The 72,089-nt window shown below is 40.7% G+C and overlaps 1 protein-coding gene across 1 annotated transcript; it reads left to right on the forward strand.

Moving 5' to 3' along the window:
• The first annotated feature begins 14,600 nt into the window (after nt 1-14,600).
• On the forward strand, nt 14,601-49,130 carry LOC136957360 (cadherin-12-like). Its single transcript, XM_067251242.1, has 11 exons — nt 14,601-14,849; nt 23,458-23,752; nt 25,677-25,796; nt 27,334-27,501; nt 28,555-28,742; nt 37,706-37,959; nt 39,972-40,108; nt 43,720-43,841; nt 45,687-45,798; nt 46,917-47,168; nt 48,631-49,130. The coding sequence occupies exons 1-11, from the start codon at nt 14,601-14,603 to the stop codon at nt 49,128-49,130; spliced, it is 2,397 nt and encodes a 798-aa protein (XP_067107343.1).
• Nucleotides 49,131-72,089: the final 22,959 nt, after the last annotated feature.

The following is a 72,089-nucleotide window of genomic DNA, read 5'->3' on the forward strand; positions in this document are numbered from 1 at the left end:
AGACCTTCTAAACATTAGTCACTGACTGTGTTTGAGCTGGGTCTGTTGAATACAAAAGCAGTCTGTAGAAAGCAGCGCTGTGACTCATTAAAACATTCATTGTGGCAGCTGCCTATGTACCATTCCCCTAGTACATTCATCTACTGCTATTGCCAATTTAAAGCAAACAGGCTTAACATATGTAGGGAAAATTACAAGGGTGTGTCGTCTTTAAAAAGAGTATTTTTAAAGAATACTTCCATGAAATGCTGAGAGTACAACATGCCATTTGTGTAAGTGTTAAAGGCGCACTTGTTTAAATGTCTTTACAAATGCCTTCGGGGGCCAGGCCTCTCTGATGTAATAGAGAAGCCCAGTTGAGTGTTCATTAGGTTATCCGCAAATTGAGACTGGGACTTCACAACTTAAGAGGACAATTCAGAGAGGGGAAAGCTGCAGTTGTGAGTATGTGCAAGGCAAGCACTGGGAAATTCTCAAAGGGACTATCGGAGCCATAAAGAGGTCTGTGGTAGCAAAGCATTTACATGTTTTCTTTCTTTCTGGAGTCCTTGTTCGATTCCAACTGAATATTAAGGGTTCTAGATCCTTCAAGCAAGTCACTCTGAGGGGGGTAGCTTTAACGTGCGGAACATAAAGAAGACGTCCCCTTTAATTGAAGGCACATCATCCTCTGCAGGCCTGTCACCTCTGTTCTAACCATTGTTTTCTGTATTCAAAGCCAGATGCCAACTGTAGCAGCCTCTCACAAACACAGACATTCTCCATTTCAAAATGGAGACCCTGTAAAAGATCACCTCTACCCTGTTACAGACTTTACACTGAGGTGTGGAAGAGGTCAAGCAGGAGGACACTTTTTAAAAAGGATGTCACCAGCCATGAACCCCTGATGAAATACACCCCTCTGGACATGTTTGCGAGCACAACAGAGGAGTTTATTGACCCTTGAACTGAGATAGTCTGGAAAGGGCATGAAGTGAGATGTGCTTTAAAACACTCAACATGGCAACTTCCCCGGGCGAAATCCCAACCACATTAACCTCAGCTCGCGTTCCTTTGATTTTCTTCCATTAATTCAATTATATCATTATCAGGATGATGTCCTATGTGTGTAATGTGTGCAATGCCCCATTAGCTCATGGTGTTGAGATCGGATGACCGAGCTTCCAACTTCAACTGAGTCAGTGATCAGCTATAACGGAGTGTTAACAGCTTAGCCTGTCACTCTAGGTTGTAAACACGCTGAGATGCTCTCATCATGGAAGTAGCAGATTCAAGACTTCACACGCTCACACAGACGTGCAAACAAATGTGCAAACGCAACTGTGATTCATTAGCACAAACAGTACGATCACACAGTGGATCCTCTCTGTCTCACCCCTCATAATGAGGGCTCAGTGTGACTAATAACGCGTGACGCGACAAACAAATATTATCTTTTGCACCTAAAAACAAAAGTAAAGATGAAAATGCTGCCACAGAAAATAAGAGTTGGAGTTGAGAAAAGAGAGGACCGAGAAAGCTGCAGCAGACAAAGTCTAGTAACCCATGTCAGGTGCATTCCCTCCGGTTTGTGACTAAAAAGAAGCAACGGTTCGTTTGTATCAGTTCCTAATACAGTGAAAAGGGCTGATTCACTCTTTCTGAACCCCCCACAGACAGCAAGGTCAACTACATCATTTTAGGTTCACTGACTTGGCAAAATCCACTGTTTAAAGAAATTAGGTGCAGAGTTGCTTCCTCGGGTGATTCTATTTCAAGGGCGTAGTCACATTGGAGCTCTAACTTGTGGAAAACTGGAAACACCTCCTATTTTACCTACCGCTAGTATGCAATGTGTGCCATGCAGTCTAGAGCAATACTGTCGTTATTGCCCTCGTATACGACACTATCACGTCTGCAGGCAGGTCCATAAATAAATAATAAAGGGAATTACCTGGGCCTTCTAGATTACAGATAAAGCTCCCAACCAATGAATACGTAAACAAGGGTAGATTACGTTACTTAAGCAGACCTTTTGGTCTCATTAGAATTGTAGATAAGATGTTTAATAAGGATAAGATTAAGTGTGGAGAGGGAGGAAACAAACCAAAAAGGAAGGGACCATCTATCATGATCTTCTTTATTACTTAACTCAATAAGCACTGAGCAGATTTTTTACAAGCATGTAGCTACCATTGAAATAAAATCTGATAATGTTTTGCTTCACAGCCACTCTTTCCCAGAAGTCGGCCTACTGAAACAGTAATCGTCATAGAGATATGGTAGTATTGGGTATAATTAATTTGGCCAATACTGACATTTTGCATTTAATTCCAAAGATAACATTACATTAATATATTTTTTTTACATATTCTTTTTGGTTTTATGTATTTCAGGATGTGAATATGTGAATTATATGCAGAGATATGAATGTGTCAATTTAGTATTAAAATATATGACCAATCCTACTGTATATACTTTGCATGCTATACAGTACCTCAGTAGTAGGACATCTACTGAATGCAGAGTTGACAGTTTGATCATCCTAGCCACTGGTTTGTTGATTAATACAGTCAAGAGGCATTTAACTACTCTACATGTCCCTTGGGGACATAATCTCAAATCAATGTAATTTCCTATATACATAATAATACATAGGTCACATGGCTCAGCATAGGTTAAATGACTATTTCTAGAGGGCACAGAGATAAGAGTTCTCAGTGACCAATTAATCATATGATATCTCAGCCACCCTCGACTGTCCTCCATGTTACATTAGCTTTTGCCACAAATCACAAGTGACATGCCATGGTGAACAGGCAAATGATAGTTCAAGAGAGTCTCCTTATCATAAGGTGACATGTCAGCCAGCTTGTTTTTCCACTCTGTCCATGTTCATCCTTGGTGACGATGATTTATCTTGTCAAAGCTCCGGAGCAGGTCAGAAAAGTGGAAGTTGGCGCTGTTTCAAATTCAATACCACTGAACCTCGTGTTGGGACAACCCGTTTGATGGTTCTCTGTGATTTCCATGTTCCATGTGTGTTGCAATGCAACAAACCTGTAAATATCCTGTAAATAATGAAATACTGAAGTTGCTCTTGTAAGCAAACTACATTTAGTCGAGGTTTACATTACATTTTCTCTGCTTTTTTCCTTAGAACACATTTTCATTACACTCTCCATTATTGTGTACATATTGAAAAAAACAAAAAAAACATGCACTCACTGTAATTCATTATTCACAGTAAAATGATTGGCAATATGTGCTGGCATGTGATGTTAGTCTTGTGAGATAAGTGGGTGGGTGAGTCTCAGTAACAAAAAATGCAATCACACATGAGAGGGAAGCACTCAGTCATGGAGGGGCGGTTAAGCATTCAATACAAAATTGATTATGGATCTGAACATTGTTCATTATTGAATTTGAAATGAAAGCTATTTTTTTTACATTTAGGTGCAGTATGTTAGCTAAAATCACATTTCATGAAGCGTATGAGTCAATGTACTGGTGTATTTAACCATATCTTGTACCTGTAAATTCAACTTGTGCTGTTTCCCTTGTTGGCCTTCTCATTTTTTCATCCTCCCAAATGTTAGGCAATTGTGCATTTGAGGTAAAATGGTCAATCCATTTGTGGGATTTAATAATTAAGAAGACCTTTCTCCAAGTTAAGGTCCTATCATTATTTATTCAAAATGCTTATTGGACCATATCAGATCAGCCCCCATCCACAATTGTTGTAACCGTAGGTAAAGCAGCACTTTTGCAATAGTAACACATCGATGTTGCCTGTATTTGAACATATTTCAAAATACAAGATCCTAACATTGATCTACGGGAGGTTTTCAGTCAAGAACCATACAGACATTAGTAGGCCACAGTATATAAGATTGAAGCATTAAAGACACAGTACTACCACTAAGCTGTTACCAGACTGACAACTCATGTTATCATTCTCAGACAAATCATTTCACACGTATGCTCCAAACAGACACAAGAGAACTTATCTGAAGAGCAGGGGATGTTTAATTTAATCACTTGATCAGAGTGAGCAATGGGGCAAACAGCATTTTACATAAAGCTGCCCTTTGTTTGAGGAACAATTAAACAAAGTCACAGCAAAAAACGATATGATGGATGGACCGAATTTGAGGCTGGTGGGTACCACGTAAACTTGAGAGCACAGAAAATTGCCTTTTGCATCTGGTCTTTGTCTTCCTTGTCAACACAAGAAGTAGCTTACTGACCAATACAAAAACTAACGTGGATCCAGTTGTACAGGTCCCAGCACTTCAATGACTGTGAGGTGATAGGAGACTATGGAAGGTGTCCCCGGGTTCACACTCTTATAATCATTCACTGCAGTGATACCAAAGTGAAATTGCGCGGCAAAGCAGAAGCGACAATGTGTTGAGGAAGATTATTGGTATCAGCCGACTGTAAAAGATTCAGCTATGGACAGACAGGTATGCCCATGCTGTGTTATGGATGTGTTTACAGTCAACGGGAGAGGGAGATAGGGGGAAGCAACTCAGGCCTGTGTCACTCATGGCTAGATCCTTGCAAGGGGAGACTGATGACTGGGGCAGGAGGGAAGGAAGAAATGATGAAGCCTTTCACTGTTACCAATCCATATAGTAGGTGGAAGGCATATTTCCCTTTCCTCTGCAGAGCAGAAACTAACCAGCCTGACTCTTCAAAGGGAATGACCGGCCAAAGACCCTTTTTAATGTCCAGGCAACTACTGCTGTAAATCCAACGCAGTTTACAGAAACTGTGTAGGCCTTTCACAAATTACTAAGATCTGAGAAAGAATTGCATTAGTTTTCTTTTGAGAAAACCATTTTAAGACCAAACCTTTCAGGTTTTTGGAGCTAGAACCATGACTTCTCAATTGATTGTCAGTGTACTAGTAGACTATATTACACAATATACTCTTAGACTCTTTGAAATAAATGGTTCCTTATGATGTTAAGTTATCCCTGTATGAGAAACAACATAGCGTACCAGGACCCTGACTGAACACTACTTGTTAGTCATCTTGGTTAGTTATGGTTCATCCGATATGTTCTTTCACTGAGACATGGTAGCCGACTAAAAAGCCTGACATTTATCGGCGCATCTTCCTACATCACGTTAACTCTATAGGCCCCTCCTCATTCTTGATTAAATTCCCATGAAACACAGAGAATGGGAGGCGAAAACACATCTCAATTCTGGTGCATATCCGATGCCAGGAGCATCATCCTGACAGAAAAAAGGACAGTTAGAATTTGCATTTAGATTACTGTGGTAATAGAAAAACCATGGCGATGAATCTTGCTCTGGAAAAGTGACTAATGTGCTTGTATTCCGAATGAAAATGTTCAAGTTAAACACTTAAGGAGAATCCTTATGAATGGATTTAAAAATAGAGTCATCATGATCAATCTATCAAATCATTTCATAACTAGGCAAAGAGGCGATGTATTAGAAAACATTGGACACTTAGCAGATTGAGCAATAAGGTCCTTCGAGACATGATTATGTGCAATAGTGCGAGGAAACAAACACAGAATGAAGTTTTACCAAAACAAAGGTGCAGGTACAGTGTATTTTATGTTGTCTCTTTTCAACTAACATATCATATAATTTAATAGGTGGAGGGATGACTTGGGGAAGCACTGAGCTAATTTAGGATTCACAAAAAACATTCCAGAATTGAGTGGATATGGAACTTTTTTTCTCTGAAGATGCTCCTCAATGGATACTGTGTTTAACCTTTCCTTACATTCTAACATGAAGAAATCAAACCAAATCAATCTAGCCACATGTAAATACACATGTTCAATGTGCCACAGTGCACAAGTGCTAATTTTCATATTTATGAGTGCTCAATTGTTTGTCAACAGTATGCTCATACTAGGAGGCCCTAATTTGTTTTAATTCTTCCCTCTTCCCCAATCTGCAATCCCCAAGTGCTAGCTCCTCAGCATCAGAGGTACTTCATTAAGTCTCTACACAGACACCAACCACGTAGAGATCTTGTTAAATCAAATTTCAAAAGAACCCTTGGCTGATAAAGCTTTTAATTGTCCAAGGCTTTAATCACTAAACAAATGACAAGAAAACAAAAACAAAAATGGGGAATACCAGTGCTGAGAAGTTGGAGGAACATCCATCACTGTTGAGAACTGTTGTTCTCTGCCCGCCGAGTTGCGCTGAGCTAACACTAAGCAACGCGACGTCGCCTGTTTGCGGGTGTTTGCAAAGAGAATCAAGGCGATGGAGTGATTAATTTCTCTGCGGGACATGGAAGGCAGACCTGTTGCGCTACAGAGAGCCTGTAAATGGCAATCACTGAACTGCCAGACGCCATCAGTATTCAGTTGACTGTGGAGATGAAGATGTTGCCCCTACTTAAGCTTCAGAGGAGAACAACACTGAGATACTCACCATTCATATTTGAGAGTCTCTAACTGTTCAAAATGAAAGCATGGTCGACTCTTTTCACCGGGAGCATGTTAGGTAAAAATTCAATCTATTTCATAGAGGAGACACAGTAGGGGGAGATTAGCTATTTATCAGATTGTTGAATAAACAAGTACAGAGGGACCGTTTGTATATTGTATCAGTCCTTGAGGATTTAAGGCCTTATAAATAAGCAAAGTTCTTTGAATTGTTATCCTTAAAAAGGGACTGCATTTATAAATAATCAGGTTTACCCGATAAATAAACTGCTGTGTAAAATCATTGCTAGCAGGATATCTTCCAGAAATCCATTCGACCCACTGTTGATTAGAACGAGGACTGACATCTTCAGAAACAACACCCAAAGCGAACATGGCAGGGCCCTTTTGTGGCCACCATTGAAAGGGGAATTGTGTGTGGACCACTGACTCTGCTTTCATTGTTGTGGCTCTTCCACTCCCCTCTGCTATTTAATTCATTGCCATCTGCTGTGCCGGAGTGTAAATCTGAACGTGGACTGACTTGCTCACCCAAGCTTTCTGTGTTAACATTTTGCAATGTCTAATTATGTGAAAACTGGGATGAATTGGCTGGAAAAAATACAGCATTCTGTTAATGACAGTCATAATATTTTGGGATATGTGTCTGTCACACTATGCAAATGAACTTATTAGATCAGGGTAATTAGTGAAAGACAACAGCTGTAATGGCCAAAACTACTCAGCCATGATTAAAGAGTGATCATCGTCCTGCTCTAAAGTTCCTCAGAAAAGAGGGGTGTAGAGGACAAGGAAGGTCACACATCCAAATACATGAATCCTAATAAATAACTCTATGACAGACATGGTTATTAAAGATGTCTGTGTTCTGGTCTAATACAGACATCTGGAAATTGTGGTCATATCAGATTATACTGTAGGACATAAATAATAAGTTAAAACATAGATATGACAGGTTGGGGATAGGGCAAATAATACTGACCTTAACCATGAAACTCATATACTACAAACTCGTATATATCACACAAAAAATGCTTGCTAACCAATCACTACTCAGAAGCAGATGCATAACTCATACCCTGACCGTAACTAAAACCTGAGACCAGAAAGTAAGCTGAATGGTCTTTGTGTATGTCTTGAAAAATATTTACTCTGAATAACTGCCTGGTCTGTGTTTGTTCTTAAAGCTGTGGAACATGAGCCATGTACTGGACGGCGCCCTTATAAAAAAATATTATTAACTATGTGAAAGTTCATCTGAGAAAGCTCATGGGAACTTTGGTTTTCAAACAGATTATTAAAGCATTTTATTTCATTTTATTTATTTTATTTTTTGCTATTGAAAGAATCCGATACGCTACCAATTCATTAAAAACTGTAGTGAAGTTATTTGCAGCAATGAATGGCGTAAGTCTAAAATGTTAAAGTAATGAGTTGGGACTGAATTCCTGGTACAGGAAGGTAGTTTCTGCATATTGTGAGGTGGTTGTGAGGTTGCGATAATTCACATAGTTCACACCCTATGGGTTAAAAATAGAGATTGCTATTTAAAATCTACAAACACGCAAATGTGCCATATTCTATCGGCCCAGTCAAATTACTCTTCTTATGTTTTGGTCATTTCTAGTTTGGTGTGACTCAACACTCTAGTTCCACTCATCTATCATACATACCTACATGAATGGTGCATGAGTATCGACACACTGCAATGTCTATTGTAATCTGAATGCTCTGCCATACCCTTTCTCTGTCTATGCTTAGCATCCCCGACAGCGTAATTTAATGATGCATGCAAAGCAGTCAAAGATTTAAGAGTGAGACCTAAAATGTTTTTTGTTCATCCGTTTGCTTTTAAAACAAGAAGAAACTTAAGAAACAGTCAAAGCCTCAAGTGAAATTCAAGTCTTAGTGGTGCATAGTCAAGCTTTTCTTTACTGTCAGTTTGGCTTGTATTTCACAGTCCAGCAGTGTCCTGACAGCCCTCACCATCTTAGGCATTTTGTGTTCAAATAGATCCTGTCCATCAGATCTAAGTCTCAACAGCATGTCTGACCCGTACTTGCACTGCCTGAGACACATTTGAAAGATACAGGATATCCCTGATGTGATCAAGTAAGTCTTTTTATAGTCTATGTACAGTATGTCACTCTAGGGTTGATATCTGAGAGATGGGAACCGAATACATAATTCAGAAGAACCCCGGAGCCCTATGACTTGTCATAGAGCCTACCCTTTTAATCACAAGCTTTCATTAGAACTGTATCTGTTGCATCATGGACCTGGTTGGCACGGCATCCAGACACGATCACACCGGGGAGAGCTGAGTCAGTGTGTTCCTTTCTTTCGCCTCTGGCCATATCTGTCTGAGCAGACGAGCCTTGAATATCCGCAGGGGGTAGAAGTTCAGTCTCCCTCGCGAAGAGGCAACCTTCGTTCAGTAGGACACGCATCTCATTTAGTCTCCGTCTTTTGCTTGATAAGCCTTTGGTTCAGATGCCCGTCTTAGGAAAACGTTTTGTCAAGGCAGTTTGTTGACTGGAGAAGATGGAGGAATTTAGGAAATGGACCATCTTTTACCTTCATTCCAGGTACTGCCAAATGCCTGAAGAAATGAAAAAGAAGACAAAAAAGGTTTGGGACACCTATGGGACAGAGCCCTAAGGAAAATTCAGAGATTAACTGGTCCCAGCAATAACCAACATGATTGGCATTTAATCCTGTCAACCTCATAGCCTCAGGGTTTAAGAGCCATTCATGGGCTCAGCCTGCCTCCCTCTGTTAAGACAGCTTTAGCAGGGAACTCTCTCATCCAGAAAGGGGCCACCAGCTCCCTGCCTCAGTCTACAGTCCCATATGGTCCAGTTCTTGGTTCAGGGTCAAATACGAGATGCCGCTCCATACACTCCCGGATCTCCCCGTCTGGACGACAACAGAGCATGCAATGCTCACTCATGGCTTTCGGCTGCCCTGGGGCAAAGAAGCTGACTCGCAGAATATCTGCTGCTGTCTGTCTAGCACTGCATCAGAATGAGATCAGCCATGTCTACAGGCTCACAAAATATCTGTATCTGTCATGATTTAAGATGTCAGAAACATGATAAAAGATAGGTGAACATGACACAGTGGCAGGATCCAGTCTCGCAATTCTGTTTCCCCTTCAGTTCTGTGATTGGTGTTCTGCAACCAGGAGTCGACATAGTAATTTGATTGCTGTTTAATTGCGTAGCTATGAATCAATACCCAACAGACTCAACCAAGCGCTTTTTAAACCAGTTGTAAGCACCCTGTTCTGCAGACGTAGCATTTGGTGCACATCAAATAGCAATTATCCCAAAAATAGCTGCTGCAATGTAAAAACTGCCATTTTGCACTATTAATAGCACTCCTTTTAATGGAGGCACTTGCTGCTTCTGTATGTTAAAATAAGTATAAATATTAAATTTCAGCTTTCACATTAACAAAAAAGTATATTATATACTAAAATACTCAGCCTTGTACATGTGAGGCAAAGCCCTTCTCTGTTTTTCAACATCTGGACCTACACAGAAAAAGATATTTGAACTTGTGTTCTACGATCAAAGCATCACAAGCTTGCACTGAGCTTTGTCTATCTTCTTCAATAAGCAGGCCAAAGAAATAATAAAGGGGGAGAAGATAATATCTGCATGGTCAGGGCCCTGCAATGGGCTGAGAGTTGTCAATGTGCAACGCTTGCTTGCTGGAGTCCTCTATGGCTATAGTGATATCAGCAACTTTAGATTTACTATCACTTATTCATTAGCTGCTCTCGGATTATTTATTTATCCTGGCCAGGCATGTTTGTCCCTTTTTATGACCTTATTCCTCCTCCAGCCCTCCAGCTAGTTTGTCCTCTTCTTACACTCTTCTCCTCTCTCTGACGACCTTCTCAGGTCTCTCCTCTCTCTGACGACCTTCTCAGGTCTCTCCTCTCTCTGACGATCTTCTCAGGTCTCTCCTCTCTCTGACGGCCTTCTCAGGTCTCTCCTCTCTCTGACGACCTTCTCTGGTCTCTTCTCTCTCTGCCTACCTTCTCAGGTCTCTCCTCTCTCTGACGACCTTCTCAGGTCTCTCCTCTCTCTGACGACCTTCTCAAGTCTCTCCTCTCTCTGACGACATTCTCTGGTCTCTCCTCTCTCTGCCTACCTTCTCAGGTCTCTCCTCTCTCTGACGACCTTCTCAGGTCTCTCCTCTCTCTGACGACCTTCTCAAGTCTCTCCTCTCTCTGACGACCTTCTCAGGTGTCTCCTCTCTCTGACTACCTTCTCAGGTCTCTCCTCTCTCTGACGACCTTCTCAGGTCTCTCCTCTCTCTGACTACCTTCTCAGGTCTCCCCTCTCTCTGACTACCTTCTCAGGTCTCTCATCTCACTTCTACTCCCGCCACTCTTCTTCTTAAGGCTTGTGGGCATATTAGGGCCTGCTTTGGTCAAAAGAAACTTACAGCGAGGTCTCATTTTGAGCTTACTCTACGCCGCTCCTTCCATTCTTTTCTCTGTGTCTGCAGAGTACATATTTACTCAGTGCGGAGTGGCACAGTTTCCCTACCACTTCCCCGTCAGGGAATAGGGAACTAGAGGAAAGCGAGCGCCAGGCTGAGTGACGATCCTCAGAACATCTGTTGTCATTATGAGATGTGTTTTCACAGACTGCAGACGAAGCCTTTAAATCGACCCTGAAACAACATTGTGTTCTGCACCAATAAGATAATGCATGTCAAACATAAATTTGTCAGGCAAAAGAACCCAAAATGGGTTGATCTTGACATTGATGTTTCAAGTGTCTTTACTTGGAAAGTGCATACATCAATGTCTTTTGTAATATAATTGGCATTTTAATTCTACAGAAAACAAGCTACATTTGCATTTCAGCATCAACAAAATAGTGATTTGATTTTCTCAATAATAGTCTATTTTTCCAGTAAATAAATTATCTGGGAATGTATGTAATAATACTATATTATAAACTTCATGGTATTATAGCAAAGTATAGAGTTATACAACTTTGTCTGAAAAGACATCAGTGTCTCATCACATTGAATTGGGTCCAGACGGGTTCTTATTAAAACTACTTTGACTTATTTGGACCTCAAGTGACATATATGTCACAACAATAAACACCTGTGATTGTGACACAATGAAAATATCCCCCTCCACATATCTATCATAAAAACTTAAATGTATGCAAAAGAAGAACAAATCCAGATGATGTTTTCCCTCTCCCATATTCCCAGAGTCAGTGCCGTTTATCTGTTTGTCATGTTTACGACAGCCTTGACATCTAATAACTTTCAGAGGAAGTCTGTTACCGTCTGAAATTTACACCGGCAGCTCGGTCAGCCATATGTTCTTTAATTATTGGAGTTGATGTGTGAGAATGCTGTCAGCCCACTGCGTCCTGTTATCTGAAGCAGACACGCGGGTCAAGGCTTGCTACTGAGAGCCGACACATGCTAATGAACTTATCTCATAAAATATGCATCAAGCCCCTCCTGGAGCACGCAGAGGCGGAGGCAAAATTTTCAGGAATTATGGGAACAGTCATTTTCTATTATGTATACGCGAAATGATTGGTGACCTGCGGGAGCGGGCAGCCGACCTTGTGTCAAGATAGTTCCCCTCGCTTTTATAGAGAGAACTTGGCAGATGGGTTTTGACTTTTTTAAGATACTGTAGCGACAGTAGGTATAAATGAACCTAGGTGTTCGGATGGTCTAACCTTGGTGAAGTTGCCGGGTCTCTCAGTTGCTGGATCTGGAGGTCTATATAATTAATCCAAGATCATGATGTCATAGAGGGCCTGGTTCTCAAATTGGAGTCATTCTGGTTTATATCATTGCATAAATTCATTAGGACAATTAATGTCTCTCCTATCCTTTGCTATTTTTTCTGTTTGCTTTTGCAGACATGCACATCTTGAAAAGTAGAAGGTGTCTCAAATGTTAAAATCCATTTAAGTTAAGTGTAATTGTGCCATTATAGTGCACTGGCTTAATCGCATCTCTTGTGACAAGGTCATGGCTCAGTTTACATTGGTAATTTAAAAGATTTGCAAATGAAACATAGCAACTGGTATTTGAAATAACTAATTGCTAGATTTAGGGATTACACAGAGACAGCTGGCCTAACTCCTGACTCAATAGGGCAGCAAATATGTGTCCTTCTTTACATTAACGGTACAGTTTAACCCCATTATTCAAAATGGCTTGGGGTCCTTAAATTCAAAAGTGTTTGATTGAGGTTAGACAATTCAATTCAATCCAACTATTTCATTCATACTACATTGGAGTGTAAAAGTAATGGGACAAGTAAAACCCTCTACATTAACCTTTATTAAATCATTAAGATCTTCTGTTCACACAAAGGATCTAAGACTAACTACTGTACTCTACAAACCTCATCGTTTTCAACTGTCACCTGTCTTTATTTCGGAAGCAATAGGTTTGACAGAATAATTATATTATCTCACCCTTCAATTCTGATATAAAAGCCAGAATTTCTATACAATATCAGGTGATTGCCACCTGCTATGTCTTGTCTTAAAAAGTGAAGAAAGTGAAAAAAATGTGTATATAAAAGATGGAATGAGCATTCAGCTAGTATGAAAGACTGTCAGCCCAAGTACCAACCAACAGACATGATCTGTCAGTACCTGATAGACAGGCCCATTACAAGCAACACTGTATCATTATGAAGTGTTAGCACTGGACGATTTGCCACTATGTTTTTCAAAAGCCAAGCCATAAACTATAACACATTTTATGAATGCATTAAAAGCATGCACAAGGCATTTGTTGGTCAGGTTAGGGTTGGTCAAGCCACTGGCATGGTTAGGGTTAGAATCAAGGCAAGGGTTCATTTTCCACCAAATAAGTGGCAAATTGTACACTCCAAACTGTCTAGCATTATAACACAGTGTTGTGTTTTTAAGAGCACTGTCACTCCTTCCCCTTCTTAAATGAAATATGTTTAATTATGATTTATTCTTTCGGATTGGAAGCTAGGCAGAGACAAACCTAATTCAGTTTGGCAGTTAATTGTACTTTGCAGTATGCAGCTGTTGTTTTTGCTGAATAAGCTAAGACAGGGCTGGGCAGGGCTATGTTCAAATGTGTTTTTGTCCAGTGAACCATCTTTAATATATTCTGTCTTCCTCACCTTCACAATACTTAAGTAAAAGTACGTCGGAGAAATAAAAACACATTAGAGAAAGAAGTTCAAATTAAATATTTGTATTATTGTGTAGTTTGAGTTTGGAATCTTATCTGGAGTTCTAGTTTGAAGGAATCTACTGCTGTCATATGACAACATTTTGAGTGTGGGTAACTACCAATCTACTCTGGCAGCTTGCTGTCAACGCTCAGGTGCTGCTCCGGTGAGATAACTCTGAATGAGTGGAGTAGAAGGATCATTTGAATCAAAATGCTTTGTATTGACATACCTTTCTCAGGTTTAATATGTCTCTGTTGTGTCCTTGGATTGGATTTGACTCAAACCTTTATTTTAAAATCCATTGTTGAAGCCTCTGAAGAATGAGGTGCTACTTCTTGGAAACATAAAGCAGATCATTCTGTCTTACATTACAAAATAATATGTCAGGTACTCTTTATTCGAAGTTACAGATAGTGCGAGGGGACATTTTGACTACGGCGCACACACACTCACACACAAAGATACAATAACAACTGAGGACTGTTGCTTTCAGCATGTCAAACTCATGTACATCATCATCCCACCATGTACAATGCCGTCCACAATTATTGGCACCCATGGTAAAGATGATTAAAAAAGGTTATACAAAATGCACCTTTTGGTAAATATCCAACAGTGATCCTTGGGGATTTTTGGGGTCCTCATTTTGGCATGTTTGTAACAGTTCCAGTTGTTTTGAACTTTTAAGTATTTCTTTAAAGGGCAATGTACTATGCAGTTTTAATTGATGATTTACTTCTATGATTCTATCCTGCAGGTGATGTGTGCAGTTAATCATTGAGAGAAAACGACAATAGACCCAAGTGCGCCTCTGTTCCGTCTCATCATATCCTGCTTCCTCTTGTCCCCTGGCACGCGTCCACCTCCCTTTGGCCTTCCAGTGTGGCTTAGCTCGTGTCTTTGGGACTTTAACTTGGAGACCTCCACCCCACAGACCGCCAATGCTTACAAGGAACTGCCTGCTGCTGTTCCTCTGGTTTCTCATCGACAAAGGCTCCCTGTCTCCGGTGCGCCCACCTACCCCACCTCTGACCAGGAGCAGGCTGGGGAGGGAGCATCCCAGGAGCCTGCTGGGCCCCCCCATGAGGAATGGGGCTGCGGGGTTTCAACGCGTCAAGAGGGGCTGGGTGTGGAACCAGTTCTTCGTGCTGGAGGAGTACATGGGGTCAGATCCACAGTACGTGGGCAAGGTGAGGAGTCAAACAGCTCTTGATTGTTTATAGTGCAGTGGGGAATTATAAATCACATGGTAAGCATGGAGGGAATTGACCAGCTAGCTAGGTGTGGTGAGAAATAGAGAGTGTGGAGGGGAGGAAGGAAATAGGAGGGTTAGTGATAGAAGGAGCAGTGTGTTTAAATCAACATGCAGCTTTATATTCAATTTTACCCCTCAAGGTAGGTCTTGCCATTTTAATCTCTTAATGGTCTGGGATTGTTAAATACTGCACTTCATCACTGTTATCACTGGGATATTAGTGGTTGGAGTCGTAAGAGGAATAGATCAATATATTTTTTGGACCATTGCCATCGTGTGGATGTTAGACTTACATATTCATTGGCAGCCACGCATAACTTTCTAGTGGTGTGGTAAAAGGATCAATGACCTGGTTGGAATACATTTAAAATGTCTCTTGTAAACCTGTCAGGACAACACATTTATGAGCGCGACGGAATGCTGACAACAATAACACGAATGACATCATTTTGAATGAAACATGCTAACACGTCCTATCAAAGAAATGCATTTTTCTTTGATAGGACGTTTTCTCTTTTAAATATAAATGTTTAGGGCATTTCTGATTAATTGGGATAGAGAAAGTGTATAATATAATGACAGGTAATGTATAGGGGAGGACATGCAGAAAATTCCTCGAAATGAAATAGAAACCATGCCCCTATAGTAAGGCCTTAGATTATGTGGTACTCACTGTTAACCAGTGAGCCATCAGAGCACCTGTATTTGATCTATACTAAACCCACATTACTTCTGGTCTGGGTTGAAGACATTGTTGACAAAACTGTAGGGTTTTAGGGCTGAAGTTGTAATTTGGAACTCTTGGATTACATAGGATAATGTAGTTAGTCTGATTTACTGCCCCAGCACCACTGCAATCAGCCCTGACACGATGCAACTGTTTGCAGAAGCTTCAAAGGCTAAAAGTACATAGACGGAGAGGTACCGTCTGCATTACTGCAAAATCACTTAATCCCCAGGCTGCTCTACCGCTTCAAAGTAATTGACTGATTCTCAACCATATAAAAGGCATTTGGAGATAAGATCCATGGCCCTTATTTAAGACAATGTTGAGGAGTACAGTATACTGCTGCATAAAATAAATACAGTCTGACACAATAAAAGTTAAACAGCTACAGTAATAGTTGGACTGTTATGGAATGGCTCTATGTTAATCCAGCTACTCCAATCAGGCTCAGTCATGGACATCTGTAAATGATAGCAGTTTGGTTTCCAATGTACTGGAAGAAACTGTAATGAGGAGCTGTTTCGTGGAATGAATGTCTTCAATACATCAACATGTAATAGCAGCAATTCATTCACAACAGAGCATCAACATAATTATCCTTCATTAATTGGAGAATAGTGTTGTGTGTGACAGACAATGGGGGTCTTTTATAATGCAAATAGTAAATAGGGCACATTTTAATCTCAGTTGCTCTCCAGACAGTACACTGTAACCTACAGAAAATACAACCCCAATACAGCCCTCATATTCTTAGACTGAAAATCACACAATGAATAATAATTGTTTCCCCTCATTAGCGAGCAGTTTAAAGAGGAATGCTAGGAGATGGTACATTACTGTATCCAGAGTAGTGAGAGCTATCGACCAGGTCTTCACGGTGCTTTCTACCCTGTGTCTACCATCAGATGACAGGGTCAACAAGCAGTCTGGAAAATCTGCTTTGTGTTAATGATTAGAAGTTTTTTGTGTCAAATCAAGTTCTTTAAAGGCCTCTGGCTTAGATCCCTGCTGTGTTACATTTAGTCATTTAGCAGACGCTCTTATCCAGAGCGACTTACAGCAAGTACAGGGACATTCCCCCGAGGCAAGTAGGGTGAAGTGCCTTGCCCAAGGACACAACGTCAGTTGGCATGACCGGGAATCGAACTGGCAACCTTCGGATTACTAGCCCGATTCCCTCACCGCTCAGCCACCTGACTCCCTGTTAGCAATGATTGCATGTTGTGAACATGCTCTTTAAATGGAGGGGCGAAGGAAATACTCTAAGATGCCCACAAATGACAGGAAATAGCCCTTTTACTAGCATGAGAATCCAAGATAATGTACTATATTAGCCATACTTTCAGTATCCATATCGAATCTTGTCCAGAACATAGATAATGTGAGCTCCCCATTTTTGACTAAAAGGCTTGGATTTGCTGCATCAAAATAGTATGTTTATCAATTACAACATGTAAAAAATACAGAGGAATGCTGAAAGGAATAATGTGAATGTATAAGCACTTCTTCAGGCTCCCTCATGGACTGCTTGTCTGTTTTGGCTTAATGAATGCAAGCAAAGCAGTGTTTGTTTTGTTCTGTGACTCAACAGAGGAGGAAAAGGCTTTGTCTGCATTTTTGCTTATCAGAGTGTCATAGGAATAAACACACAAGAAAAATATTTCATTTAGTCTTTGGTAGGTATAAATACATATCATTTGGGGCATGACATTGTTTTTACATTGTTCTAAATAACATCAACATGTTAATGTTTCATTTATTGCTGAATTGTAAATTAGAGAAAAAAAATATTTTACTAAAAGAAAAGTTTGAGAACAGTTTATTTTACAGCACCTTATAAAAACTCCATTATGCTGTATGTATGCACTCTGCACAGAAAGTGTTCTATCATGAATGTTTAATGATTCAAAAATAACTGTCTTTGACACCTTCGGTTTACGCTAGGTACAAACCTCTCGCAAAAGCCCTTCCCAAAGCCTTCAATAACAAAAGAAATGCACTACAGAAAATCCACCATTTACCATGTATTACAAGGAAATTAAAGTTCAAGGAACATTTGGGTGAGAGTGTAACTTGCCTCCACACAAATATATTACTGGTTCCCTTGCCGAGCGATGGTTATCTGCAAGAAAAACTGCTATCAGTTTGTGCACCAATAAATAAAACCTAGCTCCCTTCTCTCAATCACTATTAAATCAGGGGTCAGATGGCTGAGCGGTTAGGGAGTCGGGCTAGTAATCAGAAGGTCGTTGGTTCAATTTCTGGCCATGCCAAATGATGTTGTGTCCTTGGGCAAGGCAAGGCCTCGGGTAGAATGTCCCTGTACTTACTGTAAGTCGCTCTGGATAAGAGCGTCTGCTAAATGACTAAATGTAAATCCCAGCTGAGTTCAGCATTTACTCTCCACAATCGTTCTCTGCCTGTTCCATCATGGAATGCACCACAGATAATAATAATAATAATAATAAATGACTGTCTGAGACAAAAGTCTAGAATTGCTTTGTGCTTTGCTTGGTGTGGTAGATAAACTCTACAACGTGAGCTGCAATGCAGAGCATGCAATTTTATCAATATTCTGTCTTTCGATGAGGGTATTCTCATTTATTTGAACAATATAGCTTAAATGTACACACAGAATAAAATATTCCCTCTCTTTTAAATAAAACTGCTTAGTTTTTGCATGTGTGAGTGAGTGAGTGAGTTAGAGGGGGCACAGGGGCATTACAGGGGGGAAACAGGAAGACAGTTAAGGGTTCTTCAGTTGATAGTGTGAACAACACAGACGGTCGTGTCCTCTAAGTGTTTCTTATCAGTTGTTTGAGGAGCATCTATGAGGTGTTTTTTATCTCCACTGAAAAGGGGTGTCCATTAAAACCCAAACAGTAAAAGTATTTGTTCAAATGCCACTGGTGCAAAAAGGGTTTTTAGTTTAAAATATGTCTTGGAAGGAATCCAAATATGATCACTTACAAAAATAAGTATATTCTAATAAAAATACAGTCTATTACAAATGATAAACTATCATCTGTGTTTGAGCAACAATAATATTGTTGTAACATTATTCACTAAACACCAATTTTCCTATATACGTATCTTGGCCAGAGGTCTCCGGGGGACAGTGTACTAACACAGACCTAGTATGATGTGGAGCGTGGATGTTGAAGTAAATCAATGGCTTCCACGAGAAGGAATGTGCTGTGTACAATACCTGTGATTTTAAGTAACACTGCAGTCCAACTCTACCCTACCATCCCCCAACGCCTATAGAAAAGGTTGCTCATTTGAATAAAAGTCAATAAAAGTATTTTGTGGGAAAGGGCAGCCTTGTTTCTGGAACAACTTGTTTATCCAGCTGCTTCCTGTGGCTGACAGGCGACGACCATTCCTCTTTTTATTGATGGCTCCTCCACAGAGTTCCCTCCAACATTGGGTCCAGATTTATTACCAGCGTTGGGTCTGCAATTTAATCTCTGGGTGAGAACCTTTCATTAGATCGTAAAAAGATTTTCAGCAAGACTTATGTCCTGATTGATCACCATGTCCCAACAAAGAGAAATCTCAATGCCTGACCCGAGTGAACTCAGGCCTTACTTGGGTTAGCTAACCACACTCACCCACAATGTCCATGGCATTGGTATAGCAGCAATAGCTATAGTGAGCAACCTCTCATCCTGTGTTTGAATCTTCTGCCTACCCTTTAGCCGCTATAGTAATGGTCACCCTAGTAAAACACCTCATCAGTGCTCTTGATAGTCGGTAGTTACTGCAGAATCACAGGCTCCATAGCTTTAAACTGCCCTTGTCATTTCCATGGAGAGTACTGGCCACTGACCTACAAGCTAATCAAGGTTACCACATGTAGACTCTCAGCAAAGTGTCTGACAATTATCCTGTTGATCTCCCAGTGAAGCGTAGCTAACCGACTCTGATGGTACAATGCAGCACACTTTGATGACTGTTGCGAACAGACAACACATTACCATGCATGCCAGATGCATGTATGGACAGTATGATCATCATGTCTTTATACAGTACCAGTCAAAAGTTTGGACACATTTTCCCAACTTTTGACTGGTACTGTACATTTCAGTATACAGCTAATATACATGGTCTTAAACAACATGAGTATTAATTCCATTTAACAACGGGTGCTAGGTTCTGAATCATGGAAATATGTTTGGAGGCAGGCTGAGTTGCCTTAATGAATGTTGATTAGGGTCCAAATGGTATAATAGCATACTCATAACAGTCATAAAAAAAGTATTTCATATCATTCCAGTTATTGGCAAAAAAATCCCATGCCAAAGTAAGTCATGGTTGCAGATGTGAAATAATTTAAATGGATTACTGTACCTAAAATTATGCATCCGGTTTGCCAGTAATTCCTTCGCTCATTAGTGCGTTTTAAGGAGCTGGAGGGATTTACAATTGTAATGTATGTTGATGATGAATATGGCACAATGCTGTGAAAATGGGAGATGAAATGAAAGATAATGATGTCATTTATCTGCACTGCCATTGTAATACTTTTTCATTTGTAGATATATTTTTTGTCTACCTTGATAATGGAGTTTTCACTTGAGTTGGCCCCTGAAACATATTTCAACATTGTTAATGTCCACATCAGTATCACTTACTGAGTGACTCAACATTTTAGATTTTGTCCCCCTATGAAGGACATTATAACTTGGATCCAGGGCAGAGAATGACATGCTGTAAAAACTGTATAGTTTTAACCATACTGTTTAATTAACTGTGATATGAGAAAAGTGGATCTTGTTATTGCACCAGCATCTGAGATCAATAGCCCTTATTCAAGGTAGGAAACCACAACTGAGTGAACTAACAATAACACCTAAAACTTAGGCAGATTACACAGAATTACCTTAAAACCTACTGCAAATGACAATCTGTTAATAATGGAATGCAATTAAATACATTACATTTACATTTTACATTTAGTCATTTAGCAGACGCTCTTATCCAGAGCGACTTACAGTAAGTACAGGGACATTCCCCCGAGGCAAGTAGGGTGAAGTGCCTTGCCCAAGGACACAACATCAGTTGGCATGACCGGGAATCGAATCCAACATAACATGCTAATTACTTGAATGGTAACCAACCATTCCCAAAATAAGATCTACATGAACATTTGTTTTGCACTTCTCTATAAGGATAGGAGGCGTAATTTTGTAGTCTGCAAGTTAATGAATGGGTAGCATACAATAGTTGTCAGAATACAATACAATGTCCAATTTTATGTCATAAAACCTATAATGATGCATTCACTCCCACTATATAAATATCTCTCATTTCCTAAAGCACACACTTTCTTTCACAAACATTCTCATGCACAGCTGCACGCAGACACATATTGTGACTCCCTCGCAAAACACAAACCATCACCACCCAAAACATGCACGCACTCACATAACGGACATATCGCATATCCTGTTATTCACACACATATTTCATTTTCAACAGTTGCATATATTTTTCTAGCTATTCTTCAGTGTATAAATCTTTAGCTGCGCTCCCCTTCCTCCACCAAGATCTGTCACATGAGATTCTGTCCCAAATGCAATCTCTACATGAAACCCCCTTTATTCCAAGTTTCAGGATTCCAATTATAGCATTTTCTACAGAGGTTGGTTACATTTACCTCTTTAATCACTCAAATTAATCAATATACGGGTCTACTGCATGACCAATGAGAGATCAGGCCCTGGAAATCCTATTGGCTTTTAGTCCCCCTGTGAACAGCTCCACAGAGAAGAGACTCATATTCATTTGATGTGGCCCCACAGAGTGTTAGCATAGAGCACTAACATTCTATGTAAGCTAACACAAAAGTACAATGGTTTTGATGGAGAGATGCTTGTCTTTTATACTGCGCTTCGTCTTTTATTTGTTTAAGGAGATGTTTTGCTTTATACAGCATCACAATCAATCTGCGGTCAAACTGTAGTTTAGGGTTTGAGATCATGTTTTTTACAAAACATCAGTTCACGGTGCTCATCCATCCCAACAGTAATTGAACAGGTGTGTTGGACCATATTCATGCATCAGTGATGTTAGGATTGTGTTGGTCTGTGTACTTTCCTTTGTTTAGGCTTTTCATAAACCCGAACTCTGAAATCCTCAAGTGTTGGTAAAGTATTTTCAATTTAGCCCATGAGCATATGCAATTTGTGACATCTGTCTCTCTCCTGTCTCGCAACTCTTTGTGTCTTTTATTATGCAAACCAAATTTCTGTTTGCTATTTTATATTTACATAATGATAACGCTAATGCTGTCATTTGGATGCAGCATGCACAGTCTTAGTTTGGTTGATTAATGTTTAAACCTAGTAACAAATGGTTCGAGGCAAGCCTCTGGTAGCTTTGTTCTGAATAAGTCTCCCCCAAAAAGAACATTTTATTATTTTCTTCTGAAATACTGTACCAGAAACAGACTTGAATACATGTACATTAAGTAATTTTGCCTCTAGTCTACGGGGCCCAGCGGGATATGTGGCACAGTTTAAGAAAAGGTATTCGTCTGCCCTTCCCATTAATGAATCTCTTTGTATAATTGATTACCATTGTTAATCTAATGGAATTTTTAATTAGTATCACACAACTTTTCACTTCTAATTAATGAGGTAATGTGCCTATTCTTTCTTGGTTTGTTTTTCTTTTTCATCTTTAATCGTGCAGTAATGTTATGAATCGATTGCTGGCAGATAAGGAGCCCAGTGTAGCTGGAATTGCATAAAATAGTTGGTGTGTACTGAAAAGATTATCTGCAACTGTATTTTCTCATTCAATTTCCCTCCTCTAATTTTCATTCAATTGATAAACTGTGTCATAACAACTTTATAGTGTTTTGTTGAAAAGGACATATTGAACTGCGGCAGCCATGCTTCACTTAATGAAACACTGATCAATGATGTACAGTGGCTGAATCAATGTGTCTTTCTGGGTTTGAGTGAACTCCACACAGTTGACAAGGGTTTTATGTGGCAAGCCTTTTACATTCCTTTGGAATAAATATATAGATATTATGGATGTTTTACACTTTGACATGTCCTTGAGGTATCTTTAATTATAAAGAGACACTGCATAACAACACATTATTTTTACTTAGGGGACACTTCAACTATATCTCCATTGACAGCTTGAGTGTGTACACCTCTTGCTAGGTCTGTCTGTCAGACCAAAAGCTCTTGAGACAGCATAAGACATATCCTCCCTGAACACCATCAAGCTGCATTAAGTCTGTTGCATACTTGAACCTTAACAGTGAAAATTTGGGCAGATCTTCTCTGAGAACATTGCTTCCATGTCAACAGGTGTTTTGCCTGATGACGAGGAAGTGTTCCTCTAGAAACTGTTTCTAAAAGACGAAGGGTTGATAGAGATAGAACTAGATCATGGAAGTGTTTTCTCAGGCTGAAGAAGGTGTTAGAAAAGTGTGGCTTAGAAAATAGACACTGTATCACTGAAGTCACCACTGAAGTCGACATTTGGGGCTTTTGAAGACAGTATAGTACAATGTGTGATGAATATGGTTGGTCTTTTGTAAGGAGAGTATATATGATTAAAACAAGGTATACAACTGATTATTCTGACCCATATGTAGCATGATTAATAAAGAGAAGAGATTTTTCCTTGACACTAGCTATTTTGGTTTTCTGTGTAGGTGCTTATCATTCAGTACCATCTGCTCTCCTGATGAAGTGCTGTTGGAGAGCTCTTTACTGGTGTGCTCATTAAATCATTAGATGTGTCATTGTTTAGACTGAGCCTGTCTCTTCTCTTTCCTGTCTCATAGCTACACACTGACCTGGATAAGGGTGAAAGCGTGGTGAAGTATACTCTCTCGGGAGATGGGGCTGGCTCCATTTTCACCATTGACCAAACAACTGGGGACATCCATGCCTTAAGGAGTCTTGACAGGGAGGAGAAGCCTTACTACACCCTCCGCGCCCAAGCTGTCGATATCGACACAAACAGGCCCCTGGAGCCTGAGTCAGAGTTCGTAATCAAGGTCCAGGACATCAACGACAATGAGCCAAAGTTCCTGGAGGGTCCTTACACGGCAAGCGTCCCGGAGATGTCACCAGTTGGTGAGGAAGATACTGTACAGTCCAAGACTTTGTTTGCATGTGGGCACTTGAGGAAATCAATGTACGTCTCTCCTAGTTCTGTCGGCGGGTGAGGGTGAGGGGGGGGGGGGGGGGGGGGGAGGGGGTACTTGTTAAGGTAGAATAAAACAAGACGGCAGAGAAATGCAGTCCCGGCTACCCTAGGTAAAACAAGGAGATTTTGACATTGGAGCTAGCCGGTTGTACCTTGTGTGCCAGAATGCATTGCAGCAGCTTGTCTTTATGCAAACTCCCCCAGGGATAACAGATCAAGGTAATTCAGTGGGAGATTGGCTCCCCTTGATCTCAATGGCAGAGAAACCCCTGCATAGTGGAGAGCAAATCAGAGCTCCTCAGTGAGCTGGTACAAAAGAATGATAAAAAAACATGAACAAAACCTGGTAAGCTGCATGGGCACTGCAGTCCATAACTCTGGGTTTGAACAATCTGCACAGTCCCTTTATGTCGGAATTTAAACATGACAGTCTATAGTCTGAATTGGGTTCCTGAACTGACAAAAGAGCTGTCTCAGTCTTTATGTTTCAAATAGAGATTGATGGATGTACAGCTACAGCGTAATTTGAAATAGAACTGATTCCTGCAAAAGAGAGATTGAGATTTTGTGCCTTATGATTCATAATTAATTATTCCATAGAGTAGTGTTTTGTGTTGATAAATGGTTCGGTGGTGCTCTGATAGAAGATGATATTAAATATTAAGAATCTCAGCTAATTACATTTGTAAAATGAATACAAGTTAAACACTTCCTTCCCAGAAATAAGCACAAAACTTGACCAGATACTCAGATTAATTCATTAGTCTAACGGACAGTTTATTCATCTAGTTCCATTATATTCAAGAGAAGGCAGACATCTCTACGACTGATCTCCAAAACTTGGCAACTCACACCAAAGCAATGGGGGATGAGCTGTCCCTTTAATATAAAATAATGTCATACAACTTGAAATATGGTTCAGAACTCTCTATACCTAGGAACATTGATTTTTAATTTTTAATTATTTGGTTACAGAATCTAAATCACCCAAATACATTCTTTACAAATATTCAACCAGCCATCTTTGTTCAGATAATATTGATTTACTGTTAAAATGAAACCACAGTAATAACCAAAGGACCAGGTTGGTCAAATGAGCTTGATTGTACCCAACTGGTGTTTGTGCTTTGTTAAGCAGGATTAACACTGTAATCTCTCTCACCTACCGTTTTAATACAATTTTTACCATCTGCCCACATTGTTAGAGTCAACAAGGGGATTATCATGATTCTGCAATGGCAATTAGTTTGTACTGTACAGTAGGTTTTCCTTGTCCTACTGTATTCATATGGCCAGCGCATACACAGTGTAACGATGGGTTAACCTTTTGTAATCTGGCTCAAATGGCTTTTACTTAACTAAAGCATAAGAAGTGTGCTTGCTAAATTGGACTACACCATAAACGCTGCATGGGAGGTGGATTAAGACAAAGGTCTTCTTAGATTCAAGCTACTTTAAGGAGGATGAGCCTTTCTTCCAACAAGCCCAGTAATTACGAAGTTCCTGTTGTAGAATTTCTGGAAGTGTGCCATCTTGTTTCCATTCCTACTGTGGGTTTTTATTTGTCTAATGGTAGCAAAATTCTCTGAATTAATAGCCAAGGAGGCATTTCGCCTTTGATTTATGTTTCCCCTAAACATCCACTTAGTAAAACTAGCAATGCGTACTTCACATTTTGTAGCAGCTCAATAGTATTCCAAACACCTCCCTGGTCCAAACACATCCCTCGTCCTCTCTCTCTCTCCCTCACTCTCTCACTCCCCCCATCCTCTCATGCACAGACCTCCAAATCAAGCTGACTGATGTTATGAATCCTAAATTCAAGTCATGAGCCATGTTTCTGTTCTACAGGGTCCTACGTGACACAAGTGACAGCCACGGATGCAGACGACCCCACCTATGGGAACAGCGCAAGAGTTGTGTATAGCATCCTCCATGGCCAGCCGTACTTCTCTGTAGACCCCAAGTCAGGTAACAGAGATACCTCCATGTCATTGTTATAGTGTCGTGATGATTGAAGGTTTCATATGAATAAATATTAACAACAGTGTTTTTTACTTCGGATGAGTATCAAATGTGCTGTAGAGAATCCCATAAGATATACTTTGTACTGTTTGTGTTGCATTCCAACGTATTAACATGGCCAACCTCAATTGTTTCATACTGTCAATCCTGCAATGATGAAGAGATATCTTGATGTGATCACAGGCTACCTAGGGCAATGGATTCAAAAGGGGTACATTTTGTGTCCTTGTGAAAACAAACTACATCATAGACTGGCCCAAAATAAACGAGTGAATGCAACAGATAACAGAAGGCTCAATTTTCCAAAGAATGGGATAAGGAATATCAAATTGCTGCATGTAATTGGGCCAAGGTCGGTTTCTGCACGGCAGCGTGCAATGATATTGCTTATGTAGTAGTCTAATCAAATCCAATATGGGTGCAGTAGTACACATTGCTTTGTCAACTGTGAAAATGTAAATTGTAAATCATAAGCCATTTATGCTGACTTTGTGCAGTCCTGGTATCTGGCTGCAGCATAATGGGAGGACAGAATCACTACTGTGGTTCAAATCCAGTAGATATGTTTCTTAAGCTGATAAAAACTCTGAAGGTTCTCTTAGATGGTCAAAGAGAGCGGACCACAGACAAGTTAGATGCACTGACACCGAGGGAGCTCAACGCGTACGATGATAACACAGTTCAAAGTGTGTAAAAATAGTTTCATCTCTGTCACACGGAGACGAACAGTAGAATCCATCAAAGATTATGCTCCACCACCCAGAGATTCACCAAACACACACTGAGACTTTATTTCAGACTGATGGGAGGAAAAATCAAACTGTTAAAACAAATGTTTGCCCTGCTGGTGCCTGGCACTCCTGCGTAACAGATACACATCATCGAGACAAACAAACACTTCGGGGAGAAAAGAAGGGGGCGAATGAGATGGGGGAATGCAAGTCTTAACCAACCTGCTCTTCACTGCGTTGTCTCCGTTAGGAAGGCAACATAAGGCACGACACGGCAAAATAACATATGTTTGATTTCATACTCACAGATGTGAGCATTCTGGGTGTAAGGGATCAAATATGAAATTCTTTACAAATAATAGTGTACGAGCGAGGAGTGAACGTACTGAAACTCTGGGCCCTTTTCATAAAATCGCCAAGCCCCTCATTGACCCTACTATTACTCCGCTCTATCTGGACTCGGATCTCAAGGTCTCAGATCCTCAGGTGAATCATTACACCTGCACTAAAGTTAGGTATTGAATGTCAAGTGTTTCCAGTTTGTGAAATGACCCCTATTTCAGACTCGGCTTGAGTTCCATTAATGTGCATCTTAGAGCAGGGTCTTTCTAAGTGGGCTTCTCACAGGCAGGTAATCTGTACATTTGAACTCCCTAGCAGGAAGTGAAGAATCAGGCAGGACATTAACGCTCACCTTTTACCTGGTCTATTATCTTGTTCTCCCATACCTGGTTGAACTGGGCCACCTATAGGAGTAATAAGGACAGCCTTGCCCAACATGGACCGAGAGGTGAAGGAGCAGTACCAGGTTCTCATTCAAGCCAAGGACATGGGGGGGCAACTGGGGGGTCTGGCTGGGACCGCCACCATCAACATCACCCTCAGCGACGTCAACGACAACCCGCCAAGGTTTTCCAAAAGTAAGACCTCATTGCATTGTTTTTATGTTTATACTCCTCGCAACAGACCATGATTGTGTGTATGGAAGATGTTGAGAGATTATTGCTTTCGATGGCACCCCATGGTACTCTTGTGAAATAAATGAGTACATTGTGCAGTCTTATGTTAGCAAACAACCATTACATAATTAGAGGAGGGCAGAATGGATTCATCATGGCCAGAATATAATTGGCTCTGATTACTTGCATTATCCATTGTTATGTGCACAGACCTGTTTATGTGAATGATAGTTATTTGCTTCAAGTAAACAAACAAATGTAAACAAGCCATTCTAAACTGTAGGAGGCCAATTGTGTAATGTTCTGGCCTTATTGAAATGGATACAATGATGTAGCTAGCATTTTTGGTTTGGTAGTGGGGGCTGACCTAAGAGAAGTAGGTTGTGCAGTACTGTCTATTATGTATTTGTTAATGCCAGAGAAGAAAGTGAGTAGTATTGTACTGATTCATGGAAATCCCCTGTGTCAGCATTATTAGACCTCAAGATGTTATTTCACTACTGCAAATATCTTTATCAATATGTTAGGACATTCTTTGAGAATGAGAGACATTTCAACAGTGACATGACATTCAAGAGGGAAAAGATAGGTTATTCAACAGCAGTAGCAAAAGCAATAGTTCTAGATCATTGCTCGTTCTCTTATAAGCTATTGGGATGCCATTGAGAGATCCCTGCTTAGAATGTAAATACAGGCAGTCAAGCAGCGAGAAATGATATTTCCATAATGCTGTCACAGCACAGGGGTCCAGGCCAAGGATGGTGTCTTCTCCCTGTCGCTTCAAATGTCCGCCCTCTACCATTCAGGTTCCCTACACTCTTTGCAACTCTCCCTCAGCTCTCTTTCTATCACTCTCATGCACATACGTATTCTCCCCTTTCCCCTTTGTGTGTTCAAACTAATGAACGGTTCCGTGATTAATGTACATTGTTCTGTGATACCAAACATACAATGCCCCCTAGAAAAAGTAGACATACTTTGACGATGAACTAAGTGTGTGTGGTTTTGTGCCAGGTTTCTATCACCTGAAAGTTCCAGAGTCGTCATCGGTCAGCTCGACTATCGGAAGAATAAAAGCTCATGACTTGGACATCGGCAAGAATGCCGAAGTGGAGTACAACATTGTCCCTGGCGACGGTGGAGCCATGTTTGACATCACCACTAATGAACACAACCAGGAAGGTATCATCATTCTCAAGAAGGTAGGATCTCCTAAGTAATTCATCCAAGCTCTGAGTGGTGCGCTGCGGGTCGTTATCAGTGCAGTGTCTAGATAAGTGAATTAGCAACAGGATTAGAAGTCATTTTGGGTTGGTGGAATATTCATCATGTTGTTTGACACCTGAAACGTGTAAAGGGAACAACTGTCTTCGAATACAAGGGAATGTGGGGGATTGTAACTGTGAGTGAGTTTAGAGGGACAGTGGGTGACTGACATGCTTCCAGGATGCAGACAGGGGTGTACAGCGACTGGTTTTAGACAGTAATTGGACAGAACAGCATATTCATGACTTCAATGCCATATTCAGCCGAAATCGCTAGCTTTCCAAGTTTTAGCTTCTGCAATGTGTGCTCCATGATCCAGCAGTCCTGCTCAGAGATTATTATTTATATCGTCTAATATTAGTTTTCAGCATGGGTGTGATCCATTATGGAGTGGAGTGCTGTATAAGAACTTTCCTAAGTGCCTTGGCTACACGCTGTACTGTATACTCTCACCAAGCCTGAGGTTCCATTTAAAAGGCCATATGGTCACTTAGCAAAATGGATAAATATGCCCAGGGCTTGTTTGACCTGTCAGAGTAGTCCTACTGGTATATGGTCACAACATATGCTTCCCTTCATCCTCATAGCAGATCCATTTAATCTCTCTCCCACTATTAGCGGATATTTGAATGAAGCATCATAAAATGCCACAATGATGCCTAATGTGTTGGTATTTCATATTAGGACTTGATTGCAGTTCAAGACTTTTGCTTTTTAACATTTTATGTCTTGTCAGTACTTTGACCTCTTAAGCTCAGCAGAACTCAAACACCCAGCTATTCACCCCACGGCCCAACTAATATGTGGACTCGTGATCATAGCCATTCATTCCCTGACACACTGAACTGTTGTGTTCTGAGTGTGAAGTATAACAGTAAAAATAAAATGTAACAGCAAAGTTTGCATAATCTAACAGCAACAACATCTGGTATTGTTTTCAAAATTGGAAAGAGGAAAGATAAATGTCAAAGCATTAGATTTGCCTTTTACTGCACTCAGATGAGGTTTTTATTGGGTTAGATGGATTGTGTTATCCCCATGGAAGAATGGCTTCCCAACCTTGATTAAAAAGAGATCTATGACACATGGATGAGTAAAAACGGGTGGAATTAGCCCAGTCCTATCTCATACCTTTGTGTCAGAGATAAATATCTCCTTGGTGTGCCACCCAAACTAGTTTCCAAGAACAAACTGCTATTGATGCCGAAATTCCTCCTGAAGATTTGGAGAGCGATGAGCATTTGAGGGTCTCAAGTGGTGCAATGCACCAGCTTCATCTGATGAAAAACATTTTTTTCATGTAAAAATGCACCTTAGTGGCATAGCTTTCCATTTGAAAAGTTGTTGGTGTCTTTTGAATTTGTTCCAGTTACATGAGAAATACCTATTATTGGATCAAATTCAAAGGCAAAGTAGAATTCTGGATATGGGTTCGTTTTTCTTGTGTTCCCTATGTCTCTCAGGTCTGGTTTGATGAAAATGACTGAATACAGCACTAGGGGAAATGGAATCTCTCATCTGGTTGTCTGCTTTATCAAATTGTGTCTCTCTAACTGGTACATTTTTAGCACATGCCCCAGCTGTAGAATAATACAAAGGTATGTGCTCCTTTGATCTCCAAATACGCTGCAGAGTAAATGTTTGATTTTGTGTCTTCAGTGTATTTGTATGTGCTTTCCATGTGTGTGTGTTTGTGTGTGTGCTCGCGTGTGTGTGTGGATATGTGCCTTCAGACAGTGTGTGTGTGCATGGGTTTGTACACAGGCACTGATGATGACAGTAGCATTGCCATAGATCATCCTCAACACTGACCTTCTTATTGTAAATAATGGGATTAGAAAAACGTGACAGGGACAGATTATCATGTAAATGAGGACATTTATTTGTTTATCGTAAATACTCTAGATGGATGGCCCAGGAAGCCTGTCCCCTCCATTGTTTTACCTCAGCGTTTGATCCACCGCCACAGAAACAATGAACCATTGTGATGTATCGCCTCACTGGGAGGCTGTACAGCACAAAGCCACAGTGGAGGGGACACATTGTTGTAAGGAACCACTCCAGCTGGGTCCCCTTCCCCAAACACACACACACACAGTGTAATTTGCTAAATGACATGTTCTTCGACCCATGTCTGAGGGGCAACCGAAGAGGGAAAGAGAAAGAAAAGAGCAAACTATTGGGGTAGGGAAAGGGAGAGAGAGTGAGAGTATGAAGGAAACATAAGGTGGAGGAGGGTGGAGATGGTCTTCATGGAGTTCCTGGCCACTCAAGGCAAGTCCTGCCCACGGAATGTCTCACTAGAGAGTTCTGTGTAAATTGACCTAGTGTTTCCATTTCTCTCTTCTCCTCTCCCTCGCCTTCTGACCACGCTGAACTGCAATAGGGACCAGTCCACTGGGGTGGCAGTACCTCCCCTGAGAGAGATTGAGAGATGGGCCTTAACCACCATGCCAATTTTGGCAGACCCCAAACCAGGGACTCAGCAAGGTTTGGTATATGATAAGAGGATCAGCCTTGGTAATGGGTTCAGGGGATAAACGTCTGTTCCCTGGTCTGCCGATACAAGAGTAGAAGAGGGTGGTGGGGGGGATTCCACTCTGTAAAATACAAGATTATGAGAGACAATAGACAAATCCACCGCAGGAATCCCAGTGAGGGATACACATACACACACAAAGCCTTGTGTGCATACAGTACACAAAACTTCAGAACGGATTCACAAACACACACACACTCACACACATACATACACTGGCACACAAGAATACCAAAGACAAAATGAGCGACAGGAGTGGGGGAAAAAAAAGGCTGCATAAATGACATATCCTGGGGTAGTGCTAGTAAGAGGCTTTTTGTCAGATTTAATTTGTTTATGTGTATTTGTCTGCTTGCGTTTCCATCCATCCTTCTTTGAGCATAGACAAGTTGGCTGGGCCACGGATATACATAATTGAAATGTGCTGAGCCAAAAGGAACAGCATTGTTTAACGGCAACATGTGTGGCATAAGCCTTGCTGGCTTGAATCCAGAACATCTATTTAAACACAGGAGTCTGATGTCTGTTCTCTATAAACACTGTATATCCTAATCCAACCACAAAGAAAGCACTAGTGTCAGTTTCAGTGGTCATGATTCAATGTGTAGCTCTCCCAAAATTCCTTTTAGGGTAACAGTAAGGATTTGATAAGCTAAAACACTTGGTACTGGGTGTGGTCAGCGTCTAAGGAGTACACTTTTGCGCAATTGCATTTTCTCCAACTCTGCCCCAATTTGACTTTTTCAAAGTCATACCACTGACAATGTCCTGCCAGTAGTCTTTTTCATCCCCGGCACCATCAATTAAGCTTTTAATTATTTTTAGTCAAAGCCAGACACTGTCAGCATTTTAATTCTACTATCAGAAATGTCATTAGGAGGCTGTTTGAACACTAAATCATTTGAGAAACTCCAAACCATTAAAGCCTATTGGTCTAGATGAGTTACTACTACGCTCTAAAAAGGTAATGGACAAATGACGCCATCGCTGAGAAAATTGCTCTACATCTTCTTTGAGATGAGGGCTAGTAAGGGAGTTCGCTCTCATTAAAACCAAAGAAGGGCAAGTTCAAATACTGGAGGACACAGTGCCCCCCATAGGGCACATCAGAAGTTATGTTGTGTTTCATCTAGGAACTGGCAGAAAGTGTCTGGCAAATAAATCACACAAGGTTGCAGTCGCATGAAAGTACTCAAGGAATGAAGAATTTAACTTCAAACAACATGTCCACCATTGTTTATAATCACCTGGGATGGTAAAAATAATAGATCATGCTGTAAACTAATATTGGCAGAGGCTTGACAAAAACACTAGGGGTGCAGTATAAAAAGACCCGTGTGACCTTGTTTACTTGTGATACTGTACAGCATCATATTTCTCAATGTTTTAAGACAGGTGGGGGGGAGTGTGGTTTTGAACCAGCAGAAACAAGAGTTGACATTAGTTATTTTAGGCTATTGTGTGGAAGCTGCCCACAGAGGGAGGGAGGAGTAGGTGGAGGCAGCGATGCAGCTGAACAGCAGGAGATGCAGTATAGGGGACCCAACATTGACAAATAACACCTCCACCTAGATCCAAAAGGGGGTGGGTGAGGCAGAGAGAGAGAGGAACAGAGAGAGAGCCAGGGGCAGGGGACTTTTGTTATGGGTCGAGCTTGTGTATGTGCATGTCTACAGAGGGAGATAACAGAGAAAACTGCAGAGAAAACGCTCGGAAGAAAGAGAGACAGAGTAATGCAAACTGAGAGTGAGTAAGAGAAAAAAGCGTGAGGCGATGAGAGACACTCTCGGTGGCCCCGGGGCTGTGTGGGTGTAATAGATTAGACCAGTGTCTCGGGGCCTATCTCCTGGCTAACCCCCAGCCTATTAGAGTGGCAGGTCCAGTCTCTCACCCTCACTCCCCTCCATTGCAGTGTGGACAGGAGCACCGGCGGGTTCCCCTCAGACGCCACATCACTGCCACAGGCTCGAGGGTTGGAGGTGTGGGGGGGGGGGATAGAGCTGCAAGGACAAGGACCAATGTGACTGATGGAAACACAATAAACTGAGCCTCCCCTCTCCACAGAGGCCGCGGAATTCAATGGGACATCTAATGGCCCTCCCAGAAACCCCGGCAGGCACTCATGATATGCTCATTGTGCTCCGTGTGCTCAATTGACTGAGAAGAGGGGATTTCCATTTACATTTGGTTTATTTCGTTTAGCAGATGCTTGAATCCAAAAGCACCGTGCAAAATGCTGCACATAGGAAGTACACTAGAATCAAAGATTAGAAGTGCATAGGTCTACAGTCGTTTAATGGTTAGAGGCAAGGAATAGTTTGTATTTACTAGCCACATTGCAATGTAACTGCAGCTCAGCTACTAGGCGTGGTGCGCAAAAGCAATAAACCAAGACAATAATTAGTGAAACATTGTCGAGCTATTTTGTCAGTCAAGTATGGCTGGCACATGGAAGCTGCGCTCTTAGAACAAAGACAAGGCAAGCCAAAACCACTAAGTCTACAGCAACACATTAGGGATCTTCGTTGGCGGGGTCAGGAATTCTCCGTTTCACATTTCTATCATTATGTATTCTCCATTGTTGTTTCTTTTTCCTGTTCTTCAGCCTTGCCTGGCCGTAAACATGCTGAATTATGTGTCACTGCTGTGTTGTGTTTACTGCCCAGATTTGATTTGCCTGCCGGGGAGGAGAAGTTAAATGGGAGGAGAAGTGAAAGATTCATGACTGACATTGTACATACATTATACCAAATAGGATTTCCAGGACTCAGGAGCGTATTAAAGATTTAACAGGATTGTTCCATTCCAACCAGCCTTTCATCTTTAGCTCGTCATCTTCAGGTAAATACATGTTTTACGCTAACAAGTGAATTATGGCGCTAATGATTATCTGTAGCACTAGGATTACTGAAGTACTGTGGCATTCAAAGGAAGAGACCATCTTTACCACAAGGTGTTAGTGCTCGGCCGTCCCCCTTGTTAGAGAGAGAGGGCGTGGGGTGCTGCAGACAGGAGGGGAAGTCTGTGGTATTAAACGGCACACAAACAAATGAAGAACCTATTAAAAATGTAACATTCGTCTTCCGTTTCCAAAATAAAGCACAGGGGAGTTGCAGAGGAGAGGGGAGAAACATTCCAAACGCGCAAAGGGAGGTAGATCTGAGGGATAGGGGCAACAACAGCCTCAAATCAAAGCCAGAAAACTCAGATGAAAAAGAATTGGTTTTGACATTCTCAAATAAACCTTATGTTCTGGTTTGAATGGCCTACAAGAACTGTGTTGTCCTTAATGTTGTGTTAACACACATTAAACAAAGGGTAAAAACACATTTCAAAGCCCATTTCACCGAGTACCTCCACTGTACCCGTGAGATTATGCCACTGATTAATCTCTAGAATCTCAAAAATAACAAATTCCCTAGGATCATAATGCCCTCAATTCAAAAACCTTGGTTTCTCCATTCAGTAGCACCACCAGTGCAACGAAGGTGCACATTTACATATCAAAGGGCACGGCATCGCGTCTAGAATTTCAAGCATATTCTGTTGTGATGTTGAAGAGCACCAGCACTGACATGAGAGGAAGTCTGTCTGTCCCCCTTTTACAAATGTTGCTCTGCCGAGCTCATTCTCTTCCTCCGGGTGTCCTTTACAGTGGTGAAATGTACAAGGCACGTCCAAAGGGGTGAACTGGGCCATATTTACCCATAAGTCTTTGGTCCAAGCGTAAAGTAGGGCATGTATTAGAGAAGGTGGAGGGATACGTTCTGACAGGCACCAGTGATTGGGCCATCCTTTCTTTCCTGCATGAGAATCCCTCCTGGCCCCTCGATCTTATTTGATTCTTTCCAACTCAAGGGTTGACACATTAGCAGTGCTTCTTATTAACTCAGACTTTCTCTCATTACCCCTTTTCACCCCATTTTGTTCCTGTTCCCCAGCTTTTCCTTTTTTTTACAGGCAGAAGCCATTAAGGAAAGATACAGTACCAGCCAATACTGGGGTCCATCATGGAAGTCAGAGACATTAAAAGGCCAACAGAGCTCTTGACATTTTTTCGCACCTAACCTAGATAACCCATGTTAATCTATCGGATTCCATCTTGACATTTAATCATGGTGGATGTCTCTTTGTTGTGACGATGCTGTGAAAAAGACCTCTTTGACCTCCATCCCTCAGTGTCCTGCTTCTGAGGCTACGATGGCGAGTGTTTGGATGACATCATCTCCTCTGCAGACATGGGTGTCACTAGATGCTTCTTCACTTCCAGGAATCCGTACAATGGTGTTTTCAAGCAAAAGCTCCTGACCTTAAAAAATGCTGAGGATGAGACTTGATAAAAGTGTCCCTTGGCTGAGTAACAACAGCCACAGAAGGCACACTAAAAGCAGTCAAGAATATTTCAGTTGGACAGAGTTAATAAAACTACAATGCAATAACTCTAGTTCTAGACATGAGTCAGTAATTCTGCCTCTAATAATCTTGAAAATCGTTTTTTTCGGGTTTTGTTTGACATATTTTGTTACCAATGTGTATTCCTGCCAATGCAGTGCCGTAGTTGCCCTACCTGTCTTCATCTTTAGGTAGCTGCTCTTGTGAGGATTAGACAGAGTTATGGCAGAGAATGTTTGGGTCTACATCCTAGTTGCGGTATGTGGGTCTTTGTGTGTGTGAGTGCCTGTGTATGTGTAGTTGGAGTGTTGTGTCATATCTCCCCAGGTCTCCAGTGAGAGTGTGTCTAATGAGGCATCATGTATACCTCCTGCTACCCCCATCACCAGCAGTAACACCCCACCTGCGCATAGATTTTAGCTGAGCTCTGCATTGATGCTTCTGCATGTGTGGGCACTGGTGCCTTTTTTTCACCATAATGAAACCCCCCCAAAAAGTGATATCAGCAGTTATTTACCTTACCAGCTGAACACAAAATGTACTTTTTCTAGATGTTAACAATAGCTCCATAAGATAAGATCGCTTTCCTTTTTCATCTAGCAACCGCCTTTGGTTGGAACTCGACGAAGAAAAGTGTTGAATGTTGTTACCATGGAGAGCGTGATCTTTCTTGCTGTCTTGTCTATCCCTGGGAGAGATTGAAAGCGACGGAGTGTATTTCCTGTCCAGAGATCCAATAGCTGCGCCCAGTGAGTTACATCTGGCTCACTGTAATCAAACCAATCATGGCGCCTGATGGGCAATGATTGCTCTAAGATTGGCTCTGCTTCACACAGCCTCTTTTTTGTCCGACACCTGGTCTAGAGCTGAAGTTACAGAACCGTGGATATGGAGGCGAGACAGGAACCTTCTGCCATCCCTTCAGTCAGATCTCAGCAATGCCTCTGATGGTTTAAAATGCTTAGCCGGACGCTGTATAGCCTCAACCTCTAGCTATTACAGACCAACAAGTCATAGCATAAACGCATGAATCCATAGCCATCCGTGTTTGCTCACTGACATAAAAGAGCATTGTGGCTAACTCTCGGCCTCGCATATTCTGTGTCTTCTCTTCAAATAGCCTCACTCTCCCTTCACTATTACTTACTGTTTTCACATGGGTGTCTTATGGAACTTGAATATGCCAAAGGATTTCCTGGGGTCTGGGGTGAAGAGATAGCATTTGCCTCTGTGGTGTTAGTCATTTTCAAATACACAGAAAAGGAATTTCTCTCATGTGACTAAGGGCCAGGGGAGCGTGACGGCAGGCTCATGCGAGCACGGCCGGTCACACATGAGAAGGCAGGAGACGGGCAGAAGCACAAGCACGGGTGTCACTGCCGTCGGATGTTTACACCTCTCCCGGCCGCAGACACGGCTTGCTATGCACTCTCAGCACTAGCTAATTGACCCTGTGCTGAGATGGTGAGAGACAAGGGAGTCAGAACCTGTATGTCTTTGGATTTTGCGTAGAGTCGAGTGTGACTGAACCACAAAACATGTCAGCCTGACTATCTCACGCTTGTTTTTTGGCTTTGGGAAGGTCTAGGCCTATTTGATGATCCATGTTCCTTCGTGACTTTTTTTAAAGAGACTACAGAGGATTTAAAAGCTATAATGGTATTTTTCAATTACACCTTTATGGGGTCTGTTCAAGCCACATGAGTGGGGAAACCAAATTTGAAGATATAACATTCCAAACCAAATGGTTGGAATGTGTCAAAAGCAATTGACACAAACACTGCCTTAATGTCAATTTATGTGGAGTGCTGTGGTACTCCAAATAAAAGAGCATCATCTGGATTTGGAGTACCTTTTTAGTGTGTCAGCACGAAGAGCAGCACGAGAACAAAAACAGCAAAAGTTGTTTAACTTCAAAAGTTCTTTGTGGAACACGTAATCCTCCTCGTCTGTTTCCTTCTTTTCCAGCCTTTGGACTACGAGAGCAAGAAGTCCTACACCTTCAAGGTGGACGCTTCCAACGCCCATGTGGACCCGCGGTTCCACAGCTTTGGGGCCTTTAAGGACACAGCTACAGTCAAGATTAACGTTCTAGATGTGGATGAGCCCCCAGTGTTCAATAAGGCCTCCTACATGATGGATGTGTATGAGGACACGCCAGTAGGCACCATCATCGGAGCTGTGACTGCTCAAGACTTAGACGCCAGCAGCAGTCCTGTAAGGTACAGTTCAAGTGTTAGGAAAAGGTCCACATACAAATTGGAGGTAGCTTGAATGTGGGGTTCTTGTACAGTACAAATGCAACCCATTTAATGTTGTCTCTTTTTTATTTTTCATCTACATGCAAACGCATACAGGCACACACAGACAGACTTGTATGTTAAATACAGCCAGAGCACTGCATTGTGGACACGTATGTCCCGTGCAGTGTGCTTTGTTAAAACATTTATGAAAAATGTTTTGTCCTCTAGTCTATCAGTTATTTTCTGCTCAGATTGCTTTTGAGTTCTTCTACTCATGATTTTCCAAGATGTACAACAAGGGGTGGGCCACAAATGGCAAAGAACTTCCAGTTGCATAAAGAGGTATATTTGTTTTAATATAAATATTTAATTCCATAAAAGACAATGGAAAAGCCCAGGCAGAGTTTGTGGTACAAAAAGTGATGGCTCTCTTTTGTTTAGTACTTTACTTTATCTGGAGGGATTTAATTATTCACAAGCTCATCGGTTGACATTGTTCATGTTTCATCCTATCAGAGAAGTGATTCATACACTCTACTTCAAAACAGTCCAATGCCACTCCATGCATAGGAGATTGCACTTTTAAAGTTTGACTCAACCTACTCTTCCTGATTCTGGAGTGCAGATCATTGAATCATTCTCCATGGAAAAAAAACAAAAGGCATAAATATTGCAGCCACTCCTATACTCAAATGTTCACGAACGAGACCTCAAGTCTATATTACTCTTAGGTATTTCACTCATATCTTTCTCATATGTTGAAAGGTCATGAAGATGTGGGAGATTTATATATGTGGTCGTAAGCTTTACCACTTTGTCATACTTTTAAAAGATATATGCAATGATGGAGGAAAAAAAAACAATATCTGAGATGGAGTCATGCTGTATATGTATTCAAATATGCATGAAGTATTCATGTTGTAACTGTTGGTTTAAGATGTCCTTTACAGAGCACTGTACATCTTTCACTGTCCAATAATACATTTTATTCCCAAAAAATCTTCACACTGAAAGAGTATAGACATCCAAGTTTGAAAAAAACAAAAACATCAATGGTATGATCAATTATCGTAGGACTTCAAGACACAATGTTTACAAGATTCAAACAGACAACTGTCAAAAAGGAAACTTCATTGAACTCTAAGCTGACTGATGGTAGTTGAGATTTACCTATAAAAAACACCTTCGGAGCTGTACCCCAAGGATAGATTAGAAGCCTTGAAGTCTTTGAACAAGTGATCAGAGTTCTTGTGTAATATTCATCAAAAAGAATGAGGCTGAATGTTTTTGGCAAGATCAGGTCTACATCAAGGCTCCTCACAAAACAGGGTTAAAGAGAGGTCCAAGATAATTGCTAATCTCACTGAAAAATACTGACAAAACACACAAAGTACATAGCTCCTCCACATGTTTCTTGTATACATGATCATGCATCCGAAAGAGCAGGAGGATGTGGCTACGCCTCTGTCTACAAATGACTGACACAAGCTCTACACACATCAGACAGTACTAGGAGAGCCAGATATTATGAATATTCATGATACCCCATCACATGCCATTCAAATTCAGAACCACCATGAGAGCATTTCACATTCAAATGGGGCAAGTACACAGAGCCAGCTTACAGTGATGCAGCAGGGTAAGGGCACACCAGCAGGACAATCTGCCAACTTCTTGGATCCCTGCAACTATTCAATGAACACTTACTAGCCCTGTATATATATTTTCTCAAGAATATGGAAATCGATGTTTTAAACTATTTATGGTGCTCTGAAAGACATTTGGTCAGCATAACATAACTGTCTCTTCATTATCGCCTTACTGTGTGCTGTGTGCCTCTGTCAGCTATCTTATTGGGGAAATGGATCACTATTACACACTATCCATCTAGTCACACATCACCCTTTTTTATATGCCAACAAGCAAAATCTGTGTGGATCCATCCCAGTTATCCATGGTGAGAATATGGCAATGTTTTACTTTGTATTCAGGTATTCCATTGATTGGAAGAGTGACCTGGACAGTTACTTTGACATCGATCCAGTAGAAGGGACTTTATCCACCAACGAACTCCTGGACAGAGAGAGCATCGCCCAGCACAACATCTTCATTGTGGCCACCAAACTTAGTAAGTGCCATGGTGATGGTGATTCATGCAGGTGCCGCTGTTCTTTTTTCCGTCGTAATCAGTGTGAATGATTTAACACGGTTTTACTCAAGCCAATAGTCAATCCCATTTCTGTTGGTTTACGGGCGACCATAAAGCACGATGACTCCCCTAGAGCGTGTACTGTCAGGACATTGTCTCCTCTAACTGAGCTCAACTCTTCTTAGTTTCTTCAACAATATGTTAGTGCCCTCCCTGACTTCAAAGTGAGTATAGTGTGGTATAAAAACAATTAAAAAAACGTTTAATTTTTTCATGGATTGGAACTTGCATGCAAATGACCTGGTGAAAGCTGGACAGCCCATGGCATGTGTGGAAAAGGTGATGTAAATTGTGACTTTAAAACGTGTCATCAAGCTAATTATGTTTTTATGAAGGAAGTGGAGCAAATTTCCTGATAAATAAGCAAATCCATCGTCATCAAGTCATCAAATCGCCTAAGAGCCGTCAAAGTCATTATCTCTGAGGCAGGCTGGTGCTCAATCAAAATTACCCTCGCTGTATATTCATTAGGATGGACTGTGAAATAAGGGCCGTTAAAAGTTGGGTGTTTTATTGCCTTGGAAACTGGTATTAGTCACTTCCCTCCACCCCACCAACCACCCCTGCCCCTTTCAAGGTCACCATAGAAAAAATGTTAATGTTCAGATGTGGGTCGGTGGTTGGTGAAGGCCCTCAGTGGTGAAGGCTCTGGGTCAGGGAGTGGGGGGGGGGCAGCGCATGCGTTTCAGACTTGGCATGTGGATCTGCACGAGTAGAGGCCCGTGGGACCGTACCCCACCTCATCAGCTCCCCATCATGCACCTGTCCAGGCTTCTGCTAGCTGCCAAACCCACCCCACCCCTCCTGCCCCACCCCCCCATCCCTTACATACACACAGACACACACCCACACTGACTATCTTCCTGGAAAGTCCTCTTTCCCACTGAGAGGACTGCATTCAGGTCCAGGCTGGTGCCTGCATGCGGATGCTGACAGTCACTGGATGGTACAGTACAGTAAGGCCTAATGAAAGCCATACATTATACATAAATCTGGGACTCCCTCTGGGATCAGAGTTTCGTAGCCGAACCTTTCACTTCAGATCAGTTTTCTGTGACCTTGCAGCTTGGCAAAGCAGCACATTATGGATCCTTGATGGCTGTTATCAGTGATACATCTCGCTGCCATCATATCTGTGTGAACTGACATTTCCTCACGCTAAGGGCCAACAAAGAAAAGACAATTCAGCCAAGGCCTCCTAACTGCCCCAAAGGAATACAAATGGAATACCATTATTGCTACTGTGAAGACAGAAAATAAGGATGCGGAATATGTACTAAAACTTGCGTGATATACAGTCGGGACATTGATTTCAATCTATGTGGGAAGGAAGTTATGGAAAAACAGTTGCTGACATCACAACAAGAGCTCTCTATTAGATGTCACTGTTTGTCCCCAGACTACACTGCGTTCAAAATGTGTATTATTATCTAAGTCTAAATCTTCCCAGCATTTCCGTGTGAACCTTTACCACATCCTCTGTGATTCATCACGGTCGATCCCTTTCCACTTCTCACTCTCAGTTATTACACCATCTGTTATTGTTTGTCCATTTACAATTTGGTGATTAAAGGATCCCACATTGTGGGAGTTGTGTGACATTTACCATGCTTGTGTGAGGTATTGTACCTGCATGGACATCTAACCTTAAGATGCCGGCAGTGGCTGAAGTCTCTCAGATCTCTATAACCGCTGCCAGACACTGCAGTCATGCAGCAAAATGAGACCACTGTCTGCAGCTCCTCTGAGGCACACATTTCACAGTACTGACGCAGAAGGCGTTGTAGTAAATGTGTGGGCTGCAAACGTATAAGCCACTGTGGGAGTTTATATCCATTGACCATTCCTAAATTAGTAGAGAAAAACCTTTTCATTCACACTTTCATCTTTTGATACTGACACTTGTCTTTACTGGGACAATGTTTCCGTGCATGTTTGTCGTCTTTGTCTACTTGTCTACGTATTTGCAGTTTGGTTTTGGATGCATGTTATTTAATTTCTTATACCTTCTAGGTGTTGAAGTGCATCTTGGTAAACATGCACAAACTGATGAGTCAGACAATCATGTTTTTGTATTGCATTCGTAGTCAGTTAATCCATAAAATCTATGTGGAAATTAGATATAGACTAAATTTACATATAGAAAGGCTGTTTGATGAAAACATGTGTGATAGCTAATTATATTCAAGTATGTCTTAAAATTACAAGTCTATTCCAAGATTATGTACACCTAAGTAAAATGCTGATGTTTAATAGATTTAAGTAATCCAACTATACTATTGCTCCATCTAGTGGGTGAATACAAACATTGACACAATCAATAAGTCAGCAAATCAGTTACTTCAATGCCTTTACCCTTCAACTCTTTAAAGACCCTGGGATAATGTACCATTCAACCTTTTTTTCTGAATTGAGTCATAAGCAATCGCATTGTCCTGCTGTACAACTTTGACCCTTTTATCAAGGTCTACTTTTCCTCCTTCTGTCATCACAAATCTGCAGTTGTTGCACAAAACTTTTTCGAGGCCAAGGGAAACCGTAGGGGACCTTGATAGAAAGAGATCACAGGGTTTCTTCTGGCAGAGCATCAATGTTTGTGGTTTGGTCACTGCCACACAGCAAATCCCATACTCTATCATTTTTACCTGGGTGGGAAGATTGCTTTTTCCATCAAGGTCAGGCAGGTTACTAACTGAGCCATAGCTGTATCTGCCCTTCCGTTGGGGAGATGTTCCTACTGCGCACACATACACACACATCTACACACCCACACACAGCCAGCACATATGCAATCATAGATACAAATGCAAAGTACACGCACGCAAACACACACACACAGACTCTAAGCCCCAACTAAAGAGCAAAGCCCATTTTCACGCTAAATCCATGAAGTTTACTTTACTTTGACTTTCGCATTTAAAAGAATATTTCCCCAGAGCTCGAACAATATTGTAATCTCATAAAAGTAAGACAGGTTATTGTTGGCCTTTCCCCAGAGACCTTTCCCTCAGTAATTAATATGTGCCTTGCATCTCTGCAGCACTCCCAAGATAAAAATATGTTGCAAAGCCAAATGAAAACCAGCTTGTGCTGGCTTTTAAAAGGATATCCACCAGCACAATGGACATACAACCAAGGACAGGTACACAGCTGGCTATACAGCTGGCTATATAGCTGGAACATTCTTTGGTTAGTGTTCTCTGACCATTTAAAAATGACTGTTTGTTGTTAAAACATTTGAAGCATGTGCCAGCTAACTCAATCTTTAACGGTATGCAAATTCCAGGGTTGCAGTTACAGAATATAACCACCGGATGTCAGGGCTGTGTAATCAATTTCCAAATGATTTCCATTTCATTCTCTCTCCACTTTCTTCTTTTTATTTGGTAATACAAAGTGTAATTCCACTCTGTACTACTCATCCAATTCATCAGTGTAATTATTCTGTTGCTGTTTTATCATGTTTTACTTCTGTATTATATATATATATATATATACTAATGTGTTGTATTTTTGGTTTTGCTCCTCAGATAGTCCTGTTCTAACAAGCAAAGTGGCTGTCACTGTGCATGTCCTGGACATTAATGAGTTTCCCCCTGAGCTGTCCACTCCCTACGACACCTATGTGTGTGAAAATGCCAAAGTAGGGCAGGTATGTTGTCATTACGGGAGTGTGTGCATGTGGGTGCCAATATGCTGTGTGTGAATTTGTTCATGTGTGCACATGTGCACATAGCTGGGTGTGTGTGTGTGCAGTACACGTGTGTCCAAACACGTGTCGCTGTCGGCAGGGATGGTTTTGACATAGCTGTGATTGTGAACAAATAGACAAGATAGAAATGAGACTAAGGAAAGGAATACCCATTTTCAACCACAATGCATATGTGCCACTGTGGGCCAGGTCTGAACATATCTCAAACCATCTGCATGTGTGGCTTATGCCAGGCGGGATGTGCTTTAAACATGAGCGGGCGAGTTCAGAGGACACTGTATATTTGGGATGCAGCAGAGTATTGCTTGTGCGCACTGTAAACCACCTGTGCCTACAAATGAGCTCATTAGCAGATATCTACATGCAGTTAGCGTTCTGAGCAAGAGCAAGGTTGGCGCTTGATCAAACAGCTAGAGACTCTCCCATCCCAAATGAAGGATTCTCTGCTCATCCTCGGATGTGGTTTTCCTGTCTTCATATGAGACCCCATGGTGTGACCACTTTCAATTTTGAACTGGACTTTTGTCTTACCATACAGGCATCAATCATAGCTGTTGTTTACCCCTCACTTTACCCATCCTTTCGTGGAGGGGGCTGTCTTTGACTTCAATTTTCTTCCATACTGGTAGTTTTCACAGCATGGGATCCAGCAGTTTTTTCGCACAGCTGGGAGATAATAAAGAATTGCTGATCTACACTTGTAAAACCCACCATAAGTTGTCCTTGATGATTGGCTTTGCTCGCGCTGCCAAGGAACATATACAGGTAGCCCCCTTGTTCAGAAGCACGTCTTGCTGTGCCGCAACCTCCCATGATAAGTACTCTATAACCAGCATGGTTCCAAGTGAGGGAAACAACTCAAATGTCCATGTGAAAGCATAGTGAACGAATACATGAAAAAGAAGCGAGGCCTCAAACTGTGATGTTCAACTGAAGTATGCCAGGGGTTTGCTGAGAAAAAAGTTTGTTTCTAAGTTACTTGGACTGGAACAGCAACTACTGAATCAGTACCACAGCATCAAGAAAAATTATTGTTTGCCATGGATATCAAAATACAGACTGTGTTTTAAATCTTCACAGCATGTTGCTTTGGGGATCATTGTATTGAGAACCATGCATGTAGAAGATCTTGAATTGTTTTGTTTTTTTAGATCAGTAAAGGATTGATATTTCATGTACCATATTTGCACCTTATTTTGTATGGACATTGGTCCAGAGATAATCTTTCTCTGACAGTTATTGTAGTTTATTGTGAGGCAGGAAGGAGAGCCAGCATTAGTTGTAAGCAAGCTTGGCAGAGTTTGATTACGTATTCATAGGAGTCGGTCTGGGAATATATTCACTTGGAAGAAGTTTGGAGAAAATGTTGAAAGGAGCTAGATTTCAATATTGATGCAAGACTTTAAAAAATGTTGAACACATTTAGTGAGTCAAAAAATATATAAACTTAAAAGAGGGTTTCCCAAAAGACCGAGAACCTTATTTGTCTAAGCATTATTTAAATAACAGACAGAGAACCATCTGTTTCTTTCTTGCTGAGGGAAATTCAATATTTTCTTTAAATCCCAGAAACACATTTAAGGGTTATACAAAGCAACTAAGCTTTTAATGTAAGTGATTAAGTGGTAAACAGGAGTTTGGAAAGAATGCAATACTTAAATGAAATAGTCATACAGTATGCTACAGTTGTTTTATCTATGGAAATGTAGTCAATCATTTGCTGAGCACTCTTTTCATTAATATTCTTTGTATTTTTTGTAATTATAAATATTTGCATTTCCACAGGTTATTCAAACAATTAGTGCAAAGGACCAAGATCTATCTCCCATTGGTCAGAAGTTCTCGTTCAAGTCACCAGAGGATGAAAACAAGAATTTTTCCATCCGGGATTTTGGAAGTGAGTTTTACTCATACTCAGTTTTCACTTTTAGCTTGTATGACAGACCTGTAAATCAATCCCAGGTTTCTATGAAAAACACATCATGTGGCTATGATCATTACTGTAATAAATGATTCAGTCTTATTGACGCCAATATTTGTGAACAAGTTGCTTACATCTTTAATAAACAGAGATACAGCTCTAGAATGCATGAAAGTCAAATGTATTATTCTAGAAAAGCATAATGACACCTCTCATGGGGTATAAAAGATGGCCCTTTGAAGTCTTTCAGGCAGGGAGGCTCATAAAAAAGTAGGACATGGCATGGAGAAGTTGGAGAGACAAATGCATTCTTCCACCTCCACGAGTCCTGGGTTGAGCCACTGATCCAGTTTTCCCTCATGGACACACCGTCTCTGGCTCTTCACGGCTCTGGGCATGCCAGGGTGCTGCCAGACGCAATCTCTAGATAGAGGGGCGAGATCTGATAAGGACAGGCAAGCTCCGGGGGCAGGTCTGGCGAAGAAGACAGGTGAAAAAGAAGGGGGGGAAAAAAGAAGTTGAGCGTAACATGCTAGGTGTGCTAAAAAACGCCTGACCCCTGTATGTCAGAGAGTCCAAAGCCTCGTCAGTGGAACCAGCCCTGGCAGGGGTCAGACAGTGGAGCTCCGGTGGACAGGCCTGAGCAGGTCCAGCCTGAAACTTCTCCCCAGGCTCGTGTCCACTGTCCTGTTCTATTCCTCAGACCAACATCACACCCAGGGCCGCATTCCCCACCACACACCCCCTTGGTGGATTGTTTGTTTATTATTTAGCAGTGCTTGACTCGCTGTTTCTCCGGAGTTTAAAATCACAAGCACTCCCCTGGGCTCTCAGCGACAAGATAAACTCGGTCCTGTGGGGCTAAAATACGTTTTCTGTAGGCACTTCACCATGTGAAGTTATTCCAGGCTTTTGCTCTTTAGAACAGTAGATAGTTTCACATGCCTTTATGTTGTCAATGTGTGATGTGTTGATGTTAGTAAAGGGTATATTAGGTATAAAGAAGGATTATACCGTCATGCCATATCCATAGTTCTAAAGTGTGTGTGTGTATGTGTGTGTGTGCATGCATGCATAATATTTTTGTGTTACAGATAATACAGCCGGAGTTGTGACCTGGAGGAGTGGCTTCAGAAGACGTTCTCAAGAAATCTACTTCCTGCTGGTGGAGATTGAGGACCGAGGCTACCCGGTCCAGGTCAGCACGAGCACACTGACCATCCGTGTATGTGGCTGTGACTTGGACGGCTCCCTCCTCACCTGCAGCGCAGAGGCCATCTTTCTCCCTGTGGGACTCAGTACAGGAGCTCTGATCGCAATCCTTCTGTGCATCGTGATTCTACTGGGTGAATTAATTACCTTTGATTTACCTTTTGAAAATGTTTTGGGCTGTGTTTTTTTAAAGATGACTTACAATTTTACCTGAAGTGAACACGTTTGATCTGATCATGGAAAGTACATTCAAATTTCAGCCAGATCCAACCCTACCTCCTCCCAAACAAACACACACACACACACACACACAGACACTTACCCTACTGCCCAAGGTCAGAGTTTTAAAATTGACTCCACCACTTAAACAGAGGAACTCATCTGCATAGCACAGACGATGTAAATAAGTCTTTATGGCCTTGTTTCCACCGTAGTATGTGTGGGGTGGTAGGTTGTTAAAACAATATATTTTTTATGGTCTCAGTGAAGTGTGGCCTTGACCATGATGAGGGGACAAAGAAGCTAAATCTGTGGCCGTTAAACTCTCCAGCATTTCTTTTCCAATCAGAGAGTTTGCTCACAGTATGCTGGTTAAGACAAGGGGATCTGAATCTTAATGACATTTGAAGCCAGTTAATGCCTTTACACTCCTACAAAGGAGATCTGGAGGTTAACAAAGTAGGCCTATAGTACACGTGTGGATTTGTGAAGGTGAAATATGTGGAAAAGGTCATTAGTGCAGACCAACATGTCCTCAGGGTTAGGCTGGCACCACCGATTTTCAATAATGTCATGCCGTCCTAAAGATAGAAACTGTGCTCAAAGATAATCAGAACACAGGAAGAATGCTTCCTGGACATCATTCCCGTTATTGTGGTGGATTTGTCAAGATGACCCAGTTTTTCTTGGGGGGGGATCAAATTGTCGACCACAAGGGCCTTACATCAACAAGAACAGGCTGTTCTCTCCTCACCAACCACACCCGCACAACTGTAGCTGCATCACTGAAGGAAGGCGCATAGATAATATTGACTTGCGTGAGATACAGATGGGTACCACTGGGGGGCACTAGCACACTGCATCAAGTCTGTCAAACCAGAAGATGATTGGAACAGACGATGGAGAGGAAATGGTATGCCAGTTCTAATAAAGTCGATTGGGTTTACACTTGGAAACTATTTATTTACTCATTTCAATATAATAATTTCTCTGTACGGCTCTCCCGTCTGGATATTACTCTAAAGACTCATATGGGCATTGTTTCCTGCACTATATTGATTGGATGAAAGAAATGTAACTATGTAGAAGGATCCTACTTTCCCTTTCCAATTATACTATTAGACTAGTGTGTGTTCAATAGGGGTAACCCCTGATTTATAGATCCACATGATTGTACATTTGCACTGCCACTAACTAATAGCATATTTGATACGCTTGATAGAGTCTGTGAGTATTATGCTGTTCGTTATTGTCATGTTTGCTACTAATGAGCCATTCTTTGAGATCCCATCACTTTTGACAGGAAACATAGGCAGTTGCAAAGTGTCACTGATTTCAGATTCTAATGTGGGGCTAATCTCCAAATTCCATCTGCAGTTATTGTGGTCCTCTACGTGGGCTTGAGGCGCCAGAAGAAGAAGGAGACCCTGATGACTTCCAAGGAGGACATCCGTGACAACGTGATCCACTATGACGACGAGGGCGGCGGCGAGGAGGACACCCACGCCTTCGATATGGGCACCCTCCGTAACCCCAAGGTCATCAAGGAGAACCTGTACCGGCGTGACGTGAAGCCCGAGGCCAAACCTGGGGCTAAAGCCCCCGTGTCCCAGGACAGTGCTGACATCCGCGACTTCATCACCCAGCGTCTGAAAGAAAATGATGTGGATAACTCGTCCCCTCCCTATGACTCCCTGGCCACGTATGCATACGAGGGCGAGGGCTCGGTGGCTGAATCGCTGAGCTCCATTGAGTCTTTGGTCGCGGATGTCGACGAGGACTACAATTACCTCAATGAATGGGGGCCGCGCTTTAAAACCCTGGCAGGGATATTTGGAGAACAGTCAGAGACAGTAATGACAGAGAACACACATTGATGTTGTTACTTGTAGACTCCAAACATGGACATGAAATTGGATTGTTTTGGCTTAGAACGTTTTTTTTTATGGTTTTAAAAAAAGATTTGTAGCTGTTTATTTTATTTTCCATATTGTTGTTTGCTATCCCAAGATTGTACAAAAGGGGAGTAGTTTGATAAAAAGAAAGGCTTTCAATTACAGTACCTTTTTATAGTGAATGTTGCTTTGTCTTATTTTTTTATTATTTTTTATTACTGATTGGGGGATTAAGACAGAAACAAAGAAAATGCTAGTGTTTTCTTTAACATCCTTAAAAGTGCCTCAATAGATTTGTTTAGTCTTTTTTTTTCACTGCACATATCCAGTCTATTCCAATTTACAATCTCTCTCTCAGAACACTTAAAAATAAAGGTGGTCACCTGACCATGGAGTGCACGGAACCTCAAAGGCACGTCTCTCCCAACTTTATGAGGACAGTTACGCTAAGTGGCCCTATTTGGCCAAAGATATTTTGAATGTTATTTATTATTGTATTTATTTATTGGCTGTATTGCCTTTTCTTTGTTTCATATTGTTTATGTATTTATATATTTAATTCTTAATCATCACTGTCTGCTTTTTATTTTTGAACACCTTTTGTAATTATTCAAGACCCACATGGAAAATGAAAGTTTCAGTCAGTTGGGTCAGATGTATAGACTTGTACTTGTTGTAAAAAAAAAAGATAATTTAGGGCTAAACTAAATAATACAGTCGAGTCATGTAATAACACTGTTTTTTTTTAATAAACCCACTTAAAAAAATATCAAAAGGTGCAAATCTTACAGTTTGTGCAGTGTTTATGAAGTTCAAATAGTATTTTAACTTTTCTGATACACGGATGTATGACACACAGATGTTCAGCTTTGTAAAAGAGCTGGGTCTGGTTGAATTACAGGGCAGCTATTTTTTTATTTTTTTGTGATATATTTATTGTGCACCAATCCTTATCTAGTATAATCTTTGCACACACAAGGCACAGCATAAGCTTCTCAAATGCCTCTGCTCTAAATCTACTTATCCCCATCTCGGCAGTTTGACAAATTGTTTTATTGCCTGGGTGCATCTACCGTCCAACTCCTGACATCAACAATATAGTCTTGCTTTTACAGGAAACGTTCCTAGAACCCCTTGATTTACAAGCTCACACCAAGATAGACGTCCAGAGAAGGACCAGCCATGGGTCTCTGCTAGTCAACTAAATGTCCTAACTCAGGAGTAACACTGAAAGCAAGATGGAGAATTAGTCAGCAAATCTTAGCTTGGATTAGGTTCCACTGTTGCCTTTAGGTTTAGTAGGTTATTACGTAGTATGTTAGGCACTATCATCTAACTCCCCCCCCCCTTCACCTCCGCAGTGTGACTTTGTTTACTGAACTCTGTTGAGCCATTTTCATTTTCTTTCATTTTGTAATATCTGACTTGTCACTATGAACACATTTTTTATATAAGTATTTGCAGTGAAAGACCACTGTGTCACCCTGGAATGTGGCCTTTCTTAAGTCCTATCACTGCGATGAGTCTGTCTACCCACTTGGAGTGTGCAGACACGAAGACACCAAACATAGACATCAGCACTATGGGAACACCCTCACCCCCACACCTCCACCACACACATACACTTTTGCATAAGTATGAGAGAAACTGGCACATACGAATTGGCTCAGGGATTTGAAGCACACAAGGCAAGAGAACAACGGAAGGAAATAATGACTAAGATATTGTGTATGTTGGAAAAGATGCAAACCCTCGGCTGGAATGAGAAACATTTCGCAGCCTAGTCTACACCCTTGGTCAGCAGACTCTTAACTCAGTGATAGTTCACTAGGGAATTAACCGTTACATCATGCATAGAATCATGAAGTGTTTTACATTTCTTTGGCTTTCTACGGTTGTTTTGATGGGAGACGCAAGGCAAGATGTACTACCAGGAAACTGAATGGAATACAGAGTAGGTGAAAAGAAAATCTATTTATATCCTTAACAAATCAATCAAATCAATAATTTGTAGATTTATGGAGTCTGGATAGGCTTTAAAGAAAGCAGTCAGAATTGAGAATAGATGGCTTGTCATCACTTGACACCAAACTATTAGCATACCATGCCCTTCCGTAATTTACATTGAGTCATTTAGCGGACGCTCTTATCCAGAGCGACTTACAGTAAGTAAAGGGACATTCCCCCGAGGCAAGTAGGGTGAAGTGCCTTGCCCAAGGACACAACGTCAGTTGGCATGACCGGGAATCGAACTGGCAACCTTCAGATTACTAGCCCGATTCCCTCACCGCTCAGCCATCTGACTCCCTGTTGTCAAAGTTTTATATGTGAACTTACTTAACCAATTGTTCTATGTAACTTTTACTCAGATACTAACTCTGTAACTGTAAGGCTGACTTATTGACTTAAAACATGTTCATTTCCTGTTAGAGTTATTTCCACTTAATTATCTTACATATTGGGGCATTTCCTGTGGATATGTGTTCATATGTAAATGTAGCTGTCTTGACTAACACTGCTAACCAATCTCAAATATGACAGATCCGCAATGCAGAAATCTGCTGATCTCAGTGGTGGAGAAACTTACCGTACTGGAACCCTTGACCTGGTAATTAAAGTGGAGCTGTGTTTGGCTAATCTTGTGGGGGTGGCATGTAAGTAAACAACACTTTCCCAGTCACACTCTGGAGACATGTTTACCACACTGTCAACGCTAATAAAGGCACTGATAATTTATTACATTTTGTGAAGAAAAAGAAAAGAAAATGTTGCTCACACAGGTCATTTCAAGTTGTTGTATTCAAAAAGTGGTTAGCACTGAAATAACAAAATAATAGATCAAACAGATAAAAACAAGGAAGAAGGTTAGAGTCTAAATAATTTCCTGGAATGGGCTACATCAGAACAGTTTCTTTAGCCCTCTCTCTGTTTCTCCAGTATGGTACCTCATCATTGAATCCACACAGCACATAATCCTACTGGCCTTGAATATGGGCTACATCAGTCTCTGAAGGAATCAGACCTTTGTCTCAAAGATCAAATGCCACAATGGTGGAATCAAACGCTACTGACTTCAAATCGGCCACTCCCCTTTCTCTTTCTGTTTCTTTCTCTCTCTTTCCCTCCCTCTCTCTCTCTAACATTCCCTGAGGTTTGTGTATATGTGTAGGGCATTTACGTAAAGGACTGCACAATCCCTTGCCCACTGTACAGAGCTCTTGGTAAAATGTTTCAGATGTAATTATTATATGATACAATACTGCGGTTGTCTCTGACTACTATTGACTGAACAACTTTAAAAATACCACACACCCATGCCAATAAAGCTTTTAGCTTTACATAAAGGCATAAAAGGATGCCCATGAAGGTAGCTGAAGAAATCATAAACACTGGCAGGGAAATACTACTGTACCTGATATCAATACACAGTAGGTGCAATGGTATTGTAACCTATATCATTTTCCACTCAGATCTACAAGATTAAAACAGGCTTTCTGGCACATTAATAAATTTCTCCTTCATCAAAAGATACAGGCAGCATGTATAGACAGTCCATGATAAGATGTCCCCATTTGTATTGTACCTATTATGTTCTACCTCCATGAGTGTCAACACAAATTACTCTGTGGTATTGTCCTGCATTGAATACACTGATCAGTGTCTCCTCAAGGAAATGAAAGTGATTTGTCTTGGCCCAGAGAGCTCCGAATGTTATAAATTCAGCCATTAATAACATGGCAAGTAGCCCATCTTTCATGTTCCTCATTATAGATTAGAACCCAATGTATATCATTTTTAGTGTAGTATACAGTATAGTTGGTCAAATAGAGTGTGTTTGACAATCAAACTGTTAATTCATGCCAAGGATCTTACGCCTAAATTATATTTGATACGATTTTGTAAGGTCACAGCTTGGATCAAAATCACTGCAGACGCAAACCATTGGAAAACATACAACACAAGTATTTCAGGAATAGCTGTTGGGAATGTAACATTTTTACTGGTGTAAAAATGTACTGGTGTCAAGAGTAAAACTGCAGACCACAAAACAGCAATAACAAACTTTTACAGCTAACTACAATCTACTTACTCATGTTGCTTGGTTTCCATTGTTATTGTTCCTATTGTTATCCCTGTGTTTCTTGTAAAACAACATCATTAAAGTTTTGATTCCACTCTGGGGTAATGGAGTATAATTTCGGGTAAAGCCTCTGGCTATTTTGTATCCACAGCAATGCAGGCACGGGATCCCAAACAAGCAGAAGGCCATCATAAGACAACACCAGTAACAAAGAGAGATCTGTGTGAAAATTAAACAGAAAATACATCTCAGATTATTATTTAGGTTGGGTAATGAGCAGATACGTTTTTAAACAATGGTGTAATGCATGTTACCCTCTCCTGGCACCTAAATAAGGCTCTCTATAGTGTCACGACTGGCTGCAAGGAGGACCCCAAAACGGAGTGCGGAACGGAAAGTTTATTAAAGGAAAACTGAAAACTTCACGAGCAAAGCTCTGGAACCAAAACAGAAAACAAGCCGTAGAAGGAAAGCAAAAAGCGATGATCCGAAAAACGTGGTCAGGAAAGGCAGGGTCCGAGATTGGGAAGGCAATCCAGTGTCCAGGGAGGGGTAACGCAGCGGCTCAACGTGGCTGGGTGAAAAGCGTAAAGCAGGATCCAGAACAGGTCTCAAGCATAACAAAACTCTTCGGCAAAGAAGGAGGGAAAATAGAGGGTACTTATAAGGGGTGTAATCAGCGCAAAACAGGGAACAGGTGGTAAGGAAAAAACTGCTAACAGAAAGAGCGCTGCCATGAAACACAGTGACAACTAGGTCACCCCTCAAACCCTGACATATAGTATGTGCCATTAAGTCGAAGAAAAGCAAAGATTTGTCAAATATATCTCTTGCGATATATCGCAGCAAATTTGTGCTCTTACACCATGTCAGTGTATGGTATAACACTTCAACTCTGAAAGGCAAGCTCTTTTCAAGCTTCTGCTGTCTACTGGTGAAATGCTGGGAAGCAAAATCATCTTGATGTTGTTCTGACAGGTTAATCATAGTAATTAAGGCTTCAGCTCTCAATGCAGTGTGTCATCAATAAAAATCTTTCCATTGTATTATATCCACAAAAATTGTGTCTTTCACTTGGGTTATTTTTGTCAAGATTAAGCAAAAGGCAAAAGTGTAAGTTGATTAACTAAAGTTTTATGTTGTTTCTGGTTTGCAATGGCTGATACAGTAATTATGAAACCCGTCCCCAACCCTTGAGGCCCTTAAAATCTACCTGTAATAAATATGATCATCTTAAAGCTTGTTACAAACCCCTTGTTACCCAGCTAGATGTCACCACCCTGGTTTGTACTGTGTGTTACTGTGGGTAAGGTAAGGTACAGTAGAAATGGTTCAACATTAGTTACACACTTTAGTGTCTGGTTCCTCCATTAAATATGTGTATTATTTCACTTATTTTCCCCGTTGGATACCCCTTCCAATGCAAACTCTATTTCTCGGAAACATTTTGTTTTAGAGATGGATCCCCATGGAGCTGCACCAGCTTTCTGTTCTACATGTGGATCAGCCCATCTAGGAAGACATTAAGCCCACTCACTATTAACTCACCGTCCCAGATCTGCCTAGACTTGATTCGGTCTTACTAGTCTTCCACTGCAATATCTCTCTGACCTTACGGTAATGTCTGAAAAAAAGGACATCTTGTGAAAATATTAATATATCCAACCCTTGTCCATTGTTCCACTGCACAAAATCTAAGTTTGGATCGAATTGAACAATATTAAATGAAATGCATGAAATGCAGCTATCATCCCCTCCCATGTCTAAATTTGCTCACAGAGGGATGTATTCCTTACCTTTAGTCTTGTTTGACCGTCACTTGCTGAGGTCAATCATATGACACTCCTCTCGATTCATGTGGGATGTCTGATTCAGATATTGAGGTTAGACATGTGAGAATGATTTCTATTTCAAATGTCATACCATTCACCTACATGTCCCCACTACAATTCTCTCACTTCTACATGGGCATCCCTACTTTTATTTATTTCTACTGTGCCTGATATACAGTAGCCCAGGTGGGTTATCTTTATTTTGACTCTCCTTTCAAGCAACAGAGTTTGCAATCTAAATAGTGTAGCTGCAGATGCTCCCAAGGTTTTTCAGCAAATCTGAACATCAACGATTACATTCTTACAAAAATTCATTTTACAATATAATGTCGATATTTGCCTTCTACACCTTAGTCATAGCCTTGTTGTATTGAGGCTTACAATGTGAATGTGTATTGCAGGTCTACTAAATGGAACACATCAGTGCCGATCTCTCCATGGCTTCTGTCACTCAATTAAAGGGATAGCCCCACCATGAACCTAAAACAAATGCATGTAACAATACTTCTCATTGTTGAGCTACTTTGCATTCACATGGAAAAAAACAGCCAACTCTCAAACAAATTAGGCAAATAATACTAAGAGGCCACAATCTTTTGTCAGTCTTCACCAGTTGTGACCTAAATCTTTCCTATTTTTTCTGTTCTCTTCTTTCTCCTCTCCTTTGTTCAGATATGGCAGGCCAATATTTGCAGAAACAGCACCAGGCCTCTGTGTGAGAATGAGCATTATTATGCACCTTCACTGTCGGCAGAGATGGTTTGATTCTATAGGAACTGGCAGGATTGATTTGCAGTGCTGACAGCGTGACAATTTGGTTAGCAGGCTGTTGCGATGCCATTAAAGAAGTCAAAGTTCAGACCTGAGGAAGACTTTGATCAACATTTCAATAGAAGTACAGTGCAATCCTAAGGTGAACAGCCACATGTTTATTGCGACACATTGTATTGCCGAAGATACAACAATTAGGGTCAATTTTCTTCTGCTGTTTCACAACCTTGTTCAGTCTTGTGCGACTAGTGTTTGTTTCTGACAAACACAACAAATTTGAAGCCCTGCCAAACTGGGCTTACACACATATTTAGGGGCCTGTGCATGTAAACCATTTCATTGTTCTACAGAGACACAATCCACTGTTGTGAGTCAGCATCCCTAAAGGGTTCTTGCCACCTTGGCAATCCAGGTGTGGATAAGCATAAGAACCGAGGTTCACTGGTGTAAGTGGAGCATTGTGTCTCTCCCTGCCAGAGTTTCAGAACATCAGAATAAACTGAGGATTATTCATGGAGAGCCCCTCGTAGCACGCCTGAGCGGGAGAAGGTGACCCCTGAGACCAAAGCTGTGTTGGGAAGATATGGAGATCAGTGCATTCATCCATGACCAGCCACACTGCCATACCATCCCACTGCTGACTGTTTCTTCCCACAGAAATGGCACTGTCCTCTTCAATGCCCCACATAGAGTATTAAACAGTTCTTTTTTTACAGAGTTTTTTCTAATCTTACAGCTGTAAGGCTGGGTGTCAAACCTGCAGGGAGTCAGATGGCTGAGCGGTTAGGGAATCGGGCTATTAATCAGAAGGTTTCCGGTTCGATTCCTGGCTGTGCTACAGCCAGGAATCGAACCTGGTGGTAAATGTTCTAGGTTTTAGCTAAACTCACAATGGTTCCTGACCTGTAAATGTAGATTGGTATAACTTGTATTTTATTTTATTATTGCTGTGTAATTTATGTTTTGTTTATTTTGGACCCAAGAACACTGTTTTGCTTTAATTGCCATTTTCATCTATGCTAGATGATATGTTTGTGTACTTCTCATCTATCAAAAGGGAGGACTGTTCACCTATTTTTTCCATTTGAGTTTTAGGACACTGTCTCACTACTTTCCATTTGTATCCAATCCGACTCTCTCAGACCCCAGACCACTCCAAACGTCACTCCAAACTTTACAATTTTCATTGTTAACCAAGTGCTGTGCTCCAATTGTGTTCTGCCGTAACAGGACAAGAACTTAAGTAGCAGGAATATGCTAACCAAGGGCACGTCTGCATGCCAATACAAAGGTTCTTCCAAGTGATCCTCTGAGCAATAGACATGATCCAAAAGTGGTCCTCTGAGCAATAGCCATGATCCAAAAGTGGTCCTCTGAGCAAACAGCCATGACCATTAGAATCTCAATGCTGACCTGTCTGCAATCAAGTTCCTTTTTCCTATGGGTGCAGGTTATCACACGATGAACACTGCAGCTTTTTCCTGTGCTTTTGTGTCCAAGAGGGAGGATTGTAAGGCTGGGTGTCAAACCTGCCCCCACCTCTCATATGCTAAAGTCTGGAGTTTCTGGACGGTCTCAACTTGATGGCCCTCACACCCCATTCAAGATTTGGTCTGATTGGTTGGTCTTGTGTATAAAAGGAATTGTAATGCATTGTTCTGTGGATTCTTCATCTCCTGAGACATTATCCTCAGTTCTCCCTTGTCCTACTGTCCTACTCCTTGCTCACCTCTTGCTTTCTCTCTGATTTACAATGATCATGGTAGAGTAGGTAAGATTTACTTTACTTACTTTACTTTTAGTCATTTAGCAGACGCTCTTAACCAGAGCGACTTACAGTAAGTACAGGGACATTCCCCCGAGGCAAGTAGGGTGAAGTGCCTTGCCCAAGGACACAACGTCAGTTGGCATGACCGGGAATCGAACTGTCAACCTTCGGATTACTAGCCCGATTCCCTCACCGCTCAGCCACCTGACTCCCACCTGACTCCCTGATTTAAAGCTTTCATTTTGTAACATGTTTGCCTTGTAATTTATTTCATTCATTTGCAATGTTATTAAATTATTTAACCCATAGAGTTAAATACCTGGAATTCATGGTGGGCATGGTGGGACCATGGTCTATGACTGCTGAGTAGCTTTTGTCTGAATTTTTACAGCAATCCAAATGTAATATATTTAATGTCTCACTATGACATACTGATGCCTTCATACAGTCTGATCTTGACTGAGATCTCTCTTCCTTGTTTGGTATGGAGTCTGCATACTGTATGTCCCAACATACTGTATGTCACCACAGACAAGGTATACCACTATGTTGACTAAAATACTCATGCTATAGCTTCACAGAGAAAAAAAAACTTTAACCAGACTTTTTTTTGTCTTTGTTCAGACACCTTTGAGATTATCTCTTACATTCCACCTCCCTAGAGACTCTTTGTGAAACCGTGTCAGTGTTCAAAGCAACTCAGGCTGATGCTGGCCTAGTTCAGTGACAAGACAGGCAGGGGAACACCGCTGTCTTCTTATGAAACAATGATGCACCACAGAGATGTTCAGATTGTTCTAACCAGGCAGATTCCATCCTCACAGCAGTCAAGAGCTGAGCTACTGAGAGACATTAGTCAAAGAACCAACTCCTGCAAAGATCATGATATGTTTTCACCTACATCTTTCCACACCATAGTGTCTTGATCAGTGGTTGAATTGATCCATCCTGCAAGCAGAAAAGCAACAAAAAGTATCTGACTTCTTTTCACATTTGAATATTAAAATATGAAACAAACCTTTACACAGAATATTCTTTTACTTGACAATGTCAGTCCATACAGAAGCCGAGCATCTGCTTTTTAGATTACCAACATTGTCATTGATATAAAATACAGTCATCTTTGGAGTCAGGGAGGTGCAGTGGTGAGATTCATAAACGTTTGTCTTTCTATAGAAGATACCTCAGCTCATTAGGGCAAAGAGCCCCGGGCAAAGTCATTTCCTGGCTTCACCCAGAATGGTCCAGACCCGTCTGACTCACTACCTGTGGGACAATACGTTCAATTACCACAACCTCATTAGCTGTATCATTGCATGTTAGCAGTGTAATAATGTTAGCTCACACTGTATTATTTAAATTATTTATAGTTTACAATTAACTCTCTCCTATGTGGAGAAGGATGAGCATTACAAAGCTTTTCTCCTGGGATCTTTTGTGAATGGTAACCAAGTAATTTCGGTAGAGTTCATTTAGTGTGTGTGTGTGTGTACAACAAATTGTAGCATCAAAGGTCATGCAATATGTATTTAAAACCCCTCTAAATTTCTCTTGAGGCTTGACATGTACAAAAAGGTTATGGCACATGGTAAATTGAGCTCACAGCACGTGGGTACAAACGTGTTTATTGACATATTTACACAATGCGTAACTGACAATACCAGTAATGGTAATGATGACTCGCATAAACATTTGTCTATGTAGTTTCATGTGTTTTTACAAAGGTTTCTGGAAGATTCGGACCATTATTATCACAAAATTGGAAATATATGCTTTGTGTTCGTTATTTACTTATTTATTTAGCTATTTGCTTCATTGAACAGCTGCAGCCAAAGCTCAAAAGTTTAAGCAAAAAAGAAAATATTAATAATTAAATAATCTAATGCAGGTCACTGCATATCACTGAGCTGAGCCAGCAACCTTGTGCTGGTTATTTATATATTTTGTAAAATGATAAGCTCCAGAAATAGGTAGGGGGAAGGAGGGGGTGGGGGTGGGGGGGACTCAGCCTATTTTAGTGTATTAACATACATGACTTCTCACCATAGAGGATAAACTCATTCTACCTTGACAAAAGAGGGGTGACTGGAATCACTAGATTGCCTTTTTAAAGCATTAATACGTTTCTTTTGCACTCAAAGTTGATACTATCCATCGGTACACAGATGGAAGCAAGACAGTATCATCATGACTGTTATGATTATACTAATGATTTGACGTATTACACAGTCTGAAAGTTATTTCATGTCAGCTTTTTATGCTTTGTTATTACGGTTGTCCTGAAGACTTTGCAATGTTTTTTCAAGCTTAAAGTTATTCATTTGTATTATGTTAATTTCAATTGTATTTTCCATGGTGCAAGTAATGTCTTGTTTCTCACAGGATCTCAAAAATTGAGCAAGTAATGTCTTGTTTCTCACAGGATCTCAAGAATAGTGTAGACAATGCTTTGACAACAAATCAAATCAAGCTGCCAATTCTCAACCTCTGGTGATGTAGAAGAGCCATGTAAAATCATTGTTAGAATATTTGAACTCTTGATTTTCTAATTGAATTGTGGTATTGGTGTGACAAAGCAATGTTTTTAAATCCTCCTACATCTTAAAACAATTGCAGTGACATTACACTTTTATTTCCTTGGTAAACAAAGTTAACAGTAAACAAGTTTCTTTGGAACACATTTTTGCCCCTATGGGATTTTCCTGTCGGATTGCCTTGTTTTGGAAACCAATTTGTCATTCTGAAAAATCGAAATGAGCATTCAAAAACTCTAAAATACTGTTTTGCAAACGGAACAAAATTAAAACTTTAAAAACTTAGGACAATAATTATTCAGCCAGGGGTTTGAGCTGGATGCCAGCATTGACCATAAGCAGCTTTCATCAAAGTCAATTCAACCAGCATGTCCAACTGAATCCGATATATTTGCATGAATGCAGCAGTGAAAGCTTATCGCAAGCAAGTGAATAGACTGCTTGAGTGGGGACGCTGACGCCACAGTTACAGGAATCAATTTAAAAGCATTAAGAAGAAAACATGTTTAAATAAACAGCACAATGTCCCCAATTCCAACTTGATCACCTCAGTGGCCCTCTCTATGGTAACCAAGGCACTCTTCGGGTGAAATGTCACATTGTAATCATATATATTTTGGGGGATTGCCTGTTTTAACCTGTAATTGCAATAAGTTCAACGTTTGCTTGTTAAGGTTGGCACCTGTATAAGCACTACATAATAATAAAATATGTTTTCAGCCTCATGTCAGCCCAATGTGCCAGTAAGGTGTAAACTTGGACGTGACAAATCTGAACAATTACAATTAAGGGCAGTGCATGGCTTCTGTCTTGCCATGTTATATTTCCTAGTCTTCAAGGCAGTGGCAGCTTGATCTAGCCGTCCTTAGCTTGAGAGGAGCAAGTGGAGAGCTGCCATGACCTGCCGATCGAGAGCCACCTTGTTTTCATGTCTAGTGATGTTTGCTCGTTCAGGAAGTCACATTTTCTTGTCACGTTTTGGACCACAACGCATCATTCACACCTAGTCAGTCAAAGGCAACTGCAGGCCACAGCCTACATTCGTGATCGACACAGCTGAATATGGACGGTGCTGTGACCGGATGTCATGACTTGCAGAAAACTTGTTCATTAGAAGATTGGGTGTTAAACAAAACTATCAAAAAGCAACTTGCAGGCTACTAAAGTTGTGTTGCAGTTGCTTTGTGTGGTAACAGCCTTGGACTACTCACTGAAAGAAAGCTATCTATATTGCTACCTATATTGCAGTACACGCAACATGCAAACATCCTTTTATTTCCCTAATTTGCTAGCACAATGGAGAACCTGTAACAGCTGTGACTCAATCCCAGATCTAGGGCAGGAGAGGATGGGATAGGTAAGGTATAATGACATTGGCCATTGCATCAAGCAAATAAAGAACACATCTCATGCAGACTCATTAAATATGAGGAACACTGCATCTGACACATGTCACACCAACTTACTGAGCTAGAACCTGGAGACGAAGTGTGTGTGACTCAGAGCAGGTTTGTCTTGATCCTGAATTCCCCCTACTGTATTAGCTAGAGTTGGAGCACGGGTGGGGTGTCATTCTCCCTCATTGTATTAGGAAAGCTCCAGCTTTAGATACACAAACACACAACAATATAGATTTTCACACTATGTGTTAACAGTCAGAAAGTGTTGGGGGGGGGGGAAGATGCATTTGTATTAGATACTTTACGCATGGTCTGAATGACTCAATATTCTCCTTGCTAATCAAGTGAATGCCATTCATTTGAATATATTTTGATAAATACACCACATTTTACCGATTCACATTATACCATTACATTAAAATCTATAGGCTAATGCAGTAATTTCTTAATTGATCTAAATATTGTGGTAGAAATAAAAATAAATACTATTCACTGAAACTAAAGTGAATGTGTGTGAGTAAAGAGGGGTCTAAAGGGAGTACAATAGGCAGCAGCAGTAGAGTGTGAATGTACATTAGCATACTGGGCAGCTAGCCATTTGAAAAGCAAACAATATTGGTTTCTGTGTCTCAAGTTGCACCAAACATCTTTATGCATGAACTGGCAAGAAGGGTACTTTGCACCCAGCTAATGAGGCCTCTATACAGTGTACTGAGGCATAGCATTAGCTGAGGCCTTTGTGCTCAGTGACAATACCAGCAGAGTCCTTTTGTTCTTACAGTGCTTTTGAACCCAAAAAGTTCCTGCACAAGTAGTAGCCTATGCCTGAAAGTGATGTGTAAGTGCCCAAGATTGGAATATAAATCCACATGCACATTCTTTATATTCTTAATTACTGGACATATAGCAAGTGATAATAATGGTTATATAATGAAGAAAATGACCAAATTGAAAATATGTTTAGCCTGGAAATGGAGGATTTGAAGAAAGTAACATCCTCAAGCAGAATGATCTCAATACAGAATCATTGTCTCAAACTCAGTTTATTGTTTAGCAAATTCACGCATTTCATAAAGAAATACAGAAACCCTTTCCTAAGCAAATAAAATGTTCTAAGCCAATAGAGACGTCACTCCACCGGCTCATCAATTAGACTAACTAATTCTTGATTTCAAAGGCCAAGCCCTAGAGAACTTTAATAATGAAGTGCTTCTCCCCTATTCAGAGCAAAACTTTCATTATCAATTTTCTTGAGATATGCCTGTCAGAGACCGCACTGTGTGAAAGAGTTAAATTTTTCATGAACTTTCATTAACTTGATTGAATTATTCAGTAACTCTTTGAAGAACAGAGCATCGTATTCACACTCAGTCACTAGTCAGTTTTTCCAGTTTGTCTAAACAAACTCCCCCAAATGTATTACTTGAAGACCATAGCATGTACATGTAGGTACTTATGTACTTCTATGAACTGGCTTTATTACCGTGTAGACTGTTAAATGAAACACTGTTACAAGATTTTGTTCATTATGATAATGCACCTTTTAATCAGCCAAGGATACGTTAAGAACCACTCATGGTTGCATGCCTAACCCTTATCTCACTATGTGTCAATTGCCTTTACCTTATCAATATTTGAATGCAGAAAACATAGATGGTTTTATTTATAATTGTATTGTGTTAGCATTGGAGACTCTTTAAAAAAATACCAGATTATGTAATTTTCAACTAATGAAAATGAAATAATGTTCCAGTGTAGTGAAAATAACCGGACACTGTATTCATTACATGATTTCTGATCTAACAACACAAAACAACCCCTTTCTCAGGACCTGGTGGTAACCAAAGACAAACTTTTGGGTTTTCACCGATCAACACAATTATTATATTACATTACATTACATGTAATATCATTATTACAATTATTATATTACATTACATTACATGTAATATTACATTACATTATGATAAGAGTATATGATTTTCTGAAAATATCAGGAATACAAAGGATCAATGTAATGAGAGAAATGTAAAGCATTTGCTACTTTGTGCACGATGAGATGTATTGGGCTATGTATTGAGGCCTGTTGATTGCTTTAGAGCAATGGAGTTAAATGTCACGTTGTAATTAGTTTGGCTCCTCAGATCCTCTGATCCTCATCTTTGCAGAGTGATGAAAGACGATGTCTGCTGTACAGAAATAATGCTTCGCCCTCAAAAACAAGGCCCGATTAACCATGACCATGACTCAGAATAATCCTCCTCTCTTTTCCTCACAGTGTCAAAAACTGAGAGACGGTCACAGTTAACATGTTGAAACTATCAGGAGCCCTTTGTGTCTAGAATGCCAATTCTCAAAAACAATCTGTTTCCACCTCAACTATGGATTGGTTGTCATCAAGTTAAAACATTTGGAAAGACTAATTGTTTTCAATACCTACACATTTATAAACACATATTGACTTGTTTCTTTATTCTATATATTTTTTCCTCAGTCCTTTAATAAAAAAATATGGCGGCTTGGCCAGATGTTGTATCACGTTCAATGGAAACATTTAGAAAATATCCAACATTTGTCATTATATAACACAATCACTGTAAATAAGCTGTACAGCTATGAGGTTAAGGTTAAGGTTGTGGTCAGACAGAACGGTAATTGTTAGTAGTAAAAGGTCAACTTGTGTCCACACTAGGAAACACTCAGTCAGTGCTGGTTCTCTAAATGCATGATTTGCTGCCCCAATTTATTTTGTATTATGTTATACTTATATTATACTGATATCAATAAGTAATTGAAAAAACTGACATGACACATGAAAACACATACTACGGCATATTGCATGTTTATTTCAACCACTCAGTTTATTAAGTGTCAGATACTGATTCATATATAATGGAGGATTAAGAAAGGATATGCCCTTTAAATCATTTAACAATCTGCTAAAAGTGGATAAACCACTGCTCTCATCATCAAACATCTGTGCTTTAGCACACAGATCTCAGATCTACCACATTCAGTTATCAGCAGTTGTCTTGGTCTCCACTGTCTCCTAGCCTCACGGTCCCACAGCTGTCTGCTTAATGAACTGCCTACACAGTAGTCCTGGGGAAGGCGCTGGGAAAATGATTCCTGTTTTAATAGATCCCTAACTCACAGCCCCAGTCCCTGACAACAGCAGTCCCCGGGCTGCTCTGAAACTAAAGGCGTCTGAACTTCACAACTTGGGTAGAGCTTCTGAACGTGTTTGAAATACATGCGGTGCCTTGTTAAGAATTCACCCATCATGGCTGGGTTTTAGCAGGCAGATCTAAGACAGAGTCACAACATTCAGGTCAGATTCCAGTCATGTTCTTGGGGACTGAAGTCTGTCATATTTTGTGAATGAGTTAAGATTGGTGTGACATTATTTATTATTATTATTTATATAATTTAGCGTTCAATGTTCCAGTGTTATGATTCAGGAATGTAATTGGTGTTTGTCTCATGTTTGACTTTATTTTTATTACTGAAAATACATTTATAATTTTGCCAGCCAATTACTCTCATTGACATTCAAGCAGTATGCATGTATTAATATTTGGGTTCAAGTAATAAATTGTAAATAAAAGCCAGCAGAAAAAATATGATTTTTGCCAAGTGAATTCATCATGTTACTAAAGTTATCAGTCTTGTATCTTAATTAAAAGAGATACATTTTGGAAAATATAACATCTTAATTTAAGTTAGTGTAAGCTACAGAACAAGGGCATGAACTTAATATAATTGTGGATCTAAGCCCCTGTGTGGAACAGTTTTGTCAAAATAGGCCAGTGAAGTGAGGGCAAGTTGAGTCGATGGCTCAATTTACACCGACATTTTGAAACAGTCTACATTTTTGAAGAGGGCATGTATGAGTATTTACCCCTAGAGAACTCAATATCTATTATTGTGCCTGTGTCTGTCCCTGTGTACATTTGATCCCTATATCTTGGGGCATATTGTGCCATAGGACAAACATTTTGATGGGTCATCATTGTAAAATCGTAATAATTATAAAACGGGTTTCAATTCCCAAGGGTACACAACAAAAATAATATTTACTGACTGTAATTTCAAACAAATCAAAAATTGAAATGAGGTTCACCCCATTATCAGTGGATTGTGCAGGGCAAAATGGTCTAGGTATGTAAATAGCCCATTAGAAACACTAGGAATGTAGGCTTGTTTTCACTCCTGAGACCCCAGCCAGGCTAACAACACCAATTCCTTAGTGTGGTAGTGTGGAAGAAATTGGGATTTCCTGTGTGCTTCCATTATTCACTAATCAATAGAACTAGTCATTGGATACTAGTTAGTACGTTCTCATGTAAGCTTGCTATAAATAAGAGTATATTGTGTCTATGTGTCAAGTTTATAGATGTTCGGGGTCAGGAGAAAGTACTGGCTAAACGTCCCTTGTCATGACTACAAGGAGAGCTCCAACTATGAACTCTCTAGTCTGAGAGTTGTCATGTGTTGGGAGCAGTGAATCTCTTTCTCTGACACTGTTGTAACGTCATTACTGCCTGACTGTCACTATCTATGTTTACATTCTTATGCCCTATAAAAGATGGTCCTCCGGCTTTCCCAACGGGGAGAGACATGATTGAGACCTAAGCCTGGTGTTGTGTTGTCATTTATTGTCAGAGGTCTGGTTTTCTCTCCCAATCTGCAGATTGATAAATACGTATTAAAATCCAAAACTCAACTGAACTTAGTCACTCCGTTTATGAAGAGATGGACAAAACACTTTCTTCATCAGTAGCCATTTAAGAAATGTCACCTCCCCTACCACCACACAGTACATTTCACTCCTGACAACGAAAAGTTACAAATGAAGAGGTTTCAAATGATTTATTGGCCCAAAATGAACTGGCGCGAAAGCCTGTGTGAGTATGGGAGGTCCACAACCTACCAGATTTTTGGGAAAGCAAAAAAAGCAACACATACTCATCCCTGAACCTTTGGCATTTGATCCCTGTTGCAGCCCATAAACAATGCCACAATGTACATAATATACATATACTACAACAAACACCCCAAATTGAACACCCCTTTCCCACACAAGGAAATACTTTATTTTATAGTCAGCCTGTTAGTGTGATCGCCATGACAGCGTACCTTGAGGAGCAACGGTAAAGCTCTGACTATATGGATCGGAAATATGTTGATATCCTTCATTTTTGAAAATGTGATAAGAGCCTGAAAATAAAGACTGAGACTCTCATGTTGGTGCTTTTCCAGACATGGGATCCTCACTGCAGCTGCAGTGCCACTATGCACTGATGAATAATATAACAATAATATAAAAACGCCTCTCTCCCACACAAAGCTTTGGTCAGAGCTTCAGCCAATCCTCAGTTCAAGCCAGTGTACTGTGTTTACCTTTACAGTCTATATTGTTGATGGTGGGAAGTAGTCTCGGAGGAGTACAATAAAATAGTGATTTCAAATAGCTTTTTTGGTCACAGATGCCCCCTAGCAGTTGTAGCGGTAATAACCAAGTTGTTGAGATGAGAGCAAAAGTTATTATTGAAATCATTAGTGTACCGTGCCGCAAACGAAGTGTGGGCCTCCCTGCTTAGGTTGCTGCCCCCGCGACCCGACCCCTGGACAAGCGGCAGATGATGGACGGACGGACGTCTATAAGTGTCTTTACTGCCATGCTTTGACAATAAACATTTACATTTACATTTAGTCATTTAGCAGACGCTCTTATCCAGAGCGACTTACAGTAAGTACAGGGACATTCCCCCGAGGCAAGTAGGGTGAAGTGCCTTGCCCAAGGACACAACATCAGTTGGCATGACCGGGAATCGAACTGGCAACCTTCGGATTACTAGCCCGACTCCCTCACCGCTCAGCCAACTGACTCCCTAATAAACCAGTATAATATACCTTAGATACTTTAAGGCAAATTATTACCCAGTGTTTGTGCTATTGTAGCATTAGCTTTCACACAAGTTAATTAAAAACAAAAACAGAAATTACATCAAATTTGGATCACATTATGGCTGTGATTAAAAGAAGAAGATTAACACCAAACTGAAAGGTGTCTTTGATGGCTCCAGACAAATTGGCAGAAGAACCAGAAAAGGACAGTAGCCTATTTTAGTGTAATATAATTGTCTATTTTTCAGCAAATAAAGGGAATTTGACATTCTAAAAAAGAGATAAAGCTCTTTTTTTTATCTCTCTTTAAGCTTAGATTATCATGTCGCTCCCTTTAGCTACTCCATTCCACCTTTAGCGAGTTTGAATGATTCATATCAGTAAGGTTACAGTATCTTTAGCCCCACAGCAAACTACATTGAGACTATATTCAATGAAAAGATTGAGTCGTTATGGAAGCCCAGTCATCTCTCATTAAAATTGCATATATGACAAATGCAAGAGAAGATAGAGTGGAGACTGTAGCCCTAGGCTGAACCTTTCCTGTGTGACATCATCTGTGTACTGTATGCCTTTTCAGAGAGCTTAAGCCACACACTGTACAGTAAGTAGACCTTTGAGCATGTATCACAATTATCATCTAAAGGTAAAATTGACTGTGAGGAACAAGTTTTCCGACTCTGTGCTCCATAAAATGTTTCAGGCCTTCAAGGTGCAGTTTGCAACCTCCTATGGTTATTTCAAAGCAGGTGCAATGAGCAACCTCACACATGTATAAAGGATTTTAAAGGGTTTATTTTAATTCTTTAAATAATCAATTCTTTAATGTCTCTTTCTGTTTAATCCTGTAGATTAACCTAATGTGTTCTCATGAGTATTACTAAAGAAGTTAACAAGAGGCTTATAAAAATATCTCAAGAAAGTTAATGAAATAAATCAAATAGAAAATGAACATACAGCCTACATTTCGCAATTTTAATATCACAATTCTTAGTTCCATTCTTTTTCATGAGTAAAATTCTAGCTACAGCATAAACGCTGAGCTATTCTTGCCTAAGAAGAGGCGGAGCTGTCATCTCCTGTTTAACGTTTCACCTTAGAATGTAACCAATCCCAGAGAGGACATGTGCAGCTGGCTCACTTGGGCTGACTGCTGAGTGCAGAGTTGTCCTTGAACGCTGAGACAAGAGAGCAGAGGTCATGTGAAACTCCCTGGAGAACCCCATTGGTGGCAGAGCAAATTGTGCAATAGAGTGATGAGGAGAAAGGTACAGTGAAGTCGGTAGGAACTGGAGAGAACCCTGAGTGAGGGAAACCTCTTCCAACCCTGAAAAAGTGGTGCTTTACTGTGATAATCCCCAGATGAACAGACGAGGGTACAGGTCCAACACCCTCACATGAGAATAAAGGTATATAGATACAAATGTGAAAAGATATGAAGGATGCCTGGTAGGTCAAATGTCTGATATGTGATAAATGCACTGTTGATAGAAATGCATGGTACTGTAGCTCAGGTCAGATGCAGCAAGCATTTTAGCAACGGAACATGAGCATCAAATGTATCTTTCTTTTACTTTATCCATGGCTAATTTCTGTTCTACTGTACATTCCTTACAGATCGGTATTGGATTACATGTTAATACAATTACACAACAGACCATGAAGTGAAGGCAGCAAATAGGATGGTACAACATACTTGCTTTGCAATTATAACGAGGCCAACTTTGTAATTGTGTTTCGATCTTTTCAGTGTGTGTTTGTTATTATTCTTGTTTAGTAGCACCTTTATGCTAAAGCACCGTCTAATGAAAATCTCCTCAGGCTTGCTTGCAGCAAAAAATCTCACGCCAAGTAAAACCACTCTAGAATACAAGTGTGTAGTGCAATAAACTCAGCATGAGTTTGCTTATGTGGATGTACTGTATGTGCCAGATTATCTTGTTACCTTGTGCACTGATAATGTTGTAAAGTCAAGACTGTTTGGCCTTTAACACAGTTTAGGTTATTTTGGCATACTTCAGTCCTCTTTGTTGAAGGGGGGGGGGGGTTGTTGAAGTCAGCTTCACGCTACATCTAACCAAACATGAGGGATGCCTGACACACTCTAACCACTCACTTGGGATTGCCTAACTTAACAGAGCAAGTAGAAGCTGAAGTCTATTTGGAAGTGTATTGGTATGCAATTAGGGTACTAAGGTCCTTTTTCACAGTTTGGCTTTGACAAAAAATGGGTACTGAAGGGTGAGATCCTTATTTTCAAACATAATGAATGGCTTTCTAAAGTGGTGAATAGTGCAGTTTGGGAATAATTCACTTTTAAAATGTATTCAACCGATTGTTGCTACATATCCCAAGGAACGTCATCTATGTGTAATTTCTCCGAAGCTTGTAGGCAGTCATCCATTCAATGACCTGTTCCTGTTGACCCTCACAGGAGTGCGGTAAACACGTTTTCTCACAACTGCAAGGGAGTCAGTAGAGTTCAACCACAGTCAAGGTGCTGCAGAGAGATATCAGAATACTCTGCCCGCTGACATGCTCTAGTAGGACCCAATAAGAGAAATCTCACTGCTGTGATCTGATTTGACTCATGCAGCATAACCCCCAAAAATCAGCTTAAGAAAGACAGGATGTCAGAGCTGGCAACTTGACATCAAAGCAGATTCTCCCCTTTGGCTGTGATAGAACCTCTTGCTTCTCCTTTTAGCTTAAGGGCAAAAAGTGTCTTACCTATGGAATGAAAAGTCTGCATCACAAAGAATACTTGGCATTGAAGAAAAAGAAAGAAAACACAATTTGTGAAATGAAGCTTGATAGCTCTCCAGATGATGAGTTATAGATTTTTTTCAAACTACTATAAGGAGATGGCCTTACAATTCATAATATGCAAACTCTCACAGTCTGTTATTTCCTTTTAGTTGTGCTCATCAAATGGATTTTTAAATTACAGATAATGCTTTCTTCAACTTCTACTGTTCGTGTGGAGATTTGCACTGATTACAATCGAGTATGAACATGGAGTCTTCATCATCATGCTTAAAGACCTTCATTCACGACGTATACTCTGAGACAGAATTTCACTCAATACTCATCCAGGTACCCTGTCTTTCTTTTCTTCTTGGCTGCAGTGGTTATTACTTTTCATTTTGACAGAGCCTGATGGAGGGTTGTAGCACGACACTGTGACCCTGCAGCCCTCTGCTGTTTAAATCACATTTCTCCACCATGTTGGGGAAGGGCTTACTGTGGGGGAAACTAGTAATAACCAAGCGTGTGGTGAGTCATGCGGCGTGAGCCCCACTCTGACAGTCCCTCGTATGGAGACACACAGGCACATGCGCACTGTCCCCAGGACCACACGCTCAAGACAGGATGACAAATGCCATCACCAGAGCATGATAATGAATCGCTCGCTAGAGACAATCAGCAATGTCCGTCAAGGAGTGCATTATCAGGTTGGTCCAAAAACTTGAGGAAAAAGGACATGTGTGTTTGATTTGATTTGTTCGAGCATGTACGCATTCCTGTTTCTGCATTTGCATGCATTAGATGTCCTTTATGCAAAGGATGTTAACACTGAGAACAGAAATCACTGTGGCATTATTCTGGGATGCAATCGCAGATCAGTCCAGTCTTCGGTCGCTGGCATATTACCAGCCATGAAACATTTTGGCAGGTAATTTGGAGAGACCTACAGTCCATACATTTTTCATATGATTCATGTTTCCCTCCAGCAGCACGGTGTCTAAACAAAACAAATTGCCTTCCATCAAAGTAACTTTTGTATGCCTCTGTTCCCAGAGTCATCAGGGCAAGCACTGCAGTTGGTTTCATCAACCCACATTGACCAAGTTCAACCTACAAGTAGAACTACACACAGGGAACACATTGGAATCCCAATAATTGAACATGCTGAAACAACATACTAATGCACCCAAAAAAGGTGACCATGTTAACCACCTGCGTTTCAATAGATGGTTAAGACGATGGCGAGGAAGGTGACCATGAAGAAGATGATGGAGGTGGTAAAGTATTCTATAGTGTATTATCATTCCAAGACTTTATGTTCAGAAGCACCTAAACCCATGTCCCTCAGACATGGATTACATAAAGGTCCATATGGCACAGCGTGCTGCGAACAGGTGTCTTCTCCTGATCCTTGTGTTTTTGCCTGAAACCATTCACCCCGAGACCATAGACCTCTCATGGCTTCTCACAACATACTGTTTCGAGAGCTGGGAATCCAGTCTACACTCATTAAGTGGTTTTCTGAGGGCCAAAGATCCCCCTTCAGGTGGTCCAAAGTAAATTGTTATCCCCTGGTCAAGCTACAGTCCATCTGTTGCCTTATCTCACAACATTGAGTTATGATATTACTTTAGAGAACACTGCTGACATGGTGTAATCATACAGTACCTATTGTTGATAATCCCACCCACAGGGAAATGAACGAGACGTTAAGAGATGCATCTGTTTGCTAGTATAGTCTAGTATCTCATTTTCCTTACAGTCCAGATAAATCGTCTTTTATCAGTGTTGTATTTGTGTACTTCTCTACTTATTCTCTCCTTCCCCTAGCTACTGTATGAGAGGAAGGTTTGTGTGAAATCATTTTGGACAAAGCCTCCCACAGAGATGAGGGTCC

Source organism: Osmerus mordax, chromosome 15 (genome assembly GCF_038355195.1).
Source record: "Osmerus mordax isolate fOsmMor3 chromosome 15, fOsmMor3.pri, whole genome shotgun sequence".
NCBI lineage: Eukaryota > Metazoa > Chordata > Actinopteri > Osmeriformes > Osmeridae > Osmerus > Osmerus mordax.

What these genes read in the sequence shown, in the direction of transcription:
- LOC136957360 (XM_067251242.1), top strand. Translation starts at nt 14,601, where the DNA reads ATGCTTACAAGGAACTGCCTGCTGCTGTTCCTCTGGTTTCTCATCGAC. An exon ending in CCCGGAGATGTCACCAGTTG is followed by an intron (nt 23,753 to 25,676) that starts GTGAGGAAGATA and finishes TCTGTTCTACAG; the next exon opens with GGTCCTACGTGACACAAGTG. An exon ending in GTGCATCGTGATTCTACTGG is followed by an intron (nt 47,169 to 48,630) that starts GTGAATTAATTA and finishes TTCCATCTGCAG; the next exon opens with TTATTGTGGTCCTCTACGTG.